The sequence below is a fragment of the Schistocerca gregaria genome, chromosome 4 (genome assembly GCF_023897955.1).
Source record: "Schistocerca gregaria isolate iqSchGreg1 chromosome 4, iqSchGreg1.2, whole genome shotgun sequence".
NCBI classification, from domain to species: Eukaryota; Metazoa; Arthropoda; class Insecta; order Orthoptera; family Acrididae; genus Schistocerca; species Schistocerca gregaria.
In genome coordinates this window covers 488,427,641-488,499,729 of record NC_064923.1, presented here as the reverse complement: position 1 = coordinate 488,499,729, position 72,089 = coordinate 488,427,641, and positions in this window count along the sequence as shown.

Sequence of the window (72,089 nt, the reverse complement as noted above, 5' to 3'; positions counted from 1 at the left end):
CGAGACAACTGGCTGCCTCCAGTTGTAATTATCATTTCAAGACTGGGTTGGACCAGCTCCATCTGCAATAAATCTGACCTATGGAACTTGGTGCCATGGTACTGCTGACCTGTTGTCTGCCCCTGCCGCTGCTAGACTCCTGCTAGGAGGCAGCAAGTCGTGTCTGGTGTATGGCAGGGTTCTCTCACCACCGCTATGGGTTTCTGAGTTGCTTGGGTGTGGGCGTCCTGCAACAGAACACAGCAGCAGCAGAAATAAAAAAATGCCACTGATGTCGAGGCCTTGGCTTACTAACGTACCACTGGCTGCTGCCTGGCTTGACGTGAGCAATGCATGGCGTCAACAATTGTATCTCTTTGCCGGGGCATGAGCCAGCTGTTTGCTAGCCATCACTGACCTTCTATGTCAGAGGGGGGCATGTCTGCCACATATTGTCAACAACGAGATGTGTATTTGAAGTCATTAACCATCAGTGTCACTGGGCCCCACCAGCCTCTCACCACGCAACTTACTGTACAGAGCGCTACTGGCATTCTACAACAGCAAATCCTGTCAGTGTTCAGAACACATGTGAATAACCTACCGCTCCTCTAAGGGTTTTGATATTAGTGATTGTGTGCTGCCCTTTGTGTCATGGGTCTAGCATCTGTGGTGCACAGTAGTGTTTTAAATCACCTGGAAGTTTAAATTTTTCTCATTATTAGTGGTGAAAACTTTTCTCTCCTGTCAGGATTAGCACACAGCAGGGCTGTCACTTTATTTCCATGTTTGCCGTACGATGCTTGCTCCCGAACAGTAGGCTTATGTTTTTGGTATAAAAGATCACAGTGCCACCAGCACTGAAAATGTTTCTAGGTTTATATTTGTCATCAAAAGTGGCTAAATAAATTTTGTCCAATGTTCAATACTGTTTACATCTACTGCCTCATTCAGATTTTGGTATGGGAGATAATGGAATTTTTCTTTCTTTTACCTCCCACCTCCAAGCGATTGTGCCAGTCATTCAATGTGCTGAATTCTTCAGTACCGAACATCAGGGTAATTTTTCGGACTTACAGACGATTTGGGGGACATACATACCTGCTGTTTGCATGCATAGCATATCATGTGACATCATATCTGAGTGATAAACTGTAAAATTACTAGAGATAACCATGTATTTCAGGTGGCTCAGGCACCTGCACAATAGACTCGTCTGTAGTAACAATAAACTGTGCATTAATAAAATTTTCTCGGGCTTCCAGCCACGTCAGGTGGTTAAAATCCCACGAGCTTTTGACCAAGCTCTCCTCAGTCATAGTCAAGTGGTAAGAATGACCACTGTGTCACCGTGACCACATCGCTATATAGCCGCACTGCTGGCTGTGATGTCACTAGTCATGGGGGAAAAAATTGATCTCATAGGATGTTTCAAATAAAAGCGAATCTTCCTGGGTCCTGATACAACTACCGATGGAATACTGAAGAAATTAAACAACTTTCAATCTGATTTTTTGAAGGACTTAAAGAAGCAACATAGTTACAACCCCACAAAAAATTACAGCTTTCATTTTCTCTAAGTCTTTGAGTGTTAGTAAAAATTGCTGTTTTGAAGAGGGTGCTGCAGCGCGTAGTGTGAAGCAGTCGCCCTCCCTTTCTGTTGGTGGCACCGCTGTGGCAATCACAGCTTTGGTGTTTCCCTCTGGTGGGAAAGAGGAAAGGTTGCCTGTTCACGTGCATTTAAGGGGCGCTATGAGCTGGTCAGTCAGGAGTCAGTCTGGGTCAGTCTCTCGTCCCCAGCTTGCTCTCGTCCACATTTGTTAGGCAGTTAGTCTCTGTCTGTCATTCGGATCAACCTTTAAAGCCGGCAAAATGAGAGTCTTTCCATTCCGCCGGTAAGAGAACTCAGTGAGTGGTTGCCCGGTCGGGTCTTAGTTCCTGCATCTGAGTCTGCGCGTTGGGCTGCCAGTCTGCTCGAGTTTGCTCAGGCAATGGTCATTGGAGGTTGGATTGATCGGTTGGTCGGTCGCGCACCTAGACACAAGATGACTTGTCTATCTTGAGCGTTGGCTTATGTGAGGTCACCACGTGAGTCCAGTGGGCCGCGCCGTATAGCGAGGGGTATTTGCTTCGCGGTCGATATGAGAGCAACAGAAGTCAACCCATGACATCAGTCTGGCCAGTGCGAGCTGTGACGCCGTGGTGTAACTGGTTCTCTGAGTGCTTCTGGGCCCCTTCAGTTACTAACTTGTGGAGCTTGACTCGGTCCTTTCCTGGTGCAGGGATGTCGTTTTGCCAGTGGGCAGGTTTCCTCTCCATGGTTGGGTCCGAGCCAGTATTTCCGCCGACATGTGTCTGGAAGTGAGTAGAAGACGCACCAGCAGTGCAGTCGCGACGGAGCAGCAGTCACGGACGAAGCAGCGGGCAGTTGGTCGGTTGGTGCGGACCAGGAAAGACGGGAGATCGGCGCGCCTTCCTGCGTCCGTTGAAGCAACTGGCAGCGGACGGTTCGGGAGAGTGAGTGGGGGGTGCTGTGCCAGGTCTTCTCGAGAAATCGCAGTTTATTAGAAGTTAAGTGATTGGTGATAGTCGGCCGCGGTGGTCTCGCGGTTCTAGGCGCGCAGTCCGGAACCGTGCGACTGCTACGGTCGCAGGTTCGAATCCTGCCTCGGCCATGGATGTGTGTGATTTCCTTAGGTTAGTTAGGTTTAAGTAGTTCTAAGTTCTAGGGGACTAATGACCACAGCAGTTGAGTCCCATAGTGCTCAGAGCCATTTGAACCATTTGATTGGTGATATGTTGTGTGATTTACTCTTGTTAAATTCTACTTGTTTTCTTGGCCAGTCTCTCGTCCGCATGTGTTAGGCAGTTAGTGTCTGTCTGCCGTTCGGAGCTGCCTCTGTCGTGTTTATTGGATTTGTTGTGATAACGAATTTATTGCTTGGAGTGTAACTGCCTAATTCCTGAAACATGTTTTGATCTTGCCTATCATCTTGAGAGGTGTGTACTGTGTACTGTAGAGCATCTTAACTTGTTCAGCTAACTATGTAGAATTTTAGATAAGATTGCATTTCATGGGCATTTATTTAAATGATCATCTTAGTATATAAAGTTGCCACCCTTTCACCGTAAGACTTTTCTTAGAAGTTAAAATCAAGTTGCACCTTTAGTGGCAAAGTTAATATTTTTAATTTTAGGGTTTTGTACCATTTCCATCCTTCCTACGGGGGTGTGTAGTTTGTGTGCTTGTGTAAATTGTCAAAACTTTTAGTTTAAAGTAATCTGGTTTGTTGCAGATTTGCACCAGTGTAGTCTTTCAGAGGCTGTTGTGAGCGGTCGTATCTAGCCCTTGTCAAAAGGGAGCGGCAAGGTTCTCTGCCCAGAAGCTCATACAGTCAAAACTTGTTTCTTTCTGCCTCTGAATAAATTGTAACTCGATATTTATAGGGTGCTTTCTGATTATAATTTTAAATCTGTTTCTAAAAACAAAAAAGCTTTAGGAATAAAATTCCCATCTGTTAAAAGGAATTTCATTATGATTTCATCAGTTACTCCCTGGCAACTACTTCCATGCCTACATAGTGTGATTAAATGTGTTAATGTTCTTGATGAATCGCTAGAAAATAAAATAAATTCTTAAGAATATTCTTTGAAAATAAACCCACGGTTCAGTCTTCAAAATTGCATGAAATGTTAGAACTGAAAGAATGCGGAAAAACTGAGTACAGCCGATACACCTTTGGTATGGATTCTGATTTAGACGGATAACTATGAAGATAAAGTGAAGATGTGTAGGCCACTTTAAACACTGAAGGATGAGTATTCTTCTTTTCTAATGGAAAAGGCCCTTGGGTTTCAGCATTCTCGAATGCCTCCTTATTTTTCATGAAATAAACTTTCATAATTCGATTTCAGAAATATCTGATGATCTGAAGATGGCAATCACGCCAAAATAAGCCTATGGTAATAAAAATATAATTGAACTCAGCAGCATATTGGTCTCATTCCGTAATATATAATGTCCTTGTATGACATATACGATGCAGTGGGCACAGATGAGAACTAAATGTGAAATATGAGCATAGAAACATTTATACAGACAAAATTAATTTAAAATGTTATATAAAAAACGAAATATATAAGATTCCATTTGGATAAATAAGTAAGTTGGCTAAATAAGATTTATAGTGAGTGTCCCCGATTTTATTGAACAACAGATTACATATAAGAAGTTAAAATTGAAATAAGGAAATGGACTCTCACGTATTTTCATTGGGAAGGCGTAGTCTGGTTCAGATCTGTGGCCTGTCCTAAGCAGAGCCATAGTGTGGGCTTCTTCATTTCTCACCACGACAACCACTTTGAGTCTTTCACAGCAGTCTGTTGAGCGGGGAATGTGGGATGGTGTAGGCATGTTCTTGTCTGCTCAGAAAGGTTTGCCGGCCATGGTAGCTGAGCAGTTCTAGGCATTTCTGTCCCTAACCGCACGACAGCTACGGTCCCAGGTTCGAATCCCGCCTTGGGCATGGATGTGTGTGATGTCATTAGGTTAGTTAGGTTTAAGTAGTTCTAAGTTCTAGGGGACTGATGACCTCAAATGTTAAGTCCCACAGTGCTCAGAGCCATTTGAACCATTTGAGAAAGGTTTGACCAGTGGCAAGGGCCACCAATCTGATGTCCCTCAGTAGCAGGTGGATGAAACAACATCAGTGAGCAGCTCCAGACATCCTTCAGGATGGGCAAGGACGTCGTTTATTGGACACAGAGGCTTCTGATACGGAGTGAAAGCTCACTATGCAAGTAAAAAAGCTTTGCTGGGCAGCGTCGCAGGCATTATTCTTGGCTCTTAGTGTCTTTGAGGATCGCCATTTCAGATATTTTCTGCAGGACTAACTATGCAATGTCTGAAGATACTTAGAATGGTCTTTCTCAGACTGAGCACACGACCGTTTGTCAGTTTTGTTGGAGTGACCCCACAGCTGTGTGGAAGTAATCCATCGTCAAACGAAGCAGCACAGTAGATTGATCCACATGTGGACAATTGATCCGTACTGCTGTGACTTGGAGAGCAGAAAATATATATAAAGCTGTGCAGTCCTCAGACAACATAGCATGAATCTACCTTGCGCATGCAGTCCACCCGACTGTGTGAGTTGCAAGAACTATAAAGGTACTAGAGCTAGTGCCCAACATTAGCATGGCATTATAACCACTCGTTCTATCGCTTCATGCTGCCATTGCCCTGGATGAGTCACTTCCACCAGTTGGTCTCTGTCACCTCACTGGCGCCTCCCCAGCCACATATCTGCCCGCGTGTCAGACTGTCTGCCACAATGGCCTTGGTGAGTAAGGCAGTTGCCCGTCCAGGGTGCTTCTCTTTGTCCTAGCTGAACTGATGATGTGTTGCTCATATAAGCTGCCATGCCCACTCTCGCTTCCGCTTGGTTGCCACGGGCTGCTAATCCCTCCAGGGGAAAAGTGGTGTGGTGAGTTGCCAGTCACCTGTTGGGCTGCCAGCCCTGCCTCTGTTCCCCAAAGCCCGTCTTTCGTAGCCGATGTGCTTCTGAAAGGACCGCACAGAGCACGCGGTTGCCTGCTGCTGTACTCTACCTGCACAATACTGCAACGGTTCCGCGTCGGTTTCTCTCCCCAACACTTTTACAGTACATTATATTCATACAAAATAACTTCATTAATACAAATAAAACAATACAGCACAAAATTATCGAGAATTTAAAATGTTTACAATTAATATGTACGATAATGATCAAATATGATAGAAGCAGACTAAATCAATTAAAATTTGTGCCGCGGCCAGGACTTGAACCCGGGTCTTCTTGCTTACTAGGCAGATATGCTACCACTACACGACCGAGGCACTATGGCACACATAGCTGCACGAACTACCTAGGTCGAGTTCCCTCCCCAACACAAACTTTAATTCATTTTCCCTTAATATCGTCACTATTGCCAGGGCTCGCCGGTATTGGTGAGTTACCCAGCATTGGACGTAGCGGGACGTCTGCTGTACCATATGGTGATCTTCTCAGATCTTATAATTAAATGTGTCCTTTGAGACTTCCGTCTCGTTATTATCTCACGATAATGATCAAATATGATCGAAGCAGACTAAATCAATTAAAATTTGTGCCGCGGCCAGGACTCGAACCCGGGTCTTCTTGCTCGCCAATACCGGCGAGCCCTGGCAATAGTGACGATATTAAGGGAAAATGAATTAAAGTTTGTGTTGGGGAGGGAACTCGACCTAGGTAGTTCGTGCAGCTATGTGTGCCATAGTGCCTCGGTCGTGTAGTGGTAGCATATCTGCCTAGTAAGCAAGAAGACCCGGGTTCGAGTCCTGGCCGCGGCACAAATTTTAATTGATTTAGTCTGCTTCGATCATATTTGATCATTATCGTGAGATAATAACGAGACGGAAGTCTCAAAGGACACATTTAATTATAATTAATATGTAATTGAACAAACGAGTACAAAGATATTGCATCATCTATCCTAATTTCGTGATCGATCATGTCTCAATTTTGAATTGAAACTAACTGAACCTACAGGGCCTACTGATCCCTAATACACAAAATCTTATGTAATGACAAACAGAAAACATTCTCAAGAAGACTAAATAGGAATTGATCCGTAAGTTACCGTTAAATTGTTAGATATGGCCTCTAATTACATTCTATCCATCATAAAAAAAGAGCTAATTTGCTACCATTAAACCAACTAACTACAGGTTGTGGTGGTAATTCTCTGATGTCACAGTCTCATAGGTGTTCTGTTCCTGTGAAATGCTAGGAACATGGGCACACAAACACAATCAAAACAGCAATAAATCATAAATGACGAAAACATTTGATATCGCAATAGTAAAGCAAAATGAAACAATAACCTTTGCTTAATCTATCTATATCCTGGTTACCAATACGGTTATCCCCAATCCTGCTGCGGTGAGTTGAGCCGATAGGGCCCTGCTGCATCTTCCGTCTTCTCAAGGCACTCAGTCGATCCCTTCCGTTCAGTTCTTCGACAATACACTCGTTTCCCTGCAAGTCATACAATCGACTTTAAGTGGAAACAGGTCCATAGGTTGTACATATTAAGATGGATCATTGCTGTCATAATTCTGTATACGCAGGTGAAATACTGTAAAATATGAACCAACTGCTCTGTGTGCCTGACATTCGACCAAATTCATAACCCTGAACTTGCTGAGAAGTTACTATCGTATTGCTTACCATTCCTCACAATATGAGCTGAGCACTCAAGTGCATGGACGTGACATTGTCGTGAAAAACTCGCTACACCCTCAAGACTTACCCAACAGCAATCGCATGGATGGACATGATGACCACCTTAACACCAATTGCCTGGAAGCCTAAAACTCTTAAAAGTATGGCGCTATGGCGTGTCTAAAATTATAATGAAAGATGATGCAACACAGCTATGGTGTGCCAAAAACACCAATGATAAAAACAAACAATGGCGCAATACTCATACGACCTGCCCAAAAACTCCTTCATTATGTATACAGCAAGGTCCTCTCCAACATCGATACACTCATAGACGTGGTCAAAAATCGAGGCAGAGGAGGATATAGTTTGAGCCCCTATTGCCTAGGAAGGTTGGTGATTCTTCCACACAGCAGAAAGTTAGACACAGCAATTGAGGAGCGACACACTGACATTTCATCGACATAAGAATACAGGAGGTTCGCGCATGATAATGTATTGTGCATGATCACTACATATACAGTATATAATTACACTTATTCTTAGCTATTTTCAGCGGACATGCTTGGCGTAAGTTGCTAACTTAATTCTTCATTTCCTCCGAGAGTATGTGCAACTTTACTGCGAGCTGTATCCGCATGAGCCTTGCGTCCATCTCTTACTCGACTCACATTTCAGTTGGGGTTAGATGGACACACTTCGACCTGCTCACCCTCATGATGATCTGGGTTTTTCTCTCTCTATCGTAGTGACAGTCATTGTTCTGTCTTTGCCAGTTTCCCTGACGTCTCGAGTTTTGTCCTCTGTAATCTTGTCTACCAGAGGCCCATCGTGGTCATTCCTTTTGTCACTGTTGTTTCTTTACGCCTGGAAGTTGCTATTAAAGTAACAGTTCTGGCCCCTGTTTCAATTATGAACTGCTTATTTTTTTAAAAAATGAGTTCCAGCTCACAGAGGAGGCTTTTGAACTCTTCTGTACTAGTGTCACATTTTCCAATGCATGCATGTTGCTAGTTGCTGGGCATCTTAGAGAAGCAAAATTTTGTAATTTCGCTCTCATTGTGTGGTGCATTTAGAAACTGATCTTCCTATTAGGCCCTCGAATAGCTTTGTAGGGCTTTTACATCCCGATTCGAAATGTCTGGACACAAAATAATCTCTTAGTTAATGCCACCTCGCATTTCCCAAGACCATTGGGTCCTGACAAACGTGTCTACAAATTCCTGATGTGTTCGGCACGTCACCACTACCCAGCACATTTTTTCTGCCGTCGTGCCCTCTATACATCCAGAAATGAATTTCAGTTTCGTCTGTAAGCATGAATGAATTGCAATAACCAAATTCTGAGGCAGAGCAAATCTCCATTTTCCTGTAAATGTTGATACTGCAATACAGATAAGAAGTGTTTGTAGTCAAATTACGGTCCTCTTCTCGTGTCTGTGTCACACATTCTTGTTTGGTCTATCTGCGTTGACATTTTGGGATTGGAGGTGTGACCAGACAGCCCTGCACTACAGTGACATTGGAGTTCTGTATTCGCCATTCTAAGTGGGCTGCAATTATGTGTGGCACTGCTGTGTGTATTGGTGCACATGCCCTGCACTCAACTCCCTCGCACTGACACAGCACGCAGTGAGCAGTCGGTTCATGACATAATTCTGTGTTCCCTTTCCATTACATCAGAACGTGATCTGCTCACAGGTACATGTTGTTCTTGTTCTGCTGTGCGTTGTTCTTGCTTTCAATTCCTTGTGTAGCATTTGCGACTGCGTTTTGCCATTGAGCTATAAGTGATGCAATTGTTACTGTGAAGGAATAACAGTCACTCTCTCACTGTTCTCCATATTTAAGGGTACAATTTAATATTGATTTTTCATCCAACACATCATGTTTGTGAGATGACAGGAAGTTATCAGCATGATCAGGCATTGATGGAAGTGTGTACATTATTAATGCATCAGGATCTTCAGGGTGGCTCTCCTTCGAGTAGTATTTTTCTAGAGTTGAGAACAAGCAGGCAGTTTGACCATTTAACAGTAAATCTTGCACAGGACGTTTGGGGTTTGAAAGCCATGTGCAGCTGTTAGGGAAAGGAACATCTCAAAGCATGTATTGGGGACAGCATGCTGGGGTCAGGAATTTCTGCAATGGTGTGCAAAATCTGCGTTTGGTCGAAGAGGCGGAAAAACGGTCTACCTGGACCTACCCGTTAGCAGGGGTCTGGGGCCTGAGAGAAATTTAAGACACCCAGTTAACGCGTTACGACAGCGTTGTAAACGCCCTTTTCGAACAGTGATGGTGGCCATAAAAAATCGCGAGTTTCCATGTTCACCATGGAGTGGGCACTATCGAGGGAGTCATCAGGTGGTGTTGTCTCTTCAGCCTGCACAATGTTTTTGGGGGGAAGCCTCAGGCCTTCAAAACAGTTTTAGAAGGAATACATCGGTTATGATGGCTCTGAAATGATCTATGTTGGGACACAAAAGTACATCTCTTAGTTTGGCTGTGGTCTTTGGTCGGTCATGCAGTAACATTCAGGCCATCCAGCTAATGAGCTCCATGGAAAATGTGTTGTTCACTTTAGAGCTATATAGAAACTGAAAATAACACGCTGCCTAAAGTGGCCGTTGAAAAACTTCGATTTAGGTTGACTGATGATTAGAGCAGACGAGTTAGAGGGCAGACTTGCAGCTCTTGTAGTCTTGTGATTGGCACGAAACCCTTGTCGGAGTGCTTTTGTGGAGTTTCAAAAATGGTTCAAATGGCTCTGAGCACTATGGGACTCAACTTCTGAGGTCTTAAGTCCCCTATAACTTAGAACTACTTAAACCTAACTAACCTAAGGGCATCACATACATCCATGTCCGAGGCAGGATTCGAACCTGCGACCATAGCGGTCGCGCGGTTCCAGACTGTAGCGCCTAGAACCGCTCGGCCACTCCAGCCGGCTTGTGGATTTTACTGAGGTTTGATGCGAAGGGAGGGGAGGAGAAACTTAGTCTTCCGATTGAGACTCCAGATTGGAGTGGGTCCTCTGATTCAGACTTCAATCTGGAGAGGATCCTGGTCTTGACTTTCGTTATGAGTGGGTTGCACTAGAGACACTTGTCCTGGGCATGACTTCGCACTAGCACTGGTCTTGACTTGAGAGCCTGTGGTGAGGCCTGTACTGACAGTTTAGGCCTCAGTCACCTTCGACAACTTGCTGTGCCAAGGGCAATCGCATCTGCCGTTTGATCTCTCTGTGCACACTGCCGTGGAAGTGAAGCAGATTGGTCCATGATATGACCAGTGAATGGGAGAGTCACACGCTGGTATCTGCCGAGGTTTCAGGTCTCCGTTAGAGAGTAATTGCCATATGTATAATAGAACACCAGCCGTGACTCTGCATATTTCGTGTCCACGATGGGAAATTACAGGCGTTGCACGTTGCTGCCCTGCACATCCTTGAACGACGACTGTTACCTGAGAGAGCGCCATCCGTCGAGAAAAGGGATATTGTATTGCTGCTCCATTTTTCTTAGGGCAAGCAAGACCACAGTCACGCCACGTGTTTTGAGCTCCACCTATTAGTATAACTTCCATGTCGTATAAATCCAGCAAGATCTATTCAGTGTTAGATAATTTCAGATTGCGTTTTTCATATTTGAGCCAGAGTAAACAATTCAGTCAGACAAACCTTAGTCTTTGTCAACCAGCCACCACACAGGGTTGTTAGCTGTTGTTTGCATACTTGTGTGACCATCAGATCATGTTTCATATTTGTCATCACACTCAGCATGTATTCTTGCCCAACTTTTAATCAATGAACTTGTGGCATAACTTTTATAATAGAACAATCCTGTGTTGATATGTTAATCACCCATCAACAACTGATAAAACTAATGACAGGGCCACAATTTCATTGATACTATTTCAGCAACCAAGTCCATTTAGATTCTTATAAAAGAGGTAGCCTCTAATGCAGGCTATCAACAACGTCGAGTAGTTAAAGTGATTGCTGTCAGAGCGGTAGCTCAGAGTCACCTGTCACCTTCCAAAACATACAAGTCCATTGTAGGCTTGCAGCTGAATTAAATGGAGAAGAGACAGGCCACAAAAGGTTTGTAACCTGTCAAGCAGCCACATGGTTCATGCTACCCTTGCTAATAATTTCCTTCCTTGTTCCATTCACAAACAGAGGGAGGACTGCTCATATACTTCCATACGAGATCAGATTTCATTTTCTGGTCTTCATCGTATTTACCCGAGATGTATGTTGGTGGCAATAGAATTGGTCTCCAGTCTGTCACAAATGCTGGTTCTCTAAACATTCTCAATACTGTTTTGCAAGAAGAACGCTGTCATCTCTCCAGAGATTCTCATTTGAGTTCATGGAATGTTTATGTAGTATTCATGTGTTGATTGAACTTACTGGTAACAAATAGAGCACCACGCCTCTGAATAGATTCCATATCTTTTTTTTTTTAATCTGGCCTGGTGGAGATCCCAAACACCCAAGCAGTATTCAAGAATGCATCACGTAAGTATTTTGCATAAGTATTATGTACGCGATCTCCTTTAAACATAGCTACACTTACCTAGACTTTTCCCAATATATCAAAGCCTAGATTTGTCTCCATTCCATTTCATATTGCTTTGCAACGCTGCACCTACATACTTAATGCACGTGACTGTGCCATGCAGGACATCACTAATACTGTATTCGAACATTATAACATTGTTTCTTATACTCATCGGCACTGAGTTACCTTTTTCCACATTTAGAGCAAACTGTTATTCATCACATCATGCAGAAAATCTGTTCGTTATCCTATATCATCCTGCAGTTACTCACTGACGACATTTTCCCTTACATTACAGCATCATCCGCAAACAGTTGCAGACTGATTCTCACCGTATCTGTCAGACTGTTTATATACATGCGATACAAAAGAGAAGACCTCTCACATTTCCCTGGGGCATCCCTGACGATACCTTTGCCCTGCTGAACACTTACCGTCGAGGACAATGAACTGGATTCTATTACTTAGAAAGTTTTCGAGCCACTCTTTATTGAGGATATACAATGCGGCACTTTGTCGAATGGTACAAAAGAATACAAATAGCTGAGACGTCAAGCACATCTCAGGTTGCCTCAGTTATATTTTCAGACGTTTAATACAATTACTGTTGCCTAATATATTTAACACATATGTTTAATGGCTTTCTCTGTTTTACTTTTCTATCTCGTGTATTTGTTTTCATTTAGATTTTATATGCTATTTACTGTTGATATACACTCCTGGAAATTGAAATAAGAACACCGTGAATTCATTGTCCCAGGAAGGGGAAACTTTATTGACACATTCCTGGGGTCAGATACATCACATGATCACACTGACAGAACCACAGGCACATAGACACAGGCAACAATGTCGGCACTAGTACAGTGTATATCTATCCACCTTTCACAGCAATGCAGGCTGCTATTCTCCCATGGAGAAGATCGTAGAGATGCTGGATGTAGTCCTGTGGAACGGCTTGCCATGCCATTTCCACCTGGCGCCTCAGTTGGACCAGCGTTCGTGCTGGACGAGAAGATCGCGTGAGACGACGCTTCATCCAGTCCCAAACATGCTCAATGGGGGACAGATCCGGAGATCTTGCTGGCCAGGGTAGTTGACTTACACCTTCTAGAGCACGTTGGGTGGCACGAGATACATGCGGACGTGCATTGTCCTGTTGGAACAGCAAGTTCCCTTGCCGGTCTAGGAATGGTAGAACGATGGGTTCGATGACGGTTTGGATGTACCGTGCACTATTCAGTGTCCCCTCGACGATCACCAGAGGTGTACGGCCAGTGTAGGAGATCGCTCCCCGCACCATGATGCCGGGTGTTGGCCCTGTGTGCCCCGGTCGTATGCAGTCCTGATTGTGGCGCTCACCTGCACGGCGCCAAACACGCATGCGACCATCATTGGCGCCAAGGCAGAAGCGACACTCATCGCTGAAGACGACACGTCTCCATTCGTCCCTCCATTCACGCCTGTCGCGACACCACTGGAGGCGGGCTGCACGATGTTGGGGCGTGAGCGTAAGACGGCCTAACGGTGTGCGGGACCGTAGCCCAGCTTCATGGAGACGGTTGCGAATGGTCCTCGCCGATACCCCAGGAGCAACAGTGTCCTTAATTTGCTGGGAAGTGGCGGTGCGGTCCCCTACGGCACTGCGTAGGATCCTACGGTCTTGGCGTGCATCCGTGCGTCGCTGCGGTCTGGTCCCAGGTCGACGGGCACGTGCACCTTCCGCCGACCATTGGCGACAACACCGATGTACTGTGGAGACCTCATGCCCCACGTGTTGAACAATTCGGCGGTACGTCAACCCGGCCTCCCGCATGCCCACTATACGCCCTCGCTCAAAGTCCGTCAACTGCACATACGGTTCACGTCCACGCTGTCGCGGCATGCTACCAGTGTTAAAGACTGCGATGGAGCTCCATATGCCACGGCAAACTGGCTGACACTGACGGCGGCGGTGCACAAATGCTGCGCAGCTAGCGCCATTCGACGGCCAACACCGCGGTTCCTGGTGTGTCCGCTGTGCCGTGCGTGTGATCATTGCTTGTACAGCCCTCTCGCAGTGTCAGGGGCAAGTATGGTGGGTCTGACACACCGGTGTCAATGTGTTCTTTTTTCCATTTCCAGGAGTGTAGATATACCACGTGTCATAAAATTTAGCAGTTAGCCGCCGTCATAGTAAGCAGTGACTCTACTACTACCGAGTATTACAAGTTCATTGTGCGTTTGACAATTGTGCTGATTATATTTGAAATAATAATGTTTACGTATTTCTTCCATTTTCTAGTTTTCATTTGACTGCCTCTTATGCATGAAAAATTATGATGAAGCTTTGTGCAAGACGATTGCGACGTTTGTTCATCGCTGAGCAACATTAAATGGGAAATAATCGTTTAAAAAAACTTGGAAAATTAAAAAACTCATTTTGGGTGCCGAAGTATTTTTGAGGACACCAGGAACGAAAAAGCAACCGTATCAGAGGGTATGAGCAGATTGTACTCCTTTCTTAATACATCTAGCGTGAGAGCCAACAGAGATCCATCAAGTCACAGATCTGATACCTGGCGATGATCCTTATGACATGCATAAAGAAACTAACCACGATATATATGAAACAGCTTCAAACGTCTGATTACTTTACAATGAGTTAATGTGTTAAATGTTTGACCTTAAGCATAAAAAAGAAAAGATGTGAAATTATGTTCATCGTTTCCAGAACAAATTTTTCACTCCCTAGTGGAATCTGCGGTATACGAAACATCCTGTCAGATTGAAACTGTGCTGGACCGAGACTCGAACTCGAGATCTTTGCAATTTTAGGGTAAGAGCTCTACCAACTGAGCTACCAAAACACAGCCCAGAGCACTTCTTTAAAGCTGTACTCCACCAGTATCTGATCTGCTGCCGTCCATACTTCACAGTTCTCCTGCCTTATTTGCAGAACTAGCACTCTTGAAACATAGGATACTGTGGAGACGTGGCTTAGCCACAGTCCAAAGGATGTTTCAATAATGAATTTTTCTCTTGGCAGCGGAGCATGCGCTGCTATGAAACTTGAACTTCAGCATCGTTTTGCGTTGTTGTACCAAGTAGATGCAGACGTCTGGTGCAAAACATGCCTATGAAAACGGAACTCTACTATCTGGCTTGAAGCCAACGTGGTGTTAATTGGTCACCGAGTCATTTTTTGTCGCCAGAATAGCAGAGCTCGATGAGACTAATGCAGAGATATACCTTTTTTGTGCATCTAGCAAGCAAGAATGGAGTGAAAATGCATTGAAAATTGGTATGTTTTGTGCTGTTGTTGCGGCTGTTGCACGACCGTCTACGTGGGAGTTGACGCCACTCGCCAAAGAAACTTGCACTGCCGTATTGAAGTGCAATGTCATGGTCGTGCGTCACACTTTACTAAGTTTTAAATATGTTTCATATCTTAGAAAACGTTTCATCAGTAGAATGTCATTCAGCAGGCATTAGTTAGTTAGCTAGTTACGTATACTATTGATCAATCTCACGGTAACCGTTATGATGTGGAACATGTCAAGTGCTTGAGAAATGCACACATGAGTGAAAGTTTCTTTTTATTTTTAAATTTTTTTAAAGGCTTAATATTTTTATTACTTATCCCATTCCCTTACATGGCACAAAATGCATATATTGTACCTAAAGATTTATTTATTCCTATTCAAGAATTCATCTATGGTATAGAAGGAATTGTCAAGCAGATATGATTTCAATTTATTTTTAAAACTGTTGCTGCTGTCTGTCAGACATTTGATTTCATCTTTTAATTTACCGAAAAGTTGTACAGCAGCATATTTACCCCTTTCTGTGCCAAAGATAGGTTAAGTAGAGAATAACTTAACTCTCTCTTTCTTCTGGTGTTATACTCATGAAAGAGACTGTTGTTTTTAAACTGGTCCTTGTTGTTGATAACAAATTTCATTACTGAGTAAATATACTTGAGACTGTTGTAAGAATTCCGAAACTTTTAAAGAGATGCCTACAAGATGTGCGACTATGAGCTCTACACATTATTCTAACCAATCTCCTTTGAGCAGTGAATACTTTTTGCGTAAGTGTTGAGTTACCCCAAAATATTATTCCATATGAGATCAGAGAGTGAAAGTATGCAAAGTATGTTAGCTTGTTAATTTCTATATCCTCAAAATTAGCAATTATTCTGATTGCAAAAGTCGCTGGACTTAGTCGCTTTAGGAGACCCAAAATATGAATTCTCCAATTAAGATTCTGATCTATATGTACATCCAAAACCTTAGTATGCTCTACCCTGGATACTGACTTCTGTTGATGGGTTATATTTATTGAAGGATCTGTACCCCCCACAGCAAAAAACTAATGTACTGTGTTTTTTTTGTTTTTTTCAAAGTTCAGCAAGTCTATTCACAGGAAACCAATTAATAACTTTTCCAAAGGCGTTATTTGTATAATTTTCTATTGGAGTTTCTTTTACTAGATTAATAATGACGCTTGTATCATCAGAAAACAGTGTCAGTCTAGGTTCTTGTTTCAGCTAATAAGGGAGGCCATTCACATACGTGCATATCAAGAACAGAAGGGGACCCATGATCGAATCCTGTGGAATACCTAATGTAATTTCTCCCCAGTTAGATGAAGTGGGAACCTTTCTTAAATCACGTAAACCGTGTAAGGAAACTTTTTACTTCCTGTTCTGTAGGTATGACTTAAACCACTCATATGCTGTTCAATTTATACCATAGGATTGTAATTTCTATAGCATAGTGTCATGGTTCATGCAATCAAACACTCTGGATAAGTCACAGAAAATTCTTATTGGTGACTTTTTACTATTTAAAAACTCTATTAGGATGCGACAGTTAATTTTTTTTAACTCTCACAATCTTTAACAAATGGTCACACAGTCATGAGAAAATCTGATACTCACAAAGGAATATTTGTTTGTTTCAAATTATTAGAATTTGTAAGATAAAATTTATTATTTCAAATGAAAATGAAATTATTTTTTCCGTCTGTTTTACATTTGCTGTGTCATTTGCACACGGTCAAAAAATTTTACATTAAAATAATACGTGAAATAATTAAACCACAGATTGTGAACAATAAAGAAGAAAGACATTATTATGCTCTGTCATACTACTGTCTGTGAATTTGTTAACGAGTCTGTTTAAAGTGGGAACCACTTGCATCACAATGTTTTTCACGCTGCATCACTGTTGAGCACTTAGTCAATATATTTGGGGTAATCGCATTACAAACACCAGCAGTTCGCTCTCTAGATCACATGATTACATGAATCCAGAGGAAGAAGACAGGCGATTGTCGGGGGTTAGCTGTGAAATGGTATAGGTTTGGAAGCAAGCGATTTAATGCAGCTCTTGCTACTGCAAGTATCGTGTTGGAACTACATCGAATCTACGTATAGTGGTTTGGCAAGTTATACATATTTCTCAAAATTACATTCCCATAATTTGTGAACCTGGACTCGTCAGTAAACAAAAATTTCTTCACAAAATTATTGTCTTACTGGAGAACCTACTCCCAGTATTCAAAAAGATTTTGAAAATCACAGACATCTAGCTTGTGATATAGTGAAATATGATATGGATGATGTCTATGAAGAATATGCAATACGTCCTTGTACGTACCTCTTTTGAATCTGACGAGAAAGTTCATGCGGATTCATTGCAACAGCTGTAGAACGGCTACTTTTTTGATGGTACTGACGAAGGTGGAACGAGCTGAACTTGAGAACCGTTATGAAAGTGGCTCTACTGCTCCTGCTTCGTTTTGGTGATTTTTGCCATAAGTGAAGAGCGAGTCAACAAATTCTTCATTAGTAAATGACACTTTGCTCCTGAAAATGATTTATGCATTACAACGATTCGACTATGTGGACATTTTAAAGCAACACAATTGCAGTATGCCTTGTAACTAGCTGATCTACGAACAGAGCGATTCTTCTGTATTTCAGTTAACTCCTCCGAAGGGACACACACATCTGGCGACGTATCTCTTGTCTCGAAGACAATAGCTTAAAACATGGCGTACTTGGCGCCTTGGTACCTCACGATTTCTTGCAGAATGATACAAACTTCAGGATGGCGGGCCATTCAACATCTACAACAACAGCACGAAAACCTCTATGTTGAACGCATTTTTATTCCGCTATTTATTGTTCGATCTACAAAAAAGTTATATCACTGAGTTTGTCAGTTCGAGATCTGCTATTTTGGCGACACAGAATGGCATAAAATGGTTTAAATGGCTCTGAGCACTATGGGACTTAACATCTGAGGTCATCAGGCCCCTAGAACTTTGAACTATAAACCTAACTAACCTAAGGACATCACACACATCTATGCCCGAGGCAGGACTCGAACCTGCGACAGTAGCAGTCGCGCGGTTCCAGACTGAAGCGCCTAGAACCGCTCGGTCACCAGAAGGGCTCAGAATGGCATAGTTTCAGTTAAAAAAAAAAAAAAAGTTGAAGACTGTTTCTCGGTTGCTAATGACGTTGCCAGAACATATTGCTGCTTGTTTCGTGATCTCCTGGTCACTGTTTGTGTAGGTGAAAACATGTTACAAGAGTGTAACTTCCCATATGCTTACCAGGTTTTCAGGCAGATGATCGTGTCTGAGTGGCATATGTCTTTAACGGATCAAAAATAATTTAAGCTAGGTAACTGTCCCTGACATATATCAAAAGGGCAAAGGGAATTTCTAAGAGACATGGTAGGATGAGTTATTATTAACTAGCAACTCTGAAACAGCTGAAAATATCCTGATTGTTGCTAATGGTTTGAATAGGAGTCCAGATAAGATGGAAAACTTAAAAACTTATTATTCATTCAACTCATTGTTTTCTAAAACTACGCGGCCAGGAATGTTTCTGAGGGACATGTGGCAACATAGTGAATCATTCCATGACACAATATTACCTGTCGCCTTAAAAGAAAGCTTCTTGAAGTATTTAACGATACTCGCATGATAGGAAAATAGCATTGGCGCTGGTAAGCCAGACATCGTGCGCTTTAAACCCAAGTCCATCTATCCACGAAAAATCCGGAAAAAAACAGTTGTGCAGCCTCACACTCTGAGTTAGCTCCTGATACGACTATTTCCATTATATTCCTAATCTAGTTATTTTAACAGTTATGGGCACACAAGGAGAATTTTATTCCAAAGAGTGTCAGTGTTGTCATTCTCAGTAGGAAGTATATAAATATTTGTTTTATAAAGAGACACCACAGAAAGTGTCACGACGAAAGCCGCTCACAGTGCTCATAACATAAATCTACAGCTCTTACCAGATCAGAAGTGAAGTGTTTCACTTAATTTAGCTTACAAAAAGTTGAGTATGTAAATTTAAAAAAAATCAGAGGATCTCGACTTGAATTTGTGACCTCTAAAGTACACTGTCAGATCAGAAGTATCCGGGCACCTAATAGAGGACAGACGTATGGGGATTGTCAACAATTCGCTTTTATGACTGCTTGAACATGTTGGAGACACATTCAATGAGGGGCCTGAATGTCTGTGGAAGAATGGCAGTCCATTCTTCCTTAACAGTTGAAACCAGAGAAGGCAGTGATGTTGGACGCTAGAGTATGGAGCGATGTCGACGTTCTAACACATTATAGTGATGTTCCATTGGGGTTCAGGTCGAGTCTTTGAGCAGGTCAGTCAATTTAAGAAATATTATTGTCCACAAACCATTGTCTCAGACATAATGCTTTATTGTAAGTTGGCTATAATTTCGCACCTTACAAGCATTCATCGACATACTCTGATCTACAAACACAATTGGGTATCATAAGATAGGTTGTACATCGTATCTATGAATGTATAAAGGGGACTGACATTGTCACGTACGCCTTGTAAATAATTGTTAACGCTTATTGCATGAAAGGTGGCGGAGTGTCTTCATTATGGATGATTGCCCATACTAGTAGAGGTTGGAACGACAGTGGAAATGAAACGGCAGGCGGAACTCAAAGCCCTGGGTGGAAGGCCCACACAGGTGTGGTGGTCCAGCTCCACACAGGAAGTGCCAAGACGGACAGTCTGTACACCTGAACGCGAAGACACAACACAGGGGCGGCCGGCCGCTATTGTAGTAGGGCCAGAAGGATAACTAGATAATGCTTCCGAACTCTGCAAATCTTGGACGCAGGTGAGAGGAACGAAGAAGCGGCACCTCAGAAACCACGCAGGCTGTGTTATTTCCAAGTATTTTTATTCAGAAGCGTACCATTGTACGAGTTTAGGTTTTTCCTCGCAATCTTTCCGCGCTGGACGACAAAAGACTAAAATATGGTTGGTCGCCGTTCGGAAGAATCTGCAGAGAGGGAGAATATTCCGTGGTTTCGGGAATATGATTCGTTTTCGAAATTACTGGGGTGGGGAGCCAAGCCTTGCTGGGAAGCCAGTGCTGGAGAGATGAGGTCTTCCGTTGTAAGCGCTCGTGTGTGACGGTCGCTTGGTATCAGCTTTGTTGGTACATACGGACTTGCTGTCTTTGCTCTCCGAAGAGTTTATAGTTAGAAAAATTAGGTACTGTACTGTTGCGAACCTATACGATTCTGGACTCCACCTCTGTGTTGGAAGTCGTCGTTGAGTATGCACCGTTCAGTAATCGAGAGCACATCTTCCACCTATACTTACGTTCAGACGTTATTTGATCTCCGTCCTTGTGGCTGGGAGTTCGCGTGTCTCGTCTGTAGAACACAGAGAGGAGAAAACAGTATTAGAGTATATTAGTCAGAGAACAGCCTTCTGCCGTCCTAGTGTTTGGAAGATTTTATTTTGTGGCTGGAGTTCCTCCATTGCTGCAGACGTACGAGAACCAGCATGCTAACGCACCAGACGCAGTACATACAGCGATATCGCAAATTTATTGGCTTATTAGGACTATAAAGCTAAACAGCTGCAATCACGTTCGTTTATTTCCACAGAGGTTCCACACCACCGTAGATCATCTTTGAAAGTAGTGTCTTCTAGTGTTTGGTACGTAGATAATATCAGTCATTTCATGTTTTTATGTTACGTGGAGTGGCCATAAAAGGGGGCAAGATTTGGGGAATCGATTAATAATTTTACTCAGGAAATATAGACATTTGTAATAAAGGGTGTTTTATTTTTAAAATCTACTATAGACGTATAATAAGAAACAACGCTTATCATTTAGTAGTATTAGTTGCCTTCATCATTCATTTCTGTTCAAATTGTAATTTATAGAATTAAGAGATCCTAAGATCTGCTTCAGAGGGTAGTCAGACAGGGCAAAATCATCATTTTAGCGTTTATTATTTTCCGTGAAGCACATTAATTTTACACCCGCCTGGAGCAGCATATTGGATTATGATAGGACCCATTTTCATACTGATAGAATCATCGTCTCTGAACTGTTCCTCTACTGTACGTTTAACACAACGCTGTCAAATTTATTTGTATTCTTCCACATTTAGCCTTTTTTGATCCCAATAATGGGACCACACCCTAACCACGTAAAACAATCCTGTACAGAAACACAGCCTCCTCCGTACTTCGCTGTTGCACGACACGTGGTAACTGGTAACAGGTAAGGTTCTACAGTCATTCGTGAAACCCAAACCCTTTCCTTGGATTGCCCCAGGATATAGCGTGAATCATCATTCCAAATCACTAGGCACATTATTAAACCGGTATAACCGCCATAATGCTGAACGCAAGAATGCAAACGTGCAACCATTGTGTTGTATAGGGGTCGTATATATGTTTATGGAATGGAGTTCCACGCCTATTGCACTTGGTCGGTCAATACAGGGTCGGTTAATGCTGGTTATGGATGATGCTGGAGTTGCCGTCTGATGACGCCCGATACGTAGTCGATTGGAGACAGATCTGGTGACAGAGCAGGTCAAGGCCACACATTGACACTCTGTAGAGAATGTTGGGTTACAACAGCGCTATGTGAGCAAGCGCTGCCCTGTTGGAAAACACCTCCTGAAATGCGTTCATTAATGGCAGCACAATAAGTAGAATCAATAAACTGACGACCAAATTTGCAATCAGAGAGCTTAGGATAACCACGAGAGTGCTCCTGCTGCACACAATATCGCAACCCAAACCATAACTCCAGATGTAGGTCCAGTGCGTCTAGCAGGTTGCAAGCCCTCAACCGGCCTCTTTCTAACCAATACATGACCATCACTGGCACTGAGGAAGACCCTCTTTCATCACAGAACCGTCTTTCATCAGGAAGCGCAACAGACCTCCATGCTGCCACTCAATGTGTTCTCGTTTGACATCACTGAAATTGCAGATGGTGGTCGTTTGGCGTCAGTGGAATGCACACTACAGGCCATCTAGCTCGGAGCTGTCCTTTAAGTAACCAATCTGTAACAGTTCGTTGTGTCAAAATGGTGCCAACTGCCGCTGCAGATGCAGAACGATCCGCCTGACACATATGCCGAACACAATGCAGTATGATGGGCCAGAGCCACACGCCGAACACGATGGTCTTCCTACTCGGTAGTGCCATATGGTCGTCCAGAGCGCCGGCCGGTGTGGCCGAGTGGTTCTAGGTACTTCAGTCTGGAACCGCGCGACCGCTACGATCGCAGCTTCGAATCCTGCCTCGGGCATGGATGTGTGTGATGTCCTTAGGTTTGTTAGGTTTAAGTAGTTCTAAGTTGTAGGGGACTGATGACCTCAGATGTTGAGTCCCATAGTGCTTAGAGCCATTTGAACCATTTGAATCGTGCAGAGCACAGTCTTCTTGCGACTGCACAGCTACCATGTACAGTGGCTGCATTCATACCAAACCTCTGTGCAAAGTCGAGGTTGTAACATCCAGCTTCTCGTAGCCCTATTACACGACCTCATTCGAACTCGGTGAGGAGGTGATAATGGCGTCTTCACCACCTTCAGTCAGGCCGTCGGAGAGAGCGCATCGCTAGTTCCTGCTACTACTAAGGCGAGTACACCGTTCGCTTTTCACATATTTTTACGAGCTTCAAACAGGAGTGACTTATTTTCAGTTATCTGTGAAGTTACTAGTTTATTTTTGTAATTTCTAACGCGTTAGAGTGCTTACTAGGCACTACCTTTTATTTCAATAACAGTGTAGTGTACAGTACCGCCGTTGCTATCGACCGTTTGCGACGGGTCAGGCTCTTATCGCGCAGTTTCCTTTCCCTGAAAGAAAATCCACCTACCTCGTTTCTTAGGTAGTTGCTGCACTCGCCTCTCCTGATAGCAGCTACTGGAAAAATTGCAGAAAAGCAGTGTTGAAGAAACTGCAATTTAATAGCCGCTCACCGGAGGCCGCGATACATGTTTGCTGAAATACAATCTATGAGCAATCTTCCTAAATAAATTGAGTTATTGGAATGGTAGTAATTGTTTACTCAAACGAGAACGCGAAGTTGGTAATTCTATTTAAGCTCTTTATTGTCTTTAAGCCTGATCATCAGCCCGCTAATCTACGTTTGAAGAAAGTTCAGTTCACAATTCTATCCACACTCAAACCCCGCCAGAATTAGCTTTCAAAGTTACGGAATTTACTTAACTGCAACACAGACGATTTTCTAACATACACGTTTGCAGTCGATGTTCAATAATAGTTCGTTTTTTAACGTTAATGCTCGCCATAAGCACTTAGTAAAAGTTTACGAAGTACCGCCACGCTTTTAATTATTAAAGTTACTCGCGTCTTTCGCGGAACGAAAAGTCACAACTCGCTCAAACTCACACTACGCGTTACTGGACTCTTCCAGTCTCAAATCGCACAGTACCGAACCGATGAAGCCGTTTTATGACTTCATTTTACACATTATTCGCGAGGACACATCAAGCATGTCTCTTCTCGATCACAGTTCCTTCGCGACTCCTCATCCACTCGCGACTCACTCTCCTAGTCTGCTAACCGTCCTCGCATCTCATTGGCTCACACATCACACAGCCAATCAGAATTAACTCTTTGGGTGCGCCTCGCGCCAAAATCTAGCACGCACCAGTCATGACTTCTGAATCATTTACGTCATGATTTCTTGTTACACAAAATTTACTGTATAATTTAACAAACCGAAAGGAAAACTAGACTTTACTTTATTTCCAGAAATTATTTAAATACTCGCGAACGTTCTGGCTGCTTGTACAATACCATACACTCTTGGACATCCGACATTCACTAAGATGGGGAACCACTGGCGACTCTGTTCCCACGGTTACATCGTCTGAACACTTGCGAGTTCCAACCTAGATTTTATACACAGGCAAAGAATGGCGAATGTCCCTCTTTCATTCACTCAGGCACACTCATTCACTCTCACCTACTCATATAAAATAACTGTTCACAAAAATTCAAAACATTTATGGTTTTAACAAAGTTATAGGTGAATTTCTAAAAGTAAAATTCTCAAAATAAATACAAGAGCACGGAAGGTGATTTTGTTTCATAGTTGGATGGTCACTGAAGGTGATCTATACATAATGGTATTTATTTAGACTCGAAAATTGTAGAAATTTGCGTTTTCTGTAAGATTTTTCTAATTTCCAAAATATGCAGGTTTCAAAGCTCAAATTTGGATGACTTATTTTTATTCATAACAGAAACTAGTATATTAACTTTTAATTTCCTCAGGTTCCTCAGTTAGAAGTTATTAAAGATGAAAGTTCCACGTTATACACGCGGCTAGTTAGCGCACAGGTCTTACATTCTCACGGTACAGACATGCCATATGGTCGTGACGTCAGACGAACGGACACCGGTAATCTGCCCGCTACAGCACATATGCTAATCTGATGGCTACTTTACAGTCTGTCTACATTTCACAGTAAATATTTGATAGAAAACTGTGCGCTCGCACTAGTTGCGACGTCACACACCTCCTGAGGAAACTAAATTTTTTCATTCATGACAAACTTTTAGTTTTCTAAAAAAATTTCTATTAAAGATTTACTCAAACAGCTATTTAACATTTATAGTTCCTGTACATCAATCATCCACTTATACCTAGGGCTGACGACCTACAAAACATCTTATATCTAAACATGCACTTTTATCATCATTCAAAAAAAAATTTTTCAGATTACAAAATTCTATTTACAAATTCCTGAAAGAGAAAACAAACCTAAATACTATCTTGATGTACGTCACACGCACACTAACACTACTATCGCTATGGTGAGCGTCACTTTTTTACCACTTACACTTAAGATTTTGATAGCACTCATAGTTCGACCGGGTCCTGCTTGGGAGGTCCATTTCAAGTCTCGTGCTACCACCTCTGTTTACTTCGGCGCACCTGAAACATCAGCTGGCCTCAGTTCCCTTTCTAACTGCTACGTCTTAACCTACAGCAGCGATAAATGGCGCTATCTGCTTGACTCTAAAGTCTCATATTTTTGATAAAATTTACTTTACAGTATGTACAATTTTCAAATTTTTTTTTTTTTTTTTTTTTAAGTGAAAAGTGAATTGACTTTCCTAATGCAGTACCGAAGTGGCACATTTACTCTTTAATTACTTCTTCATCTCATAATCAAACAAGTTATGGTTACATAAGAAATACTAAGAAAAACAATTCCTACAAATAGTTCACAAATACATAATAAATCTCCGCCAGCACTGGTGACTCTCCAGTTCCTGTACAATACACAACAATATAAAATATACACAAAATTATCAATATTACAATTCTGTCTCCAGGCAATCTCCTGTAGTCCTGTATCATAAATTAAACACTGAAAAATACATATTTACTTATTCATTTATCAACACTACAATCCTTATACTAATCTCTACGACAAACTTGGGGAGCTTTGTGTGTCTCTGGTCAAAAATGGAATCGATGTCATGGGTACTTTCCTCATCTCACATATCTGGAGTTACTTCAATTTCTTGTCAACATCAGGTTTTCTCTAGTCACATTCGGGTTTAATTTACGACTCTCATACTCATACTTCACACACTCAGGTTAGTATTTGTTAAAGCGTTTCCTACTAATCTGCGAAACCTCGTTACCCATACTTTCTAACATACATCCACCTCCTGAGTTACCAACGTCGCCTCAGCTCTGTTTACATTCGTAGCCTCACTTCCTTTTGTTTACAAACATCTCCTCTGTTTACCAACAAACGCCACCTCTGGTTACCAACATTAAGCTTTTTATTTACTCACCTTCGTAGCCTCACTTTTTCCTAATATCGAGCTAGCCAAACACTATGCTCATTCTTTCTCCTTTTCTCACATATTTCTCTTCATTTGACAGTCAGTCCTGCTGCACTGTCCCTTTAACTTAACTTCCTTTACCCCTTTGACAGTCAACCTTGTTGCACTGTACCTTTACTCATTTTACCACTAAATCACCTCCTGAGGCTCTGACTTCATTGAACAGACAGTTTTGCTGTACTGCTCCATTTCCTTTCCTAAACATTAGCTTAATGCTACGTCTTAACATATCGTTCTGTTACTTAACAAACAGCTTCAATGTTCGTCACCATATTTTCTGAGGCTCTTACATTTCTTAGTTATTTTACCTTTCTAAGGGCATTACTCACACCTTAGGCCAAACATTTACTTTACTGAGACTTATTACTTATCTGAGGTATCTTAATCCTTTTTGATTTTCTCTTACACTCATTCCTTACGCTTAACCTATACTGCACTGAGGTTCTTTCCTACTCATTACTTAAACACTTTATCACTTAAAAACTACGATAGAGAAGAAGGAAAGACGATAGAATTTTAGTTCTGAATGAAAGGAGAGGTAGGTTGACAATACGGAAAAGAAAGTGGAAGAAATATTGTCAAACGACTCGAGACCTAGTGCTCGTCACGCACTTAGCTCTGCAAAGAGTGCAAAGCTCTCTGAGGTATCTACTCACTCCTGGCCACGTCTCTCTTTTGAACATATCTTTTCAAATCCACAATGTTCCTAAGCCCTAACACCTTATGTGATTTCACAAACTCCAGTCTATAAGCATTTGGGTGAGGCTTCTCTACGATTCTAAATGGGCCCACGTACTCATCGGTAAACTTCTTTGTTTCTGACGTAAGTTTCTTAGATCTTTCCCTAGTTTTCACTAGCACTAGATCCCCTACCTGAAAACTAGTGGGATCAGCTCTTGCGTCATGCCTTCTCTTTCTTTCCAGGGCCTTCTTTCTTATATTAATACGTGCCAGTCTCTCCTTCTCTTCGATGGCTATGTCTGTGAGATTTGGAAACTCGACCAGGTCGAATAAAATATTATTCGGCCTAATGTCACACATTAGCTCTACTGGTGCATATCCTGTGGCTTCATGCTTCAGATGGTTTATTACTTCTTCGAAGTATTCAATATAATTGGCCCAAGCGGAGTGTTTTTTATGACAATATGTTCTACACAATCTGTTTAACTCCTTCATAATTCGCTCACACATGTTCCCTTGAGGAAAGTACGCGGAGATTTTTATGTGATCGATACCTCTCTGTTGTAAACATTCACTAAATTTCTTAGAGATAAACTGGGGCCCATTGTCTGACAATATTGCCTTTGGCACTCCTATCTTCCCAAAATAGTCCTTCTCCAACTTATTCACTAATACTTTAGAGTTGGCTTTCTTAATTGGGTAAAATTTTACGTACTTAGTAAACCCATCCACCATCACAAACACATATTCACATCCCCCTCTAGACACTGGTAGTGGACCAAATAAATCTACAGCTACTAAATCCAGCCGATTTTGTGGTTCTACTGAATACATCTGTCCTTGGATAGTTCTATTGTTGGCCCTAACTTTCTGGCAACGATCACAGGATTCTAATCGCTGTTGCACCCTTCTCCACATATTATCAAAAATTACCACTTCACTTAACTTAGCTATACATTTACGAGCGCCATAATGCCCATACTTACAATGTACGTAGTCTATAAGTGCATCTACATGTTGCTCCGGAAAACATATTTTCCAATTCTCCTCACTGTCTTTCCTGCGCCTAAATAAGACATCTTTATGCACTTTATAGTAGACCAGTAATTTTGGGTAGTCTGGATGACCTAATCTACTCTTTACTAATTTAATGTTGTCATCCTGGTTCTGTTCCCTCCGTAGGTTCTTACAAATGCGCTTAATTAAGCCATCGTCCTGGAGCTGCATGATGGCCAACATTACTTCATTATTATCGGTATTTCTTAAAGATTTCCCTTCTTGTCCTGTATCTTTCACACTTCTTGATAAGGCGTCCGCCACGATGTTCTCGGAACCCTTAATGTATATCATCTTATAATTAAATTGCTGTAAATACAGGGACCACCTTCTTAATCTAGCATGTTTTAGCTGACATGAGTCTAAATATGTAAGGGCACTATGGTCTGTGTAGATCCAAATTTCACGTCCTAAAAGGTACTTTTCAAATTTTTGCAGGCCGAAAATAACAGCTAATGCTTCAAGTTCAGATATACTATAATTTTTCTCGGATTGTTGCAATGACCTGCTCGCAAAGGCTATGGTCTTGTGGACTTCCTCTTCTCCTTCTTTTTCCAACTGAAATAGTTCAACTCCTAACCCGTAACCACAAGCATCAGATCCCAGACAAAATGGTTTCGAAAAATCGGGATGGTTCAAAATCTTACTATTAATAAGAGCTTCTTTCAATTCTTCAAACGCCTTCTGACACTCAGAAGTCCATTTATAAACTACATTTTTCTTTAAGAGTTCTCGCAGGCACGGTGCATTGAATAATTGTCCAGACACAAATTTTCTATAAACCCAAACAAACCAAACATCCCCTTTAATGCTTTACGTGTTGTAGGTGCAGCATAATCCCTTATTGCTCTAATCTTTTCTGGATCCGGCATGATACCATCGCCACTCACTATGTGCCCCAAGAATTTAATTTCTTTCTTCACAAATTCAGTTTTGTCTAGCTTCAATTTCATACCCCCCAATTTTATGGCCCTCAATACTTCATCCAATAACATACAGTGTTCCTCCCACGTTGGTGTCGATATCAAAACGTCGTCTACATACACTGTAATTCTTCTTAGTAGATGGTCCCCTAATAACTGCGACATAGCTCTTACAAAGGCACATACACTTATATTTAAACCAAACGGCACCACCTTATACTGATAACATCTACCTTCGAATAAGAATGCCGTGTACTTTCTTGATTCCTTTGCTAACGGTAGGTTCCAATATCCACAGGTCACATCCATGGATGTAAAGAACTTAGCACCTTTAAACTTTTGTAGCAGTTCTTCAATATTCTCCGGACGGTCACTCTCAGGTAGTACTATTTTGTTTAATGCTCGAGCATCCAACACTAGTCTAATTGAGCCATCCTTCTTAGGAACTATGACTAGCGGGTTATTGTACACACTAACAGCCCTTTCAATAATTCCCCACTCTAACATATTTTGAATTAAGTCACGTACTGCCTCCTTATGTACTTCTGGGATTGCAAATGGTTTTTTGAAGAAATGAGCGTCTTTCTGCACTGTCAAAAAACACTCATAATCCTTTACTAGCCCTGGTTGATCTGAGAAAACCTCGGCATGTTTGACTAGTATTTGTCTTAAATCGTTTTTCCTTGCTTCATCAATATCAATTAATTCTAGTAATTTCTCCTCGATCCTATTTCTGACACTCACAAGCTCAGACGGATCCTCTACTTTTTCGCCACCGTACTCATTATAGCCCTCCAAGAATTTCTCTGTTTTACAAATACATATAGGAAAATCATTCTGCTCAGGATCCTCACATAGCTGCTTACCGATGAAAGGTATAGTAATTAGTTTACCCTTAATTTTTACCATAACATCATTGGTAGAAAAATTCACCCATCCTTCATATTTATTCAAAAAGTCAGCCCCCACCAATATGTCTACACTCAGTCCATTTATAACTAAGAAGTTCTGTCTTATTTCTACTTCCTTAAATGCTATGGGTAGAAACACTTCCTGTTTTACTGTCTTCTTAGTCTTACCGGTTGCTACTACAATGTTCAAGCCACTTACTGGCATCTTAACAATCTGTTTACTGTTAGGGAGTTCATTTACCAAGTTCTGGGATACTGCACAGACTTCCGATCCAGTATCTATCAAACATTTAACTGGTTCATTTAATACTCTTAGCTCTACTATCGGTTGCCCTAAGTACTCTTTATTTATTTTGGGTTCTGCTTCCTCCAATAAATCTTGCACAATTTCTCTCCTTTCGAAGCCTGTCTTTTGGGTGGCAATCACATTCACACTTACAGGGTTTATTTCATGCTTATTATCACCCTCAATTCTAGTGGCAGCTCCTATTAGCCTATCCACTATTGCTAAGTCAAAACATTTTTCCAATGTTTCCCCCTCTTTCTCATTAACCTCCTTTTCTACGACCCTATCCAAGGCGTCGTCATTAACCTCTACCTCCTCCTCTAATCTATCCTCTTCTTCGTAACTATCTACAACATCAATTATCTTATCAAGCACAGTCACAACCCTGCCATTATTACTGTTCTCACCCCTATCCGACAGCTCTTCATTAGTTTTACTGTGCATAATGTCTTTCTGATTATTACCCTTATAACTAGTACTTAGCTCTTCAATAAGTGGCTTCTTATGATTATTCTTACAGTTAATTGGTTCATTAACCTCCACTTGACTTAAAGCTACTATCTCTGTCTGTTTTACGTTATCCTCCCTAAATTTTGTAGCAACAACATTTATGTTAGGTGGTCGTTCAGGCTGCTTTCTTATGAATGGTTTTGCCAGCGGATTTAACTTTAAACGCTGTTGCCTACGATCGCCAGCACACTCGTAGACAATTAATGGTTTTCCGAGCGCGGTGCGTCATCACTATGCCTCCAGCTGACCGCCTCACCTCCTGACATCTGTCGGCCGCTGTCATACTGCTCGCGTTCATTGAACCTGTTAACATATGTTCTTCCTCTACCACGTGAACTGCCACGGTATCCGCCGCCTCTCTGAACACCCATCCTATTAATGTTTACATCCGCGCGATTGTCATTCTGCCTAGCAGGCGGGCGATGCTCCCTCCTCATGTTTTCTTCTTCTTTTTGGACGGATTCAACCCTTTCTAAATACTGTACGAACTTGTCAATGTTATCTCGGGGCGCAGATATGATCTTAGTTTTCCAGTTCCACGGTAGCTTATTTTCTACCCCTAATATGATCTGTTCTGTTTCTAACTTATTACTAAGGTAGGACAGAGTTGTTACCCACCTTTGAACAAATCGTTTGATGCCCTCTCTCTTGGGGTCATACTTCTCTCCCGACCAGAACCGATTAAGAACATCCATCTGCTTTCTCTTTCCCCAGTATTCCTCAAAGAACGCTAATTTAAATTCTGACAATTTCGCGTATTTTTCAGAGGCTAAATTCCCCCATACTCTGGCCTCTCCCGTCAAATTTGAAGTGATAAAGCCTATCTTTTGTTTATCGCTCCATACTTTCGGCAAAACGTCTTCAAAATCGTTCCAAAATTCTCTGGGGTGCATGTTCTTACTTGGGTCAAATTTTAAAAACTGTCTGTGGGTAACATACGCAACCTCGGTAGATTCAATTATTCCACTGGAAATTATACTACCACTATGGTTAGAAACACACTGTTCTACTTTGGTTAGTCTGCATTCATGCCCACAAAGTTGCTCATTCACACTTTCACTGAAATGGCTTATGTGAGTCTCTAAATTATTGACCTTATTTACAACTTGCTCTCCAAGTTTCTCACACCGAATTTTGGTATCATTTACTTTACATTCTAAGGCGGCATGATTAATTTCATTGGAATTCTCTACCACTTTTATGTGCTCACATACTTTATCTAATTCTGCATCAACATGGGATTTAAATTGCTGTTGATCCTCAGTAACCTGTTCGATTCGTGTCGTCAATTCACTTTGCACTTGAACAATATTTTCTGTACATTCTAGTTTAACCTGCTGTATTTCAACATTTACTTTACTACTGAGCACTGCTAAATCTTGCTTCCAACAGTCTCTGAGATCGGATATTTTGGAATCTAAATCAGCGCCCATTTTAGTCATCTCATTACTTAAATCAGATCCTAATTTAGACATTTTTGAATCCATTTTACTTGACATATTAGTTTCCAATTTTGATATACTGGAATCCATCTTACTTGACATATTGGAATCCAACACGTTCATCTTAGTTAATAGATTCATCAGCATACTGGCGACATTATCCTTCGCCCCCTCATTTGCTGATACAATGTCCCTATTAACATTAACTACCGGCATGGGTAACTGTAACTCACTGGGCACTGACATATTTGGATCTGACTCCAAACTATAATTAACATAGGATGAATCAGTCAAACTACTACTGAAATTGGGTTGAGACACGTCTAAACTAAAATTCATGGGGTCATTTTCCCCTGTCTCCATCCCACTATCACAACTTAGTTCCGCCTTTTTGTCACTTGGTTGAAACTCAGCCATTTTTCTCAGTTTGACTCCACAAACACACAAAGTTTTCAAAAGCACTGTACTTAACTTTGTGCTTCGGCGTGCTGCGTTGCTGCTAGATGAAACTGCGGGTCCGTTCACCATACACTGCAATGCTGTACCAGTTTCCGGGCCCCCGCTCGAATCAGCGCTGCCAACTGCCACTGCTGTCGTCGCCTCTGCGTAGTCTCCGTAGCTCGTCGTCTGCCAGACGCCGTCGTAGACTGCTATTCCAATCGGCGCGTAGTCACCGAAAAATTCTTCCGTTCCGTACAACACATTACAGTTCACGGACACTTTCACTGTCCTTCCTATTCACGTGGCGATATCAATTTGTACGCTACACAGTTCCTACACATAGCGAGCACTTCTGTATTGTCCGGTAATTGTCACTACTGCTTTTTTTTTTAAATTCACTGGAATTTACTATTTTTATTTCCCGGCCGATGCACCACTTGCGACGGGTCAGGCTCTTATCGCGCAGTTTCCTTTCCCTGAAAGAAAATCCACCTACCTCGTTTCTTAGGTAGTTGCTGCACTCGCCTCTCCTGATAGCAGCTACTGGAAAAATTGCAGAAAAGCAGTGTTGAAGAAACTGCAATTTAATAGCCGCTCACCGGAGGCCGCGATACATGTTTGCTGAAATACAATCTATGAGCAATCTTCCTAAATAAATTGAGTTATTGGAATGGTAGTAATTGTTTACTCAAACGAGAACGCGAAGTTGGTAATTCTATTTAAGCTCTTTATTGTCTTTAAGCCTGATCATCAGCCCGCTAATCTACGTTTGAAGAAAGTTCAGTTCACAATTCTATCCACACTCAAACCCCGCCAGAATTAGCTTTCAAAGTTACGGAATTTACTTAACTGCAACACAGACGATTTTCTAACATACACGTTTGCAGTCGATGTTCAATAATAGTTCGTTTTTTAACGTTAATGCTCGCCATAAGCACTTAGTAAAAGTTTACGAAGTACCGCCACGCTTTTAATTATTAAAGTTACTCGCGTCTTTCGCGGAACGAAAAGTCACAACTCGCTCAAACTCACACTACGCGTTACTGGACTCTTCCAGTCTCAAATCGCACAGTACCGAACCGATGAAGCCGTTTTATGACTTCATTTTACACATTATTCGCGAGGACACATCAAGCATGTCTCTTCTCGATCACAGTTCCTTCGCGACTCCTCATCCACTCGCGACTCACTCTCCTAGTCTGCTAACCGTCCTCGCATCTCATTGGCTCACACATCACACAGCCAATCAGAATTAACTCTTTGGGTGCGCCTCGCGCCAAAATCTAGCACGCACCAGTCATGACTTCTGAATCATTTACGTCATGATTTCTTGTTACACAAAATTTACTGTATAATTTAACAAACCGAAAGGAAAACTAGACTTTACTTTATTTCCAGAAATTATTTAAATACTCGCGAACGTTCTGGCTGCTTGTACAATACCATACACTCTTGGACATCCGACATTCACTAAGATGGGGAACCACTGGCGACTCTGTTCCCACGGTTACATCGTCTGAACACTTGCGAGTTCCAACCTAGATTTTATACACAGGCAAAGAATGGCGAATGTCCCTCTTTCATTCACTCAGGCACACTCATTCACTCTCACCTACTCATATAAAATAACTGTTCACAAAAATTCAAAACATTTATGGTTTTAACAAAGTTATAGGTGAATTTCTAAAAGTAAAATTCTCAAAATAAATACAAGAGCACGGAAGGTGATTTTGTTTCATAGTTGGATGGTCACTGAAGGTGATCTATACATAATGGTATTTATTTAGACTCGAAAATTGTAGAAATTTGCGTTTTCTGTAAGATTTTTCTAATTTCCAAAATATGCAGGTTTCAAAGCTCAAATTTGGATGACTTATTTTTATTCATAACAGAAACTAGTATATTAACTTTTAATTTCCTCAGGTTCCTCAGTTAGAAGTTATTAAAGATGAAAGTTCCACGTTATACACGCGGCTAGTTAGCGCACAGGTCTTACATTCTCACGGTACAGACATGCCATATGGTCGTGACGTCAGACGAACGGACACCGGTAATCTGCCCGCTACAGCACATATGCTAATCTGATGGCTACTTTACAGTCTGTCTACATTTCACAGTAAATATTTGATAGAAAACTGTGCGCTCGCACTAGTTGCGACGTCACACGTTGTATCGACTCTCGTATCGTGCAAGCTTTGGTTTGTTTGGTTAGAACAGCTCAGCGTCAGTTAGACCGTCAGAGAGAGCGCATCACTAGTTCCTGCTATTACTAAGGCGAGTACACCGTTCGCTTGTTACATATTTTTACGAGCTTCAAACAGGAGTACAGTAATGGATAGAAACTGTGATTGTTGTGCATAGATGCGAGCTGAGCTGGCGACCCTTCGCTCACAGCTTCAGGCTGCGTTGGTTTCCGCTGCCAGAGGGGGTCACTGTGGGGGATCGGACGCGGGGATGCGAGGGACGCCGAGCACGTCCCACGTGTCCTCCGATCGGTCTACTGCTGTGACCTCCCCGGGAACTGCTTGCACTGAGGTTGACCCCTCACCCGTGGTCGAGTGGGAGATCATTCCAAAGTCTGGCAGGCAGCGAAAACCTAAATTGGAATGATCACATACATAATATTGTGGGTAGAGCAAACCAAAGACTGCGATTCATTGACAGAACACTTAGAAGGTGCAACAGGTCTACCAAAGAGACTCCTTACACTACGCTTGTCCGCCCTATTCTGGAGTACTGCTGTGCGGTGTCGGATCCACATCAGGTGGGACTGACGGATGACATCGAAAAAGTACGAAGCAGGGCAGCTCGTTTTGTATAATCGCGAAATAGGGGAGATAGTGTCATAGATATGATACGTGAATAGGAGTGGCAATCATTAAAACAAAGGCGTTTTTCGTTGCGAAGGGATCTTCTCATGAAATTTCAATCACCACATTTCTCCTCCGATTGGCACCCACCTACTAGGGAGAAATGATCATCACGATAAAATAAGAGAAATCAGGGCTTGCACTGAAACATTTATGTGCTCGTTTTTCCCGCGTGCCGTTCGAGAGTGGAACGGTAGAGAGGCAGCATGAAGGTGGTTCATTGAACCCTCTGCCAGACACTTTATTGTGAATAGCAGAATAATCACGTAGATGTAGATCTTAATGGCATTATTGACTAGTATCAGCTCACCATATAAAGTCTCAAAGGTAACTAACGCTCATGAGTGTTACACCATGCATTTGAAGCAAATCTGATGTGCATCCTCATAGTGGCACTACTTCGCCACTCTTATGCTACTGGCGTGCAAACGCAATAGACATCATCTTTCAGATGTAGAAACACACAAGCGTACCAACTTTCGTTTGTATCGAAAAACTCCTTCTTGGTGTTGCGACTGTTTTTTCCAGCAGTGTATGTAGCAAATTAGGAGCTGCTCGACTATTGCGCACCAATCTCTTTAACTGCATGTGCACAGTCATTGTGCTGGCTGGACTGCTGGTAGTACTCTGGAGCTCAAGAGTAAGTCTTTCCCTTCATTTCACGTGATTTTTTACAACCACCCTCCGTAATGTTCGCTCGGCGGTACCTGTCCGTCAGTACATGAGGTCTGTCTGGTCTTGATTTGATTTAACTCTGGTCGTTCCTTCGTGTTTCCACATCATTAAAAGTCGACTTGGACGCTTTAAAAGGAATTAAACGTCCCTGATGGATAATTATACTCAGGTGACATCTAGTGACTAGTCCACGTCCGAAGTCGCTGAGATCTCTTGACCAACCCATTCTGCTGTTCCTGCTTTTATACTGATAACACGATACTCTCCAGCCGACCGAGGTGGCGCAGTGGTTAGCACACTGGACTCGCATTCAGGAGGACGACGGTACAAACCGGCGTCCGACCATTCTGACTTAGATTTTCTGAGACTTACCTAAATCACTTCAAGCAAAAGCTGGGACGGTTCCTTTGAAATGGTACGGCCGATTTCCTTCCCTAATCAGAGCTTATGCTTCGTCTCTAATGACCTCGTTGTCGACGTGACGTGAAACACTAGTCTCCTTTCCTTCGATACTCTCCACCTCCTTTCATACTGGCGTGTCAGCCTCTCGTGATATCTGTGGCCCGCCTAAAATTGCGTAACAGTTGACGTCTGTCACTTGCCGCTACAGTGTTGCCACATCCGTTGGCGGCTACCGCTAAGCTATTGGCGACACACAAAGCCTTCACAAACGCCGTTAATGTGAAGTGTTGAGCAATGTTGGATGTGGCCGGCGCGGAGTATGACGGAAATAGGAGATGATCTGTCGAGAGCTGATTTTAAGTGCCCAATGACTGAACTGCGGCAGACGACGGGTTTTGTAGCCCCGAATGTAAACTCGTGTCCTAACCTAACCACAACCTAGTGACGTGCAGTATAGCAGAGAAAACGGCGATCAACATTCTGCGACGTACTAACATAACGATCGCTTTGTCCATCACATTTAAGGCTAACCTCTACGAGCGAACTCAAGACTGAAAATTTTCATATCTTTATTTACCTACCCATCTTCCGCAGCAAAATTTCACTTTTAGAGGTAAAAGCAAACTGCAATTCCTCGCTGTCATTGATTATCCAGAATTATCCTCACACTGGCTACAAGAAATGACGCGTTAACAAGCGATGGGCAATCCTGGTTGGCACTCGGTTCCAGATTATAGGCGATACAATCAGAGTTCAAACGAAAAAAGTCTGATAGGAAGGAAAATAGGAGCAAATGAAAAGTCAATCCATGATGAAAATGACGCGACAGAGTAATAGAAATAAAAGAATTACGTATGAGCCAATTAGTTGAATAAAAATGATAGTCAAAGCCTTTTAATTAGATTTTGAAAAATAAAAAAAATCTTCTGTGTTTCGTAGCACGGTCTACGCGCCTTGCCACGGATCGCGCGGCTTCCCCCGCCGGAGGTCCGAGTCCTCCCTCGGGCATGGGTGTGTGTGTTGTCCTTAGCGTAACTTAATTTAAGGTACATTAAGTAGTGTGTAAGTCTAGGGACCGATGCCTTAGCAGCTTGGTCCCATAGGAACTTACCACAAATTTCCAATTTCTCCTACACACGAAATTTATGCGCCAACGACTACGCTATGCCATGACACTGCAGAAAGCTGTGGCGTTTCTGAGTTTGGTGTCCCAGTCGCAACGATTAATTGTCAGCCTTAAAAAATTCGGCTTCACGCAGTGTAGCGCGAAGCTTGTCAAATGTAAGCCAATCTCTGTGATTATACTAACTGCATAAACGACGCATATGAGTGTGTAGTGTGTGTGTGTGTTTGTGTGGGTGTGTGTGTGTTGTTTGCACAATGAAATGCGAAGTGAAAGAGCATAGCCAAGGTTCAGGATCCAAACACATCAAGAAAGGAAGCTGGACAAGGAATTGGAAGTGGACTAATCGTTGTGGCAGTCTGTCAACGGCAAACTGTTCTGGCGCGATGCTGATAACTTTGATTGAAGTAAAATAGCTCCATCGCGTGAAATGTCAAATATCAAGTAATTTTAATCGGACTATAGTGGTCAATCCCGCATTACATGAGGGGGAGGGGGTTCAGGATATTTTTGATGAGATGGCTTATGACCAGATGAGAAGAAACGATTTTGCAAGGACAGACGAATGGCTGTAACATTTTATTTATGTAATCAGAATCTGTAAGCATCACATGAAAATACGAAACTTTATTATTCCAGAAACAAAGTCACTGAAGATGCCTTTAGTAAAATAACGTATATTCATCTGATAAGATGACCTTCAAATAAGACGAGGTTTAAATTTTCGTCAAACATATATATAGTTTTGCCGTAGGCCCGTCTAATAAGAAGACCCCCAAACTACCAAAGGCATCTAAATTAGTTTAGAACTATGATCATATAGATAATAATACGCGCACTGATTCGGGTAATGACCTTGAGAATTAATAGAAGCGTCGTATTCGCTATTCAGTTTTGCGAACATACCCGATTCGTACTACTAAACAACTGGTATGGCTGCACTCTACATACAGCAAAAGCCTCCTAGAGCACCGTTACTGTTTTGCCTGTAGAAGCACTTGCCGAATAACGAACTCATATGTACAGCTAACAAATATTGTTGTAAGTTGGGTTGTGTGTTTAAACAGTTTGTAAGTTTAATCGGGGAAAATTAGTAAAGTGTGTACCTAATGATGGAAAAAAAAAGAAATATGAAGCAAGATTCAAGTTAAAGGTCATAAAACAGGCTAAAGAATCGAACAACTGTGCTGCAGAAAGGGCTTTCGATGTAACAGAGAAGGTGGTAAGGGGTTGGCGAAAGAATGAAGATGCTACTAAAAAAACTGCCAATGAAGAAGTGTTCTGCGACGAGAGGAATAGCTCCATCGACAGATTTAGAAAATAACTTTGCAGAATGGGTACAAGTGCAGATGCAGAATTGGTAAGTTGTTACAAGAAATATGATTAGCGCGTATTACAAGAAATATTATTAGCGCTTATGCACTGGAGTGGGCACGAGCCAATCCAGATGTACAGCAAATAATTTAAAGCAACAGTAGGTTGGTGCAAACGTTTCACAAACAGAAAAAAAACTGATAATGCTGCAGGAAACAAAAATTGCGCAGAAATTAACGAAAGATCTTGATCGTAAAGATACGAGTTTTCACCAGTTTGTTATTCGTAAGAGGCAAAAATACAAGTTTCCACTATCTCATATTGGAAATATGGATGAAACACCCATGAACTTCGAAATGATATACAACTAAACTGTGGAAACAAAAGGCGTAAAAACCGTCCAAATCAGTACAGACCGTGAAAAGACCTGGTCTACAGAAGTATTAACACGCATCGCAGATGGAACAAAGTTAAAACCTACGGTCATTTTCAAGCGGAAAACTATTCCTAAAATAAAATTTCCTCCAGGCATTTTTGTACATTTTCAAGGAAAGGAATAGATGAACGATATGGTGCAAAATTATTGAAACTTCCTGCCAGATTAAAACTGTGTGCCCGACCGAGACCCGTACTCGGGACCTTTCCCTTTCGCGGGCAAGTGCTCTACTATCTTTTTCTTTTTTCTTTTTAATCTCATTTTGTTCGATATAGTTCTTTGTAATTGATCGTGGCGGACGTCCCCTGACGCCCGTTAAAGTTCGTTATTGAACTATTCACTCAGTTATTTTTATTACATAGGGCAACTAATCCTCTGTCCGAACGCGATGAGCTACCGTGCCGGCACCATCTGAGCTACCGAAGCACGACTCACGCCTGGTCCTCACAGCTTTACTTCTGCCAATATCTCGTCTCCTACCTTCCAAACTTTACAGAAGCTTACCTGCGAACCTTGCAGAACTAGCACTCCTGAAAGAAAGGATACTGAGGAGACACGGCTTAGCCACAGCCTGGGGGATGTTTCCAGAATGAAATTTTCACTCTGCAGCGGAGTGTGGGCTGGTATGAAACTTCCTGGCAGATTAAAACTGTGTGGCCGACCGAGACTCGAACTCGGGACCTCTGCCTTTCGCGGGCAAGTGCTCTACCATCTGAACTACCGAAGCACGACTCACACCCCGTCCACACAGCTTTACTTCTGCCAATATCTCGTCTCCTACCTTCCAAACTTTACAGAAGCTTACCTGCGAACCTTGCAGAACTAGCACTCCTGAAAGAAAGGATACTGAGGAGACACGGCTTAGCCACAGCCTGGGGGATGTTTCCAGAATGAAATTTTCACTCTGCAGCGGAGTGTGCTCTGATATGAAACTTCCTGGAAGATTGATCTGCAGTTTTAATCTGATAGGAAGTTTCATATCAGCGCACACTCCGCTGCAGAGTGAAAATCTCATTCTGTAAAATTATTGATTTAAAATGTGTGGCAGAGGCGTGCAGTAGCTCTACGAAATCAACAAAATTTGTTGGTGTGGGATATGTTTCACAGAGACATAAATGAGAATACCAGAAATCGCACAGCACGAATCAATAATAGTAATAATAATGGGTGGTTTGACTTCGATGCTACAAGCTATAGACGTCTCTCTGAATAAGTCATTCAAAGACCACATGAGCTGAAAACTGGGACAATTGATGATGAGTGGCGGAAAATCGTATACGAAAGGTGGAGCTATCCTGGTTGCATCACTTGATGTTTTGCGTAATATCGTAATCATGGGAAAAAGTGAAAAGTGGAAACAATGATCAAATCTTTCAAGAAGCGTGGTATTTCCAGTGCTGTGGATGGCACTGAGGACAATTTGTTATGGATTACTGACGACGAGGCGGAAATCGATTCACAAGGTGCATAATGGGATCCATATTACGGGCTTCTCTACAACGAAAGTGAGGATGTGCTTGAGGCGCTGCTTTCATTAGATGAAGATTGTGAGGATTTTGCAGCGTTTTAAAATGGATTGGCGAATGTGTTGTTTCATTTTATAATCGTTTTCATTTATGCGAATTTCAGACTATGTTTTATGTCTGTCGTATAAGACGACTCTGATTTTGGATGCCTTTTTTTATGCTCCAACTATCGTTTCTCCTGCCGAAATATACGATGTGTAAGTATCACATTGCAGCAAGAAAAGGGCGTTTGAATGTATGAAGTACAGTCTTGTATTTCTCCATCTGTTGCTGCAGCGCCGCTCAGCGCATATGAGCCAGTGTGTGTGACGTCGGTATTCGAGAGCTGCGCTGTGTGTGGTGGGCGGGGCATGCGCCCTGGCGCCGCGACCCGACGTCCGCCGCTGCTCGGCTGCTTCTGGGCCGGATTTACGACCGCGGCCGCTGCAGAGTTCCGGTCGCCGAGGTGGCCGGACCGCCGAAATGTCTCCCGACGGGCCGGTGGCTTTCGCCGACCGACTCCCGGTGCCCGAGCCACGTACTGCCTTATGTAGTAACTGGGCTGTGCAGAGCAGCGAAACCTCCAGCCCGACCATATACCGACTTCTGCTTCCGACCTCCTTTCCATTTGTGGCGTCTCATACTGCTTTATGTAGTGGCAGTAGTAGTATTGACGTGAAAACGTATATTCGCTCGCCGGTCAAACTTTTTTGTGTGTAAAAATGCCTTCAGTCTCGAATCGCTAATAACTACGAGACTAATAATGCGGCACACGGGCGACAACTACTGATAAACAGGCCTCGCGGCGCAACTGTTTCGTCATTACCGCTATGCTGTCGCCACAATCTAGCATCAGCGCAAGTGCGTGCACTTATTTCGTGAAATCATAACAAAATTACAAGACTTAGTTCTCTGACTGTCAACCCGTATATCATTTAGAAAGAAATTCTGCCGCCCTTTACCATTTACAAAGAAATTGTGCCGTTCCTGTATGCTATGGTGCAAAATTTGCGTTAAGTTGGTTGCAATACACTCTGATTTCCTTCTGTTGTGTTTGAGATCATATGCAAAACTATACTACTTGTTAAGAAAAAGGTTGCAACAGAAACAAACATAAAACTTCCTGGCAGATTAAAACTGTGTGCCGGACCGAGACTCGAGCTCGGGACCTTTGGCTTTCGCAGGCAAGCGCTCTACCAACTTTTTTTTTTTTTTAAATCTCTTTTTGTTCGCTTCGGTTCCTGACATCTGCTCGGAGCGGACGTCGTAAGACATCCGTTTTAAGTTCGTTGTTGATCGATTACCTCAGTTTTTTTATTACAGAGGGCTGCTAACCATCTGACCGAACACGCTGAGCTACCGTGCTGGCTACCAACTGAGCTACCCAAGCACGACTCACGCCCCGTCCTCTCATTCTGGAAACATGCCCCAGGCTGTGGCTAAGCCATGTCTCCGCAATATCCTTTCTTTCAGGAGTGCTAGTTCTGCAAGGATGGCAGGAGAGCTTCTGTCAAGTTTGGAAGGTAGGAGACGAGGTACTGGCAGAAGTAAAAGCTGTGAGGCCGGGGCGTCAGCCGTGTTTGGGTAGCTCAGTTGGTAGAGAGCTTGCCCGCGAAAGGCAAAGGTCCCAAGTTCGAGTCTCGGTACGGCACACAGTTTTATTGTGCCAGGAAGTTTCATATCAGTGCACACTCCACTGCAGAGTGAAAATCTCATACTGGAAACATCCCCCAGGCTGTGGCTAAACCCTGTCTCCGCAGTATCCTTTCTTTCAGGAATGCTAGTACTGCAAGGTTCGCAGGAGAGCTTCTGTAAAGTTTGGAAGGTAGGAGACGAGATATTGGCAGAAGTAAAGCTGTAAATTTCACTGATAGAGTTACTGTGATGTTTTCAAAATGTTCAAGTGTGTCTGAAATCTGATGGGACTTAACTGCTACGGCCATCATTCTCTAAGCTTACGCACTACTTAACCTAAAGTACCCTAAGGACAAACAGACACACCCATGACCGAGGAAGGACTCGAACCTCCACCGGGACCAGCCGCACAGTCCATGACTACTGTGATAGAGATACTTAATAATAAAAGTTAGCAGATACGATGATGTAATTATTCTGGTGATCATAAGCTCAATTACTTCGACAAAAATGTAATTCACTGATACATAAATAACTCTCCAAAGATCGCATCGATATTGACGTTGCAAATACACTCCTGGAAATGGAAAAAAGAACACATTGACACCGGTGTGTCAGACCCACCATACTTGCTCAGGACACTGCGAGAGGGCTGTACAAGCAATGATCACACGCACGGCACAGCGGACACACCAGGAACCGCGGTGTTGGCCGTCGAATGGCGCTAGCTGCGCAGCATTTGTGCACCGCCGCCGTCAGTGTCAGCCAGTTTGCCGTGGCATACGGAGCTCCATCGCAGTCTTTAACACTGGTAGCATGCCGCGACAGCGTGGACGTGAACCGTATGCGCAGTTGACGAACTTTGAGCGAGGGCGTGTAATGAGCATGCGGGAGACCGGGTGGACGTACCGCCGAATTGTTCAACACGTGGGGCGTGAGGTCTCCACAGTACATCGATGTTGTCGCCAGTGGTCGGTGGAAGGTGCACGTGCCCGTCGACCTGGGACCGGACCGCAGCGACGCACGGATGCACGCCAAGACCGTAGGATCCTATGCAGTGCCGTAGGGGACCGCAGCGCCACTTCCCAGCAAATTAGGGACACTGTTGCTCCTGGGGTATCGGCGAGGACCATTCGCAACCGTCTCCATGAAGCTGGGCTACGGTCCCGCACACCGTTAGGCCGTCTTCCGCTCACGCCCCAACGTCGTGCAGCCCGCCTCCAGTGGTGTCGCGACAGGCGTGAATGGAGGGACGAATGGAGACGTGTCCTCTTCAGCGATGAGAGTCGCTTCTGCCTTGGTGCCAATGATGGTCGTATGCGTGTTTGGCGCCGTGCAGGTGAGCGCCACAATCAGGACTGCATACGACCGAGGCACACAGGGCCAACACCTGGCATCATGGTGTGGGGAGCGATCTCCTACACTGGCCGTACACCTCTGGTGATCGTCGAGGGAACACTGAATAGTGCACGGTACATCCAAACCGTCATCGAACCCATCGTTCTACCATTCCTAGACCGGCAAGGGAACTTGCTGTTCCAACAGGACAATGCACGTCCGCATGTATCCCGTGCCACCCAACATGCTCTAGAAGGTGTAAGTCAACTACCCTGGCCAGCAAGATCTCCGGATCTGTCCCCCATTGAGCATGTTTGGGACTGGATGAAGCGTCGTCTCACGCGGTCTGCACGTCCAGCACGAACGCTGGTCCAACTGAGGCGCCAGGTGGAAATGGCATGGCAAGCCGTTCCACAGGACTACATCCAGCATCTCTACGATCGTCTCCATGGGAGAATAGCAGCCTGCATTGCTGCGAAAGGTGGATATACACTGTACTAGTGCCGACATTGTGCATGCTCTGTTGCCTGTGTGTATGTGCCTGTGGTTCTGTCAGTGTGATCATGTGATGTATCTGACCCCAGGAATGTGTCAATAAAGTTTCCCCTTCCTGGGACAATGAATTCACGGTGTTCTTATTTCAATTTCCAGGAGTGTAGTTTAATCATAAACCCTCATGCAACTAATTTTTAACCAACAAAGCAAAGAGAAAGATTTTATAAATCTGTACTTTTGTCCGTCTGTGTCATCATAACTGTCAAATATATACCAGAACACCGCTGTTAATGAAATGAAATCTTCGTAAATAAAGGGTAGGCCTAGTTTTTTTTTTTTTGCACTTTCAGTGTTAACAGTGCAGTTACACATGTCGAGCAGCGAGAAATAGGAACGAGGAGAAAATGACAAATGTGAATTTTTGTTAACCTGTCACAAAATTGTGACAATTTTCTCTTTTAGCTGTTCCGTTATGGCTATCCTTAACTTTTTTAACATAATTACTGAGAAACATATATCTACACGTTTCTTTTACTACACACGAAGAATTCTGTCGTCTGTGTGATCTATCTGATTACAGGAAAACTGCCTTAGGAAGAAGTCTTCTCTTTTAATTACATCAACAACTAATCTTATAACAAAATTTCTCTGGGAAGAGCGTGTAAAAGTAACAGCATTAATAACCTCCGTCCACCTTTCTAATAAGTACACAGTCTTCATCATTTGCTATTCCTCATAATGTTTTGCGTAGCATTAAATATGTTTTACATGTCTCGCGATCAGTTTCTTAAGGAAAACTCCGGCACAGCATCCTGACAAGTGCAGTATGTGAAAACAGGCAAGTATTCCTGAACAGACTGAAATTATTTCTCACTGAAATTCATACACTGTCCAAGTTTGGTGCTGCTGTTGGTCAGGTGACATCACTTACACTGACAGTTTCAAAAAAATCTAAATCAATGCCAACTTCTCCAAGAGCAGATGATGAAATTGTGAAGGATCGCAGGATCTGAATTCATAGCATGGGTTCAATTTCAAATACCTGCTAAGTGTTGAGATTCTGCCATTGTTCGGTATTTTCCATATTCTGCTTCTAGAGCACCTATCTGAACATTTCCCGACAAAAGACATTTAAAATTCAAGTATTCGTGCAATTCATTTCTAGAAGAGTATGAGTGGTATGTGATATGACCAAATGTGTGTCATTGGATGACCCAAATGTATGATCAGGACAATGTTTCGATGTATCCAGCCATGATAAAAATCGCCGACCTGTGTGACCGTGCGGTTCTAGGCGCTTCAGTCTGGAACTGCGTGACCGCTACGGTCGCAGGTTCGAATCCTGCATCGTGCATGGATGTGTGTGATGTCCTTAGGTTAGTTAAGTTTAAGTAGTTCTAAGTTCTAGGGGACTGATGACCTCAGAAGTTAAGTCCCATAGTGCTCAGAGCCATGATAAAAATCTTTCTAAGTATCTGATATTTTCGTCACTTGTGCTGCAGAGTGTGTACCGACACACGGTACAGAATATTAAATCGTGTGACAAAAAGTCAGACACAAAAAAGAAAGTATGACGAAAATTGTAAAAGGCTCTGAAAATATGCGTGCGATTAGCTGCCATAATAGTAATTTATAATCAAGTGAAATATTAATGGTACGAAGAGACTCTATAAAATAGTTGTATGTGTTCTTGGTGCAAATTAATTTTACTAGCTGGCGAAAGAAACGAAAAAGACCAGCGGTATTATTTACTCTCTGTTCTAATCTCAAAGCTAACACACGATACGGCGGCTATTGCACATTGTAAGCGTAAATTTTTAAATAATATATGTTAGTTTATCCTGACTGTGCATTTTTTCTTTCATATGTCTAGTGACCTTCACGCAGAAATAAAAATATCATTTGTAAGATAAACGACAAGAGTTATAGAACAATCGCCCATTCTTGGCAGACATCTTGCATAGAAAGAATTTCATTAGAATTTCATTGTGTTCCGTCATCAACGGACGCCTTTAAAAGACTTGCACGTAATTATCAAGAGAAGGAAAATAAATATTCAAATTTATGTTGTATTTAAAGTAAAAACTAAGAACATTACGTTCAGATCAGATATTGGCTGATTCTCGGCAAGAAGAAGAATATTACTTTAAGAAAAAAGAGGAAATACTTTCTTTCATTACAATGATTAGTTTACTTAATTTTCACTACAGCAAAGATATCATACAGCAATATTTTTTAATGCTGACACGAGATGCAATCCCTGAGATCATGTTTACGTTTTCTTTCTTTTTGGTATAAACGCTTCACGTAGACAGCAGTTTAATAAATTCTAAAAGCGCCTCACGCAATACTGTATTAACAAGGCGGTGAGTCGCGCGCTATTAAATAATCAAAGAATTATTCTACGAAAGTATAGATTCAGGTCCCACATATTATCATGATTCTTTCTTGTTTCTCTTCCGCCAAATAAGTGCTTCACTCACGCTCTCGTCGGGCGTAATTATCAGTAAAGTGTACTTACGACGGTGTCCGGGCCTGGCCGTAGCGGCACAAGTGGTTTTTGCAGCACGCCCTTGACACAGATATCTCTACCCTGTGAGCTAACATTTAAACTGTTCCACCACGTACAAATTAATTTAATGAATTTAACAGTGCTCTCAAAACATTCAACAAGATGCTCCCCAAAGGCTAACATACCTTGGAGAGTCATTGAAAATATTGTCACCCCAGGTTACTTGGATAAAGAGACTCTTAAAAAAAATCAAGTTTATTGGCAAATTTTAATGTATTTGTACACTCGATGCCATGTAGCTTTTTAATTGCAAAGAGGAGGAGGAGATTAATGTTTAACTTCCCGTCGACAACAAGGTCATTAGAGACGGAGCGCAAGCTCGAATTAGGGAAGGATACGGAGGGAAATCATCCGTGCCCTTTCAAAGGAACCATCCCGGCATTTGTCTGAAGCGATTTAGGGAAATAACTATCTGCAAAGAAGTTGGCCATAAGCAGTTGTCTACTTTACGAAACATGTTAAAACTGGACGTATTTTATGGTCTGATCAAAATCTTCATTATTGATCCAATTGTTTCTGACACATTTTAATTTGTGAACAAAATGTAAAACATAAAATAGGGTTGAGTGTTACCACAAGGGTGTTTGAAAACAATTGACAGTTAAGGAGGGGAAACAAAGAATGACATTGCCCAACTGTTAATTGGATTTTTTCCACTGACACCACAGGCTGCCTTAAAAGCTATTGCATACAGTACAGAAACTATTTCCTTAATTAGAGTTAAGGATTCTTCGCCATTTCTGTTTATCTCTGGAAGGGTGTCAACTACATCTTTATATGAAGAAAGCAAACTTTTTATCATAAAAGCCTGAACACTAGTTGCCACATTTTTAGAACTGAATGCAGCACCATAAATTTTACCCCTCGTGAAGCCCAAATAAGGCTTCAACTGAATTCCATCAGTCATTAGCGACACAACATGATCTGATTCACAAAGAAACTGAAAGTTCTGTTTTGTATACAACAGAAAATTTCCATCTAGTTGCTCAGCTGCTGGGTTTGTTTGAGAATGTGAATAAATCATATATGCAGTGTATTAGGATGGGATAGCACAAGACAATGTGTGCTTCTTATAAACTTGTAAGCGTATGGCAAAAAAATGGTTCAAATGGCTCTGAGCACTATGGGACTTAAAATCGGAGGTTATCAGTCCCCTAGAACTTAGAACTACTTAAACCTAACTAACCTAAGAACATCACACACATCCATGCCCGAGGCAGGATTCGAACCTGCGACTCTAGCGGTCTTGCGGTTCCAGACTGAAGCGCCTAGAACCGCTCGGCGACTCCGGCCGGCAGCCTGTGGTAATATTGAAAATAAAATACTACAAAATATAATATAATTAGACGAATATCTGTACTGGTCCTTACGGACACCCATTAAATTCACTTGCTCCAATAAAAAAATAATTTTGCTGCTTTCAGTCCAGCAAAAAAAAAAAAATAAAAAATCTACCATATTTTTCAAATAATTGGTTATGAATAGCAAGTGGTTACTGCACTATCATTATTCTTTCTGATAATGTTTTCCATGTTATCAATAACATCTGTTAATTCATTTAAACGGTTTATAGTTAATGGGAACTTCCTTGTACCAAGTTTCGTGATTATACTTTTGCCAATATATTACTGCATACTCTAGTCAGTAATCACCACAACAGAACACGAAAGCGTAGAAATATCAATTGCTTCTATTAGAACAAAACCAGTGGAGCTCTCTGACTATAATAGTCTATCTTTCGCCAGCTTGTGTCCCTCTAAGCACTTAAGAAAGCCATTTAAGTCCATGAAATGACTTTCCTCTTCATACTGGGCATGAGTTGCTACACTGACTGCAACAGCTGTTTCTAAGTTTCTGCTTTCCAGACGCTTCCGTCTCTCATCTCCACTTTCCCTTCAGTCAATCGTATGGCTTCTGATTTAAGGTGAGGGGAAGGGGCATAGAATATTTTTTCCTTGTGAAACTGTCGAAATATTCATTACGTCTTAGAATGAAGTCTTCAGTGAAGTGAAGCTCGCAAAACTTGGAATAATGAGAAAAACGCTGAATGGAAATGATTCCACTAAGTACCATCGCAAATATGGGATTAGTGTCGGTTACTTTCAGAACAAATCGATCAATACTGATTCAGTATTTCAATTTATAACGCTAAAGATATTCCTGTATAAGTAAATCACAGTCTGCCAGTGATTCAATACTATATACAGTATACTTGCTTTGATACAGAAAGGCATCAGGCCAACCGAAATTACATTATTACTGAACAACTAGACGTCATGGTAACTTAAACACATGATAAGTTTGTCGCAATCCATGTATTGAAGCACACATACCCTGAGACAATCTAACTGAATTATAAAGACGCTGACCTCACAGGTATCTATTTGTGCTGGAGTTCTGTGCTTTTAGGAACAGGAAGCACCGCTGATCGTGGCCCCTTTTCATAATAACCTCTGTAACGTGGCACACAACACTTGTACACCATTTCGAATGATTACATGGAAGTCTCAGAATTAAAAACATATGTATTTCTGTCGATCAGGTCTCACGATCAACCGGTATATTTTGAAATCAACGTAAACAGTAACTGAAGCTTTGTTTACTGGGAAGATCAGCGAGCATAAACACTTTATTCGGAATTGCTTATATGGATAAACCTGCAGAAATTAACCGAATTATTATTCAGAGCAGATTTTTCACCGCATATTGCTTTGTGACCGTCGCTCCCTTTTCTTGCAGTGCTTCATATACGAGGTACGTCAATAAAGTAACGACACTGATTTTCTCAGCAAGATATGGCAACTCTGCAGGCTTGAGTAGGCACAATATCTTTGACCTTGGTCTATAAGCTGCTTCTAGTCCAAGTAGAATATCGATGCAACTGCTCAGTCGTGAGTTGTGCAGTAATAAGTTAACATGTGTTTGTGTCTCTCGTCACGAAATTGGAACCACATAATATTGCGAAACGGTATGCCACTTCTTTATGCATTAAATTAGGTGAAAACGCGACGACAACTTACGGTAAGCTTCAGAAGGCTTTTGGAGAAGAGGTTATGTCAAGAGCTCAAGTTTTTCATTGGCATAATATGTTAAGTGAAGGCAGAACGAATGGTGAAGATGAAGACCGCAGTGGACGACCATCAACCACATGGACACATGTCAACTTGGCCAGGGTGCGTGAACTCGTACGATCTGATCTAAGATTATCTGTGAAAATGATTTCAGAAGAACTGAACGTCAGTCGAGAAATGGTTCGTCTAATAATAACTGATGATCTTGGTGTGAGAAACATTTGTCCAAAAATGTAAGCAATCTATAATTGTTGAGCAATGTTGTCACTGGTGATGAAAATTGTTTTTTTCAGTACGGTCCAGAGACAAAACGCCAAAGTTCTCAATGGTGCTCAAAGGGATCACCCAGACCAAAAAAAGCTCACATGTCGAAGTCAAAAGTGAAATGCATGCTTGTGTGCTTCTTTGATTCCAAGGAAATTGTTCATAAAGAGTGGGTGCCTCCTGGACAAACAGTTAACCAATATTACTACAAAGAAATTTTGGAAAGACTTCTTAAAATAGTTCTTCGTGTCCATGCCAACATTTCTGATAATTGGATTCTGCAGCACGATAATGTGCCATCCCGTACTGCTCTGTCAGTACAGCCATTTTTAACCTCAAAACAAATTTCATTACTACCACAGCCACCTTTTTTACCAGATATCGCTCCTTGCGACTTTTTCCTATTTCCAAGAGTCAAAACGGCGGCCAAGGGACACCATTTTGAAACAACACAAGATGTCCAAAAAGCTGTGACGAGGGTCTTGGAGGATATTACAAAAGCTGTGTTCCAGAAATGTTACCATCAATGTCAGAAGCGCTGGAAAAAGTGTGTGCAATCAGAAGGGAACTAATTGGAAAGTTGCCTAAAACGGTAAGCAACATGTTTTTTCACATCAGCCTCATTACTTTATTGTCGCACCTCTTATCAAATGAACTGAACAAAGCGTTCAATCAGTTGCTTTAATTGCATTGTTGTTATGGCCATTAAATCCAGTTCTGGCCACCAGTAGCGTTAGTTCTAGGAGATTCTGTTCGCTCACAAACAGCGTGCCGGAAATGATGTCACATATTCTACTCATCTTGGTGGGGAGACCTGAATGTTACACTCTGTTCATCATAAGAATAAACCTGATGTAGACAAACTCAAATACATGTACTGGTGTTGTTCCATTCTTGGAAGTTGATTCTACTTACGCATTAGATACAGTGGCGGTTGTTGTGCAAGAGCACGTAAACATCCTAACTTTTGACAATTGCGGATTTATTGGTTATTTTTCTTTGAATTCTGTTAAACTTAATGTAGATGCAGTAATCTGAAATGCACGGCACTAAATCAACCGCGCCATGCTACATTGCTCCTCTGGACTCGGTGAAACTTGGCTTCAGGGCCGCGAGCACACATTCACCTCTGAACGTTTTGACGAGTTTCAGCGCATGCGCAACTGGCATGATGTAATTGCCTTACGGACCAAATATATACGGATTTGATAAACAATGTGCACAGCTTACGGTGGGTGTGCGCTGATGGTCCGTCCCACTTAACTACTAGTTTTCAACAACGGCACCAGATGAAAGCACACTGCAAAAGACTTATCCACGTTTGCTAGGCATTAATCCCGACAGGCAGTAGCACACACCACAGATATGCCAATTCACTCGCTATAAAGTAAAATTAGGTCGGATATCAGTATGTGTTGTAGTTTTGTTAAAGGAATGAGATACAGTATATTAAGTTTAGGATTTTGTCATACAGTAAACCATTCGAGGCGCTGAGAACCATGAAGCACGTCATCGTCTATTGTGAGACTGTAGCATTTACTCATATTTCTGACATCTGGCGATCTTACGTTGTATGAAATTTATCTGTTCTGTAGGCCAACATTGTATATATATCTGAACATTCACGAAAAGCTGTCTCACTGGTTTCTTTGATATTCACTTAAATGTGGTGGGTCGAAGACGGTGTGCTTTTGGCCTTTATGGCTCGCAGTACCTCATTTGTATTCTAGTCAAGTGGCCTTGTTGGTAGACAGTACTATTGGAATTTAATAATTTCGCCAAATGGCAGTTGATGTTTGGAGTTGGTTGTTTACTGCGCAGGAATCGGCTTTCCTGTGCAGTGTCAACATGAACCCTGTTGAACCTGTATCAAGCGTTATCAGTAAAGAAAATTACCAGGAAAAGTCAGTCGCAACGGAAGCAGGCCCTCCATTGTCTGAGAACGTGACAAAATCAAATGAGCGAGTCTACAGGCGAACATTTAGCGAAGAAGTGTATAATAAGCGTAAGATGTGTGGGTGTAACGTAAGAATGCCTGATTTCCAGCCCAGAAGTTAATTCCTTAATTAATACACTTATTAGGGATCTTGTAAATTTGTCTAAAAAATAACAAAGCACGGAAACTCCCACTTACACAGAAATGAGAAATGGAGAGTAGTGAAAACTTAAACATTATTTCGTTCTTTCCGTAAACTGTACTTAATTATGCACAAAACAACAAAATTCCACAAAAGCCATTCTTCCTTTTTTCAGACAAGTCATGCACATTGTTATTATTATTATTTCTATCCTTTCGCAGGCGTTACGTCTAGTTAAAAATGGAAAGTAACGCCGACCTCGATCAAGCGTGACTTCCTTTTAACTGTACGGTATATGTTACATTGCATTTAGGAACTTTTGAGTAATTTAAGATGTAATTTAACTTGTATATATACGTTTGGATGTAGATGTATTGCGTTGATGTACTGGTGGATGTTGTGTAGTATGACTCCTGTAGTTGCCACATGTCCTTGACTTCCTCCGCCAGTTGGATGTATTTTTCAATTTTTTCTCCTGTTATCGTCTGTATATTTGTTGTATTGGGTATAGATATTTCGATTAGTTGTGTTAATTTCTTCTTTTTATTGGTGAGTATGATGTCAGGTTTGTTATGTGGTGTTGTTTTATCTCTTATAATGATTCTGTTCCAGTATAATTTGTATTCATCATTTTCCAGTACATTTTGTGGTGCATACTTGTACGTGGGAACGTGTTGTTTTATTAGTTTATGTTGTATGGCAAGTTGTTGATGTATTATTTTTCCTACATTGTCATGTCTTCTGGTGTATTCTGTATTTGCTAGTATTGTACATCCACTTGTGATGTGATCTACTGTTTCTATTTGTTGTTTGCAAAGTCTGCATTTATCTGTTGTGGTATTGGGATCTTTAATAATATGCTTGCTGTAATATCTGGTGTTTATTGTTTGATCCTGTATTGCAATCACGAATCCTTCCATCTCACTATATATATTGCCTTTTCTTAGCCATGTGTTGGATGCGTCTTGATCGATGTGTTGATGTGTTAGATGATACGGGTACTTGCCATGTAGTGTTTTCTCTTTCCAATTTAATTTCTTCGTATCTGTTGATGTTATGTGATCTTAAGGGTTTGTAGAAGTGCTTATGAAATTGCAATGGTGTAGCCGATGTATTTATATGAGTGAGTGCTTTGTGTATTTTGCTATTTTCTGCTCATTCTATAAAGAATTTTCTTAAAATGTCTACCTGTCCATAATGTAGATTTTTTTATGTCGACAAATCCCCTTCCTACTTCCTTTCTGCTTAATGTGAATCTTTCTGTTGCTGAATGTATTCTATATTTGTGCCATTGTGATCGTGTAAGTGTATTGAGTGCTTCTAGGTCTGTGTTACTCCATTTTACTACTCCAAATGAGTAGGTCAATATTGGTATAGCATAAGTATTTATAGCTTTTGTCTTGTTTCTTGCTGTCAATTCTGTTTTCAGTATTTTTGTTAGCCTTTGTCTATATTTTTCTTTTAGTTTTTCTTTAATATTTGTATGATCTATTTCTATTTTTTGCCTGTATCCTAGATATTTATAGGCATCTGTTTCTTCCATCGCTTCTATGCAGTTGCTGTGGTTATCCAATTTGTAGTCTTGTTTAGTGTGTTTTCCCTTGACTAAGCTATTTTTCTTACATTTGTCAGTTCCAAAAGCCATATTAATATCATTGCTGAATACTTCTGTTATCTTTAGTAATTGGTTGAGTTGTTGATTTGTTGCTGCCAGTAGTTTTAGATCATCAATGTATAGCAAATGTGTGATTTTGTGTTGGTATGTATTCCACACTTAATCTGTATTGGCTGTGATGTGATATTATTTGAATTTGTTTGAATATTGAGTGTGGTTTTCCAGTTTTTTATTACTATGTTTAGGAACTGTATCAATTTAGGATCTACTTTGTATATTTGCAATATTTGTAGTAACCATGAGTGGGGTACACTATCAAAAGCGTTTTGGTAATGTGTAGTGTAGCGACCTTTGTTTAGTTTTAGCTTGATATGTCACCTCTGCATCTATTATCAGTTGCTCTTTACATCATCGTGCTCCTTTGCAGCAGCCTTTTTGTTCTTCATTTATAATTTTGTTCTGTGTTGTATTGACATTAATTTCTGTGTAAGGACTAAAGTTAATATTTTGTGTATTGTTGGTAGGCATGTTATGGGGCGATATTTAGCTGGGTTTGCCGTGTCTGCTTGATCTTTGGGGTTCAGATAAATTATTCCTTGTGTAAGTGTATCAGGGACTGAGTATGGGTGTGCAATGTAATTGTTAAATAATTTAGTTAGATGTGAATGTATTGAGGTGAACTTCTTTAGCCAGAAATTTGCTATTTTATCTTTTCCAGGGGCTTTCCAATTGTGTGTAGAATTAATTGCTCGGGTGACTTCATGTTGCAAAATTATCACTTCAGCCATTTGTGGTATCATCTTGAATGAGCCTGTTTCTGCTTGTATCCACCGAGCATGTCTGTTATGTTGTACCAGGTTTGACCATATGTTGTTCCAGAAGTGCTCCATTTCTGTTATGTGTGGTGAATTGTCTATTTTAATGTGTGTGTTATCTATTGTCTGGTAAAATTTCTTTTGGTTTATGTTGAATGTTTGGTTTTGTTTCCTTCTATTTTCACCTTTTTTGTATCTTCTAAGTCGTTTGGCCAATGTTTGTAATTTCTGCTTCTTTTCATCTAATTGCTCTATCGCCTCTTGTTGTGAGATTTTATCTAACCTTTTTCGTTATTTGTCTGATGTTTCATTTCTTATAAATTGTGTTAGCTGTCTGATGTCTTTTCTCAGTTTTTCTATTCTGATCGGTAGCCTGTGTTGCCATGCTGGTTTTGTGCGTTTCTTCTGTGTGTTGGTTGGTTCTGATCTCTGCCTAGTGTGTATATTTAGTGTAGTGAGTGCTCCCATAAACCAGTAGTTGTAACTCTTCCATAGTTGTATTTTCTTTTATTTTGTTGTGTATGTTTGTGTTGATAGTAGTTATGGTTGTTTCGATTTGTGGGTTATCTGGTGGTCTATGCAAGAATGGTCTAATGTTTGTATTTGTGTCCTTGTATTCTATATATGTCAGCTGAAATTTTTCTTCTATATCTAACATGTGTGTCGCTTCGTGTTCTATTTGTACTTGTTCTGGTGGCTATCTTAAGCTTTCGTTTTCCTCTGATTGTTTAATTGATGCGTATTGTTCTTTGTTTGTTTGCTCTGGGATGTTTGAGTCCATTACTGTGTTTTCTTCTTCTTCTTCTTCTTCTGATTGCACAATATTTTGTTCCAGTATTTGTTGTACTTGTTGTTGATGTTTTCTGACTGGTGTATTCTGTTATTTTTGATTATTACACGGAACCATGGACCTTGCCGTTGGTGGGGCGGCTTGCGTGCCTCAGCGATACAGATAGCCGTACCGTAGGTGCAACCACAACGGAGGGGTATCTGTTGAGAGGCCAGACAAACATGTGGATCCTGAAGAGGGGCAGCAGCCTTTTCAGTAGTTGCAGGGGCAACAGTCTGGATGATTGACTGATCTGGCCTTGTAACAATAACCAAAACAGCCTTGCTGTGCTGGTACTGCGAACGGCTGAAAGCAAGGGGAAACTACAGCCGTAATTTTTCCCGAGGGCATGCAGCTTTACTGTATGATTAAATGATGATGGCATCCTCTTGGGTAAAATATTCCGGAGGTAAAATAGTCCCCCATTCGGATCTCCGGGCGGGGACTAATCAAGAGGATGTCGTTATCAGGAGAAAGAAAACTGGCGTTCTACGGGTCGGAGCGTGGAATGTCAGATCCCTTAATCGGGCAGGTAGGTTAGAAAATTTAAAAAGGGAAATGGATAGGTTAAAGTTAGATATAGTGGGAAATAGTGAAGTTCGGTGGCAGGAGGAACAAGACTTCTGGTCAGGTGACTACAGGGTTATAAACACAAAATCAAATAGGGGTAATGCAGGAGTAGGTTTAATAATGAATAGGAAAATAGGAATGCGAGTAAGCTACTACAAACAACATAGTGAACGCATTATTGTGGCCAAGATAGATACGAAGCTCACACCTACTACAGTAGTACAAGTTTATATGCCAACTAGCTCTGCAGATGACGAAGAAATTGAAGAAATGTATGATCAAAAAAAAAAAAAAATTATTCAGATAGTGAAGGGTGACGAAAATTTAATAGTCATGGGTGACTGGAATTCGGTAGTAGGAAAAGGGAGAGAAGGAAACGTAGTAGGTGAATATGGATTGGGGCAAAGAAATGAAAGAGGAAGCCGCCTGGTAGAATTTTGCACAGAGCACAACTTAATCATAGGTAACACTTGGTTCAAGAATCATAAAAGAAGGCTGTATACATGGAAGAAGCCTGGAGATACTGACAGGTTTCAGATAGATTGTATAATGGTACGACAGAGATTTAGGAACCAGGTTTTAAATTGTAAGACATTTCCAGGGGCAGATGTGGACTCTGACCACAATCTGTTGGTTATGACCTGTAGATTAAAACTGAAGAAACTGCAAAACGGTGGGAATTTAAGGAGATGGGACCTGGATAAACTAAAAGAACCAGAGGTTGTACGGAGTTTCAAGGAGAGCATAAAGGAGCAATTGACAGGAATGGGGGAAGGAAATACAATAGAAGAAGAATGGGTAGCTTTGAGGGATGAAGTAGTGAAGGCAGCAGAGGATCAAGTAGGTAAAAAGACGATGGCTAGTAGAAATCCTTGGGTAACAGAAGAAATATTGAACTTAATTGATGAAAGGAGAAAATATAAAAATGCAGTAAATGAAGCAGGCAAAAAGGAATACAAACGTCTCAAAAATGACATCGACAGGAAGTGCAAAATGGCTAAGCAGGGATGGCCAGAGGACAAGTGTAAGGATGTAGTGGCTTATCTCACTAGGGGTAAGATAGATACTGCTTACAGGAAAATTAAAAAGACCTTTGGAGAAAAGAGGACCACTTGTATGAATATGGAAACCCAGTTCTAACCAAAGAAGGGAAAGCAGAAAGGTGGAAGGAGTATATAGAGGGTCTATACAAGGGCGATGTACTTGAGGACAATATTATGGAAATGGAAGAGGATGTAGATGAAGATGAAATGGGAGATACGATACTGCGTGAAGAGTTTGACAGAGCAATGAAAGACCTGAGTCGAAACAAGGCCCCTGGAGTAGACAACATTCCATTGGAACTACTGACGGCCTTGGGAGAGCCAGTCCTGACAAAACTCTACCATCTGGTGAGCAAGATGTATGAGACAGGCGAAATACCGTCAGGCTTCAAGAAGAATATAATAATTCCAATCCCAAAGAAAGCAGGTGTTGACAGATGTGAAAATTACTGAACGATCAGTTTAATAAATCACAGCTGCAAAATACGAACGCGAGTTCTTTACAGACGAATGGAAAAACTAGTAGAAGCCGACCTCGGGGAAGATCAGTTTGGATTCCGTAGAAATGTTGGAACACGTGAGGCAATACTGACCCTACGACTTATCTTAGAAGCTAGATTAAGGAAGGGCAAACCTACGTTTCTAGCATTTGTAGACTTATAGAAAGCTTTTGACAATGTTGACTGGAATACTCTGTTTCAAATTCTGAAGGTGGCAGGGGTAAAATACAGGGAGCGAAAGGCTATTCACAATTTGTACAGAAACCAGATGGCAGTTATAAGAGTCGAGGGACATGAAAGGGAAGCAGTGGTTGGGAAAGGAGTGAGATAGGGCTGTAGTCTATCCCCGATGTTATTCAATCTGTATATTGAGCAAGCAGTGAAGGAAACAAAAGAAAAATTCTGAGTAGGTATTAAAGTCCATGGAGAAGAAATAAAAACTTTGAGATTCGCCGATGACATCGTAATTCTGTCAGAGACAGCAAAGGACTTGGAAGAGCAGTTGAACGGAATGGATAGTGTCTTGAAAGGAGGATATAAGATGACCATCAACAAAAGCAAAACGAGGATAATGGAATGTAGTCGAATTAAGTCGGGTGATGCTGAGGGAATTAGATTAGGAAGTGAGACACTTAAAGTAGTAAAGGAGTTTTGATATATGTGGGGAGCAAAATAACTGATGATGGTCGAAGTAGAGAGGATATAAAATGTAGACTGGCAATGGTAAGGAAAGCGTTTCTGGAGAAGAGAAGTTTGTTAACATCGAGTATAGATTTAAGTGTCAGGAAGTCATTTCTGAAAGTATTTGTATGGAGTGTAGCCATGTATGGAAGTGAATCATGGACGATAAATAGTTTGGACAAGAAGAGAAAGAAGCTTTCGAAATGTGGTGCTACAGAAGAATGCTGAAGATTAGATTGGTAGATCACATAACTAATGAGGAAGTATTGAATCGGATTGGGGAGAAGAGACGTTTGTGGCACAACTTGACCAGAAGAAGGGATCGGTTAGTAGGACATGTTCTGAGGCATCAAGGGATCACCAATTTAGTATTGGAGGGCAGCGTGGAGGGTAAAAATCGTAGAGGGAGGCCAAGAGATGACTACACAAAGCAGATTCAGAAGGATGTAGGTTGCAGTAGGTACTGGGAGATGAAGAATCTTGCACAGGATAGAGTAACATGGAGAGCTGCATCAAACCAGTTTCAGAACTGAAGACCACAACAACAACAACAACAACAACACACGGATCTGATCAGCTAGTCGTTGTTCTGTTAATATTTTTAATTCTGGGTATCTGGTAATAAATGTTGTATATACTTGTGATCTGTATCCAGTTGTGTTGGTTCCTAAGTTTGTTGCTTGGTAATAACAGAGCATGAGGTGCCGGTTAACTTTATCTGACCATCTCATCCTCTGTCTTTGTTTTCCTTCTAGAGTGGTTGCAGGAAGCCTATCCTGCAAAACACCTCTATTTGGATTTAAATCGTTTTCCATGTGGCTAGCAGTGTCGTTACCATTGTGGACGGGCATAGGGTTCAAGCGTCGTCCCCGACCATGACAGCGCTTGTCCGAGGCTTCGTTAGTTCTGTCCTGAACCAACTAATCACACTAAAAGAGGGGTTAGCTCTATTAGTGGTTTGTTCTTTTCGTAGCCTTTTACGACTGGCAGAACATACCGAAGGCCTATTCTTTTCCCGGACCAGTATTATTATTGTTATTATTATTATTACTATGATTATTATTATTATTATTATTATTATTATTATTATTTTAATTTCATTATTACTATTGCTGTTATTATTATTATTACTATTGACAGCGGCTGATGTATAAAAAGGCATGACTGTTATACAGCAGATGATATTAATTTCGCACTCTCATATTTATCTGGATTTAAAAATTTGCGAACACCCAGAATGTACCCTACCAGCCACCAATTATTACATTTCGTATTACTAAGTTACATTAAATGAAACTTTAAGATATTATGATGTATTAACAACTATCAACCGTTTTTCTTAATCACGCTTGAGCTATGTAGTTTTTTTTTTCAAGAATCATGTACAATCAGTGTCTCTGTACTGTTGTGCTCTGATTGTCGCGCTGTTTACACGCACTATGAGAATGGCTGAGGCTGCTTCCTGCTCCATAGTGAAACAAACTTGTGGAACATGGTTACAAAGTCCCGAGAAATAAGTTGTTATAAATGATTTTCATAAATTCACAGAAAAATTTGGCAGTGATGTTTTCCAGGGACTGTAATTGATATATTTACGGTTAAAATACGAACGTAGAGGTGATATATAACGAAATCGGTTGCGTAGTAAACTGATGATACTCTTGTTTCATGGAGCGCTGATTTAAGTTTCGCTATGGTCCTCCATTTCTCCCGTTGAATTTGAAATACCTACATCCAGTAATTGTAAAATTTATCATAATTTTTTATGAATACTGCACAACTTCTTGTTTCTAATTACATATTGCACGCTAAATTTCTGATTTCAAATATAATTTCTTAACTATAGATATTTTATAGAAGATTGTTAATGAATGACTTTTAACTATTTATTTGTGCAAATACATTTCTCCTTTAGCGATGCTACGGCGGTCCTCTGCCGCTGCTTTTCCGGGTGCGCCGCAAGTGCCCGGCAGCTACTCAGGAAGTGGATGCTGCGTCTCCGCGCTCGGCACTCGAAGAGGGTGACGCGTGCATGTGTGGCTTACACACGCTGGCCTAGGAAGCTCCGGATACCCTCCCGTAACTGTGGCTCATCTCTACTCCCTGAACCGCGATGATGGATGTTATGTGGTGGAGAAGTGCTCCGACCCTGGCCTGCCATGCTGGTAGGCTCCGTGACTCTGCTGGATGTGCCAGAAATGCTGGTGTCCTGGCGCAAGTCGACACGGAAGACCCCCACGCCTTCCTATCTGCGTCAGAAGCTGTCAGCAGCGCTGAACTTGTGACTGGTGCTTATGGAGAGGAAGACATCTCCCCGGCGGCTGTTGGCGCCGTTGAGTACGAGCAGGAAATCTACAACAGACTTATACCTAGCGCTAATACCCTGTCAGAGAATCGAGTAGGCGCGCCCTGTACACCATCGATCCTTCTGGCCAAATCCTTTCTGAACTCAAATGTTGGAGTATTTACAGTGTGAAATATCGGCTGGTGTTGACCCAACGTCACTTGTAATGACCACATAAGCTTTTGTAATACGAATGTATCAGCGAGTCATTTTTTTTTTTTTTTTTTTTTTTTTTTTTTTTTTTTTTTGGGTCATCAGTCTACTGACTGGTTTGATGCGGCCCACCACGAATTCCTTTCCTGTGCTAACCTCTTCATCTCAGAGTAGCACTTGTAACCTACGTCCTCAATTATTTGCTTGACGTATTCCAATCTCTGTTTTCCTCTACAGTTTTTACCCTCTACAGTTCCCTCTAGTACCATGGAAGTCATTCCTTCATGTCTTAGCAGATGTCCTATCACCCTGTCCCTTCTCCTTATCAGTGTTTTCCACAGATTCCTTTCCTCTCCGATTCTGCGTAGAACCTCCTCATTCCTTACCTTATCAGTCCACCTAATTTTCAACATTCGTCTATAGCACCACATCTCAAATGCTTCGACTCTCTTCTGTTCCGGTTTTCCCACAGTCCATGTTTCACTACCATACAATGCTGTACTCCAGACGTACATCCTCACAAATTTCTTCCTCAAATTAAGGCCGGTATTTGATATTAGTAGACTTCTCTTGGCCAGAAATGCCTTTTTTGCCATCGCGAGTCTGCTTTTGATGTCTTGCTTGCTCCGTCTGTCATTGGTTATTTTACTGCCTAGGTAGCAGAATTCCTTAACTTCATTGACTTCGTGACCATCAATCCTGATGTTAAGTTTCTCGCTATTCTCATTTCTACTACTTCTCATTACCTTCGTCTTTCTCCGATTTACTCTCAAACCATACTGTGTACTCATTAGACTGTTCATTCCGTTCAGCAGATGATTTAATTCTTCTTCACTTTCACTCACGATAGCAATGTCATCAGCGAATCGTATCATTGATATCCTTTCACCTTGTATTTTAATTCCACTCTTGAACCTTTCTTTTATTTCCATCATTGCTTCCTCGATGTACAGATTGAAGAGTAGGGGCGAAAGGCTACAGCCTTGTCTTATACCCTTCTTAATGTGAGCACTTCGTTCTTGATCGTCCACTCTTATTATTCCCTCTTGGTTGTTGTACATATTGTATACTACCCGTCTCTCCCTATAGCTTACCCCTACTTTTTTCAGTATCTCGAACAGCTTGCACCATGTTATATTGTCGAACGCTTTTTCCAGGTTGACAAATCCTATGAACGTGTCTTGATTTTTCTTTAACCTTGCTTCCATTATTAGCCGTAACGTCAGAATTGCCTCTCTCGTGCCTTTACTTTTCCTAAAGCCAAACTGATCGTCACCTAGCGCATTCTCAATTTTCTTTTCCATTCTTCTGTATATTATTCTTGTAAGCAGCTTCGATGCATGAGTTGTTAAGCTGATTGTGCGATAATTGTCGCACTTGTCAGCTCTTTCCGTCTTCGGAATTGTGTGGATGATGCTTTTCCGAAAGTCAGATGGTATGTCGCCAGACTCATATATTCTACACACCAACGTGAATAGTCGTTTTGTTGCCTCTTCCCCTAATGATTTTAGAAATTCGGATGGAATGCTATCTATCCCTTCTGCCTTATTTGACTGTAAGTCCTCCAAAGATCTTTTAAATTCCGATTCTAATACTGGATCCCCTATCTCTTCTAAATCGTCTCCTGTTTCTTCTTCTATCACATCAGACAAATCTTCACCCTCGTAGAGGCTTTCAATGTATTCTTTCCACCTATCTGCTCTCTCCTCTGAATTTAACAGTGGAATTCCCTTAGCATTCTTAAGGTTACCACCGTTGCTTTTAATGTCACCAAAGGTTGCTCTCTCCTCTGCATTTAACAGTGGAATTCCCATTGCATTCTTAATGTTACCACCGTTGCTTTTAATGTCACCAAAGGTTGTATGCTGAGTCTGTCCTTCCGACAATCATATCTTTTTCGATGTCTTCACATTTTTCCTGGAGCCATTTCGTCTTAGCTTCCCTGCACTTCCTATTTATTTCATTCCTCAGCGACTTGTATTTCTGTATTCCTGATTTTCTCGGAACATGTTTGCACTTCCTCCTTTCATCAATCAACTGAAGTATATCTTCTGTTACCCATGGTTTCTTCGCAGCTACCTTCTTTGTACCTATGTTTTCCTTCCCAACTTCTGTGATGGCCCTTTTTAGAGATGTCCATTCCTCTTCAACCGTACTGCCTACAGCGCTATTCCTTATTGCTGTATCTACAGCGTTAGAGAACTTCAAACGTATCTCGTCATTCCTTAGAACTTCAGTATTCCACTTCTTTGCGAGTCATATCGCGCCCTATTTGCTTAACACATTTGTTGTACCAACAGACTGGTCCGTAACAGTATTCAGTACGCCTTCTTGCGTTGGCGACGTGGCTTCTTACTTCACGTAACAAGGTGACGTGATAGTTCTCAGTCTGCTGATAGCAGCTACCCAGTTCGCACAAGGTGATGATTTCCTGCTTTCCGCCTGACCTGCTATCGTGATGAAACGCCGTCGTTTCGTGTCGCCCTTGTTGACACTACCGCAATGAACACAAAGTGAACAAGGTACCGCAATTATGAAATTCAGCAACGAGCTACCTGATACAGGGTTTGTACGTAACAATTATATCAACCGATCCCTTCTTTTGGTCAACTTGTGCCATAAATTTCTTGTCTCCCAATTCTATTCAGTACCTCGTTATCATTTATGGGATCGACCTATCTAATCTTCAACATTCTTCTGTAGCACCACATTTCGAAAGCTTGTATTCTCTTTTTGTCTAAACTGTTTATCACCCATGTTTCACTTCCATACATGGCTGTACTTCAGACAAATATCTTGAAGGGACTCTTCTTAGTACTTGAATCTACATTCGATGTTAACAAATTTATCGTCTTCAGAAATGCTTTTTTGCCCTTGTTAGTGTACATATTACATCCTCTCTACTTCGGCCAGCATCAGTTATTTTGCTGCCCTAACAAAAAAACTCATCATCTACTTTAAGAGTCTCATTTCCTAATCTAATTCCCCCAGCATCGCCTGATTTGATTCGCGTACATTCCATTATCCTCGCTCTGCTTTTATTGATGTTCATTTTATATCTTCCTTTCAAAACACTGTCCATTCCGTTGAACTGCTCCTGCAAGTTCTTTATTGCCTCTGATAGAATTGCATTGTCATCAGCAGATCTCAAAATTTTTATTTCTTCTTCCTGAATTGTAATTGCTTTTCCTTCTTTTGGTTTCGTTTACTGCATCTTCAACGTGCAGATTGAATATCATCAGGGATAGGCTACAACCCTGTCTCACTCCGTCTCAATCATTGCTTCTCTTTCATGTCCCTCAACTCTTATATAACTGCTGTCTGGTTTCTGTAAAAGTTGTAAATAGCCTTTCGCCCCCTGTATTTTACCCCTGCTACCTTCAGAATTTCGAAGAGAGTATTCTAGTCAACATTGTCAAAAGCTTTCTCTGAGTCTAAAAATGCTATAAAAGTAGTTTCTAGATAAGTCGTATGGTCAGTATTACCTCACGTGTTCCAACGTAGGTTTGCCTCCCTTATCCTATATTCTATGATAAGTTGTAGCGTCAGTATTGCCTCGTGTTTGTCCACATTTCCGCGGAATCCAAACTGATCTTCACGAGGTCGGGTTCTGACAATTTTTACATTCTTCAGTAAAGAATTCGTGTTAGTATTTTGCAAATATGACTTGCTAAACTGATGGTCCGGCAAGTTTCACAGCTGTCAGCAACTACTTTCTTTAGAACTGGAATTACTACATTCTTGAAGCCTGAGTCTATCTCGCCTGTCTCATACACCTTGCACACAAGATGGAAAGGTTTTGTCATGTCTGGCTCCTCAAGGCTATCAGTAGTTCGGACGGAATATGGTCTACCCCCAGGGCCTTGTTTTGGCTCATATCTTTCAGACCTCTGTCAAATTTTTCTGGCAGTATCAGATATACCATCTCATTTTCATCTACACCCTCTTCCAGTTTTGAAATATTGCCCTCAAATTCATCACCCTTCTGTATATAGTCTCTATATATTTCTTCCACCTTTCAACTTTCCCTTGTTCGCTTAGGACTGGTTTTCCAACTGAGCTCTTGATGTTCGTACAGTTGCTTCTCTTTTCGACAAAGGTTTCTTTAATTTTCGCCGGCCTGTGTGGCCTAGCGGTTCTAGGCACTTCAGTTTGGAACTGCGCTACCGTTACGGTCGCAGGTTCGAATCCTACCTCGGGCATGGATGTATGTGATGTCCTTAGGTTAGTTAGGTTTAAGTAGTTCCAAGTTCTAGGGGACTGATGACCTCAGATGTTAAGTCACATAGTGCTCAGAGCCATTTGAACAATTTTTTTATAATTTTCCTGTAGGCGGTGTCTATCTTCCCCTAGTGAAATACGCATCTAAATCCTTACATTTGTCCTCTAGCCATTTCTGCTTAGTCATTTTGCACCTCCTGTCAATCTCATTTTTTGAACATTTGTATTCCCTTTTGCCTGGTTCTCCTTTCTCTCTTCATCAATTAAATTCAATACATCTTGTGTTACACAAGGATTTCTACTAGGCCAGTCTGTTTACCTATTAGGTCCTCTGCTACCTTCACTATTTCATCTATTAAAGCTACTCGTTCTCCTACCGTATTCCTTTCCCTTGTTTGTTGGTTGATTTGGGGTGGGGCTCAAACAGCGGGGTCGTCAATCCTACTGGATGAGGGAAGGATGGGGAAGGATGACGGAAGGATGTTCCCTTATAAGGGAATCATCCTGGCATTTGCCTGAAGTGCTTTAGGGAAATTACGAGAAACCTAAATCAGGAGAGCTGGACGCGGGTTTGAAACGTCTTCCTCCCGAACTCGCGTCTAGTCTGCTAACCACTGCTCCACTTGGCTCGGTCCTTCCCTTGTTTTAGTCAACTGTTATCTAATGCCACCTCTGAAACTCTCTACAATCGCCGGTTCTTTAAACTTATCCAGTTCCCATCTCCTTTAATTCCTACGTCTTTGCAATTTATTCTGTTTTAGACTCTAGTCAGAGTCCCCATTTGCTCCTGGGATTGTCTTACAATCTCTGTCTAACCGATATATGATCAATCTGAAATCTTCTGGTATCTCCAGGTTTCTTCCACCTTCTTTCATGATTCTTAAAAAAAAAAAACCAAATGTTAGCGATGGTTAAATTATACTCTGTTCAAAATTCTACAGGTGGCTTCCTCTTTCATTCCTTTCCTGTAATCCATATTCACCTACTATTTTTCCTTCTCTTCCTTTTCCTACTATCGAATTTCCTACTATCGAATTGCAGTTCCCCATTACATTTAAATTTTCGTCTACATTAACTATCTGAATAATGTCTTTTATTTCCTCATACATTTTTTTCAAACTCTTCGCCATCTGTTGAGGTAGTTGGCATACAGACTGGCAGTACGGTTGAAGGCGTGGGCTTTGTGCCTATCTTCGCTACGATAACACGTTCACTAAGTTGTTCATGGACGCTTACCTGCATTCCTACTTTCTTATTCATTATTAAACCCACTCCTGCATTACCTCTATTTGACTTTGTATTTATAACCCTGTTTTCACCTTACCAAAAGTCTTATTCCTCTTACCAACGAACTTCACTAATTCGCACTGTATCTAACTTCAACCCACCTCCTTCAGTTCATCGATTTCCTAACCCCCCTGCCTGATTAAGGGATCTAACATTTCAGGCTCTGATCAGTGGGATGCCAGTTTTGTTTCTCCTGATGATGACATCCTCCTGAGTAGTCTCCATCTAAAGATCCAAATGGGGGACTATTTTACCTCTGGAATATTTTACCCAAGAGGACACTATCATCGTTTAACCATACAATAGAGTTGCCTGCCTTCGGGCAAAATTATGGCTGGAGTTTCCCTTTGCTTTCAGCCGTTCGTAGTACCGTTGATGTTAAAAGGCGGGATTAGTCAGTCACCCAGACTGTTGCTCCTGCAACTACTAAAAAGGCTGCTGCCCCTCATTTGCTTGGACCCTCGACAGACACCTCCCCGTTGTGGCTGCATCTGTATTATGGCTACTTATATCGCTGACGCACAGCATGCTGTTGCCAAAATCAGTGGTTCATAGGGGGCTAAACGGGAGATCCCCTTGAAAAAGTTGAAAAATTAAAACATAAAACCGCTTTCTGTAGCATTCTGGGTGCCTCAGACCCTAAATTTCAATGGCACTTTACTCTTAGAGCACGCCGATTCAAGCTTGGACTAAAAAGTATTTTGCAGTTGCCGAGTATAAAAAAGTTACATAATATTAACACCTAGCTTTATCAACAGCGTGCGTGTGATTATTATGATTAACGTCCTAAACAACCATGATTTGAAATTGAATGGTTTTTCATACTAAATTCCACTTGATTTGATTGACACTACATTGCAGTGGTAAAACTGAGTAAACTGGAATACATTTTATGATAAATATTTATGTAGCATAATTGATATGCCTTTAAAAAGAAGGCAATATTGACGAATTGCTTTGAACTCTCTTCGTAGTAGTTCCTCTTGACACATGCACTGATTGTAACGTTATTGCTATGCCAACATCCTACTGTTCGTGTCTCTCACGTGGCATTCAATTGTTAGCTGTCTGCTCCTAAGCACGTTTCTTAGAAAGTTAACAGCAAATCCGAACAGATTCGTGCATATCTACCCCACTCCTTCGTCGGTCGTACCAATACAATTCATTGGAATATTTTGTTTTTAGTGAAAGACATAAGTGATTTGGTTTACTGGCACATTAGTGAATTCTGCAAACCAATAATGCTTTCTGCGGAAGGGCTTTTCATATGTGTAATTAGTTAAGCTTGGATGTATTCGTTCAATGTTATTATTTTTGTCAATTAAGACTCAAAAATTGAAATCGCTTTTCAAAACATATTGGGGGGGGGGGGGGGGGGGGGGACACGTATCGCTGTCCCCGCCTGTTCCGCTCACACTCACCCCCCAGTGACGCCCATGGCATGGAGGCATGTTTAGGTAGGACATTGATTGGGTGCCATTGTGAACAGCTTGCGGAGCAGAAATAGGGCTAAAGTGAGTCAATAAAATATTTGCCGTAATGTAAGTGAAAATCGGTATGAAGCTGAAAATGCCGAAATAATGAAAGATGTTGTCTCAAACGGCTCATAAGTATGCTCAGAATTACGGACTAGGCAACTCAGAAGAAAGCTCGCAACGAAAGGAATCCAAAGAGCCTAGAAAGTCCAGCGCCGAGCAAATGCAGAGCTACAACAACAATGAAAAGCAAATGATGAAATGGCAGAATGCTGTTACATAGCTGGGTCATCCGGTATACAGCCGCTAGCGACAGTCCAAACTTCTGATTTATGTACTATGAAACTATTATATTACTCTGTGTAGCCATTGACTTTATTATTGATAATTAAATTTCATGTTAATACGAACTACTTGTTAAAATTTTATCCCAACATTCTCACAGCACGTAATTCATGCACCGATAGAAAAAAGATTGCTCCACCAAAAAATATTTATTGAGAGTGATGAAATTTTGGGAATGCATTTGTCTAGATAACATATCTAAGTGATTAACATTGAAAGTTCACAGATGAAAGTAAGTGTGAAATCAGCCATTGCAAACGTGAAATGCTGGTTTATTAATAACTGGCGTAGCTGCCAGAATGTTGAATGCAAGCATACAAATGTGCGAGCATTGCGTTGTACAGGTGCCGGACGTCAGTTTGTGGGATGGAGTTCCACGCCTGTGACACTTGGCAGGTCAATACATGGATGGTGAGAGGTGACATGCCACTCTCTCACTTTAACAACATTGCCAGTCAGATTAATGTTCATACTGTAGGTTATGATCTCGGTGTTCCCCAGTACTACATTTGGTATGTGTGGTTTATGACATTTTTACTTTAGGAAATTGTGGGCAGAACGTTCTTATAACTGCAGATGTAACCTGTAGAGAACCTGTACCCGAGGGGCCATAGTGGAGGGGATAAAAAACGCGGAGAGAGATGAGTTTAGGGTCATAAATGGTGAGTGCAGAGACCAGGCTGTTTGAGCGGTTCTGGAAAGTGGTACTCAGTGGACTGTACCTGCAGAGGGACTTCTGACCATAGCACTCTCCTCCTCCCACTTAGTGTAGGACAGAAGGGCGCTGGTTCGCAAAATGTTTTACCCTGGGCCAGGCGGCAGTCCGACGCGATGGTGGTCAGTTGGTGGAAAGTGGATGAAGCAAGCCACTTAAGAGCGACTGCTGTGAACTGAGCTTTCGCGCAAATGGTGGGAAGATCATAAAATCTCTGAGCATTCTCATGTTAGAAGCTGGGACGATATGGAGAAAGCGGGTGGTGTTTGTGTTTAGTAGAGGCAAGACTCGAGCGGCAAAAACATATATCCCATGGGAACGACTGTCTGGGGAGCTTAATATCCTTCTTTCAGAAAGTGAGAGATTATGGTCCTGTCTAGGTAGATGCATTTTGCCAAAATCTGGCCATGCTTACCAGGGGAACAAAGGTTCCCTAGTCCAAAATCTTCTTTTGTCAGACAAGAGAGATTTGGAGTCACTGATTGGCTTTTCTCAGGATATGCAAAGCAGTGACTGTCCCCCTGAGCAAGGGAACCGTGGTGCTGTGTCTGAATTGGCTATTAGACTAATAAAACAGTCAGGAGAGAGATTCAATGATTAGAGGCTAGCTTGACTGGTGGCAAATTGGTTTGGCCAGACCAGCAAACGGGTGCACCTGACACTGAAATCTATCAGGATTTCAGGGCTCTGTTGGGGAAGTTTTCCCCCCGTTCTGATAATCAGAACGCTAGACCACATAGTTTGCAAATTTTCGTGAACGCATCAAAACATTAGAGCTACCGCAGTGCACAACTTCTCGCCCACAGCGTAGTCAGCTGTAGACACGCATATTTGGGAAACGGGACACCCCATGTCGGGGATAGATCAAGATCTCGTTATTTTACATAGACAGGACAAAGGCAAAAAGTTGGATCTACTAGAACAGCTGGAAATTACGATACATCTACATCTACATCTACATCCATACTCCGCAAGCCACCTGACGGTGTGTGGCGGAGGGTACCCTGAGTACCTCTATCGGTTCCCCCTTCTATTCCAGTCTCGTATTGTTCGTGGAAAGAAGGATTGTCGGATGCTTCTGTGTGGGCTCTAATCTCTCTGATTTTATCCTCATGGTCTCTTCGCGAGATATACGTAGGAGGGAGCAATATACTGCTTGACTCTTCGGTGAAGGTATGTTCTCGAAACTTTAACGAAAGCCCGTACCGAGCTACTGAGCGTCTCTACTGCAGAGTCTTCCACTGGAGTTTATCTATCATCTCCGTAACGCTTTCGCGATTACTAAATGATCCTGTAACGAAGCGCGCTGCTCTCCGTTGGATCTTCTCTATCTCTTCTAGAACCCTATCTGGTACGGATCCCACACTGTTGAGCAGTATTCAAGCAGTGGGCGAACAAGCGTACCGTAACCTACTGCCTTTCTTTTCGGATTGCATTTCCTTAGGATTCTTCCAATCAATCTCAGTCTGGCATCTGCTTTACCGACGATCAACTTTATATGATCATTCCATTTTAAATCACTCCTAATGCGTGGATAATCAGAACACACTGAATGAACAGCTAACTGGTGATACAAATAACTTTTTCAAACATTTCACTCGTTTCTTTTAGTAACTACATTTTTAGCAATTGGCAGGATAACATCATTTCATGAGGTCCTTGGAACATGTATACGTTATCTGTTTGTATGGACATCTCTGTGACTTCCTGGTTTACTTGCGCGTGAGCTCACTCGCGTTTCAGTGTCGTGTTTGGCTACGTGGTGTGTGGTTCAAATGGCTCTGAGCACTATGGGACTCAACTGCTGTGGTCATCTGTCCCCTAGAACTCAGAACTACTTAAACCTAACTAACCTAAGGACATCACACACATCCATGCCCGAGGCAGGATTCGAACCTGTGACCGTAGCAGTCGCACGGCTCCGGACTGCGCGCCTAGAACCGCGAGACCACCGCGGCCGGCTACGTGGTGTGTGGTATCAACGAAGACGCACGGGCGGTCTACGCCGATGGAGGAGAGAGCCATATGGTTAGATGTTGAACACCATAGGCGACACCATTTTAGATTATTTTTTATTTTTTATGTTTTGACGACTATATGGAGATGCACCTTGGAAGACACGGCTGCAACAAGGGAAGTAGCCACGATGTTTTAATTTTATTATCAATTTTATTGTGCCTGGTGCATGTTCCATTTTAGCGAATTTTAACATGTTCTTTTGCTTTTTATTATTCTGATGATGGAAGCTTGACTTCCAAAACGCGTCAATCTTAGTGTTTTACACTATAAACAAGTGGTTGAGCCGATATATTTTTTTAACATATTTCACGCAGTGTTGGTCATCTGTTAGCAATGACAATTCTTACCCAAACATCGTTGCTCTCGGTTGTTAAGTGAAGGCCACCGGCCACTGCGTTGTCTGTGGTGAGAGATAATGACTGAGATTTGGTATTCTCAGCACATTCTTATCACTGTGGATCTCGGAAAACTGAATTCTCTGATGGTTTCTGAAATGGAATGTCCCATGTGTCTTGCAACAACTACCACCCTCATTCAATGTCTGTTATTTCCTATCGTGGGGCCATACGACCACATACCTTTTCACATGAATCGTCTGAGTACAAATGAGAGCTCTGCCATGGCACTGCCCTTTTATACCGTTGTACGGGACACTGTCACTATATGTACAGGTGCATAACGGTGTACCATGACTTTTGTCACGTTGGTTTAGTTGAGTCGACATTAAGTTGACCATTGACAGTTGCAGTGGGCTGAGTGGAGCAGTCTCACGCGACTACCTCAACCAACTACACACAGTAATTTTGTGAACGACTCTATGGCAACAACTCAGTTTCGTCACAGCTCTACGGAATACTATCGTTTTTCCCCACAGCCGTTAAAAGCTGGTAACAACGTTGCTAAGTGTCAGGTGTCTTCTTAAGCCCACCTCATTCCGCACTTGACAAAATCGCTCATGGTCCTTTTTTAGGATGTCAAATTTTGTCTAACTACCGTATTTTCCTGACATGACAGTCGGTGACATCTTCCTATTTCCTTGTGCAAAAAAAGCCATTGCTTGGCAGGCAAAAAACTGCCCAGTTAACTTCACATAACATAAAAAATCGCCTTAATTGCGCTAAACGCTTTCTCCGCAAATTATTTTGAGCAATTACTTCAGGAGCCCTGCGAAGTGTAAATGGTTGCGACGACAATCATCAAACAATCCTCAGCAAGCAAGCAGTGTCATGATGGGATACATGGCTTAGTGACGAAAAGGTCATTGTAGCGAGACTGAGTACCCTTACATCTAAATCCACCAAAATTAAATGCAGGGTATATCTATTTTAAAAAGGAGATACAAATTTACTCGAGGCCTCCAAAACGAACTATGTAAACGTAGACGACATGTGACTTAGTTCCAAAGAAATAGTATTGACGGCAGTTGATAGTTTCGTACCTGGGATA